The following is a 72089-nucleotide window of genomic DNA, read 5'->3' on the forward strand; positions in this document are numbered from 1 at the left end:
TTAAAAGTTCTCATCACAAGGAAAAATCTGTAACTATGTATAGTAAGGGATGTTAACTAGATTTATTATGGTGATCATTTTGCAATATATACAAATATCAAATCATTATATTGTACATCTAAAACTAATTTAATGTTGTATGTCAATTATAGCTCAAGTAAAAAGACTACAAAAATATTCTGAGAAATTTCAAGAACAAGTCACACTTGAACATTAAAAATTACCTTTCTCTTTCATGCTGAAAAACAACATTGCCTTCCTGTTTGGGTGCATATGTGTCTTTGCTTATACACTAAAAATGTTTCCCTCTTTTCCTTCCGCCCCCAACACTCCCTCTTTTGCTACCAATTTTCTTTGCAGCTTGGTAGGGAACTGATGTTTGAGGAAGAAACAATAATGCCTTTTGACTTTCTTTCAGGAAGACATTTCTCACTCCCTGTGCAACAAGAACTAGAAAGAGCAATCTAAACACAGACTGCCTCTTTATATGAGACTTCCCCATCTCCCTTTTGCAGACCAACCCTTATTCAGAAACACTTTGAAATGATAAGACTAGCAGCTGGCCAAAAGCAGTATAGTTCTTATGTCATGAATATCCACTCAACCACTTCACTCTACCATAGTGTCACTGAACAAAAAAAGGAAAATGGCCATTTTTATATCCCCTACAGAGAAAGCATCCTGAGAAAACAGCAGCATTTGACTAGCCACTCTTCAGTGCTTGGGCAGTACTCAGTCATGGTGGTTTTAGAGTTTAGACTATCTTCTAAAATGCAACAAAGCACACACACCTTGAACAATCTCTTTGGGTATGTCAGGACCTCAGGAAGGCAGACAGGCAGAAATCTCAAAGAAGAGTCTCCCTTTGGAAAGGAACAGCATAATTTATTTTTACTTACACACCTTTCTCCTTGTATGTGAAACCTGCTGAAGGAGACTGCGATTTTATTCCCAGACATCTATCCATGGCAACTCTCTTATTCAACTTCGTATTCCCATATCTGTATTCAAGCAATCCTCTTTTTCAGTGTTTCTGTCAGCTTGTTCTACATCCTTTCCCAAAGTTGTTACAGGTCAAGCTTCAGTTCCCTTTTTGAGCTTTATAATTCCCAATCAATCTTCTGGATGGTTTCCTAGCAGTAGCTAGGATTTGTTTGATCCATTTCCCTCAACTCTTCTCTCTCTAACTGCTAAATGGTCTGTTCTTATAGTATGACCGTATGCATTGAGGATTACACTTGCTTGGTCAGTTTATCCCCCGCCCCCCCCCGCCCCAGTAACATCAATAATGATTTAGGCTGGGAACAAAGCAAAATGGTTTGCCACTTTTAGACTTGGCCCCTTTGATTCTGTACATAAACTGACCTACAACATTATTTTGAGGGATCATACTCTCAAGAGATTTAGTGAACATGCTATTCATCATGTTCAATCTTTTCTATTGTTTTCCTGTGCCATAGACATTTGGAGATGGGAATGGGAATGATTTGAAGTAGTTTCACTTGGGGCGCCTGGGTGGCTCAGTCGTTAAGCGTCTGCCTTTGGCTCAGGTCATGATCCTGGGGTCCTGGGATCGAGCCCTGCATCGGGCTCCCTGCTCGGCGGGAAGCCTGCTTCTCCCTCTCTCACTCCCCCTGCTTGTGTTCCCTCTCTTGCTGTCTCTCTCTCTGTCAAATAAATAAATAAAATCTTAAAAAAAAAAAAAGAAATACTTTCACTTGAACTTAGAAAAGTACAAATCGCTCAAAATCCTACTCTTTGTTGCAGAGTCACAGCAAACTGTCTGAAGGAGTATGAGAGAAGGGTAGGGATTCCTGGACATTGCAAAAGGCATTTCAACTTAAGAGGAAAACAATCGGGGTGCCTGGGTGGCTCAGTTGGTTAAGCATCTGCCTTCGGCTCAGGTCATGATCTCAGGGGTCCTGGGATCGAGCCCCACGTTGGGCTCCCTGCTCAGTGGAGACTCTACTTTTCTCTCTCCCTCTGCCTCCTCCCCCGCTGCTGCTCTGTCTCTGTATCTCTCTCTCTTTCAAATATAAATAAAATAAAATAAAATAAAATAAAATAAAATAAAATAAAATAAAATAAAATAAAAAAGGAAGAAAAATCATGTTCTATTCCCACCCAATCTGTGAGAGGCCCTCTATAGCCTGGAGATGGCTTAGGGATATGATAGCTTGTCTAGAAACTTTACTACTATTGTTGTTACTCCATGAGCACAGGCCAGGGCAAGGACCTCCATTTCCAATCCAACCTCACAAAGATAGAATAAATGTGTCACTTTGACAGTACAAATAGTTGTTTCCTTCGTTGAAGGGTTTGTGGATTACCTTGAGTTTATCAACCTGAGTTTTTATGTAACAAAATTATAAAAACTAGTATTGTTTTGCTTAATTTTCATAGTCAAATAAAGCTTAAGTTGAAATAATATTTGATAGAGAGTATAAGTAAGGTAAATTATACTTTTACTTGATCTCCTCCTAAATGAAGGCCCTAGGATGTGTGTGTGTGTGTGTGTGTGTTCAGGATATAAGAAAGAAAAGTAATATAATGTATTGGTTGCTCTAAGAGGCTGATTTTATGTTTGTGTGAAAGTAAACTGAAGGAAATTACGAAATTCCTTTCCCAAGAGATCTTTAACAGTATCATGGGTTGCATCTGCTGGGATCTTTATGACAAATTTTGCCTGCAGGCAGGGTAATGGATTTTGAAGTCATTTCATGGAATTTTATACCCCCAAGAGTATGTGAAATTGAGTTCAGAAGTTGAAAGGAACAGGATTCAAAAAGTCTATTCCCTTCAAGTAATTTAGTTTTCTGAACTTGGATTTCAGTTTCTTCATCTGTAAAGTTATTTGTGCTAGAATAGATCAGTGATTCTTAACATTTTTTGTTATGTAATACAATCCGGTGGCAGGGAGGGGGTTATGGATTTTCTGAAGCCTACTCATTAACTATCTGGGATCCATGGGCCTTATGTTAAATACTAGAATTAATTATTTCTAGGGTAACATACAGTAGTTTGATTCCTATGTTTTGAGAGTATTAGAAAACAAATAGGAGAATCTGTACTTAGGAAAGAGACAATCTTGTGTGGAAGACACAGTGTGCACACATACAGAAAAGACCCAAGGATGCTTCCATGTGGTGAGTGTAATGGGCTTGAAGGCACTTTGTACATAGGAGAACACAGAGAACAGAGATGTGAAGTCAGAAATAGCTAAGCAATGCATGTAGATTCAAGTCAAGGAAAAACTCTATTTCAGGTAGAGGCAAGGAAGAATAGGGAAGGCAACAGTCAAAAATTCAGAAGTATTACAGGAAACGTCAGGTTCTTTCTTTCTTCTTTTTCAACTTAAGGGAGACTGAATTTTAAAGCAATCTAGTTTAAAAACAAGTTGAAGTTAAGAGAGAAGAGCATGGAACCTTCTAACAGAATCAGACAGACACAAACAAGAGAAAGGATGGGTACTAGTCAGGAACTTCCATGTTAGATCTTCTCCATCTTGGAAGTGAAGTCATCCCTGATTCTAGTCAGTTCACTGTTTTAGGTTTTCTGCTCAGGGGCGCCTGGGTGGCCAGAGGGTTGAGCCTCCGACACTTGGTTTTGGTTCAGGTCATGATCTCAGGGTCCTAGGGAGAGCCCCTGGCTGCTCAGCAGGGAGTCTGCTCCAGATTCTCTCTCCCCCCTCTCCCTCCGCTGGCTCGCTCTTTGTCTAAAATAAATGCGTGCCTGGGTGGCTCAGTCGTTAAGTGTCTGCCTTCGGCTCAGGTCATGATCCCAGGGTCCTGGGATCGAGCCCCACATAGGGCTCCCGGCTCTGCGGGAAGCCTGCTTCTCCCTCTCCCACTCCCCCTGCTTGTGTTCCTGCTCTCTCTGTGTCTGTCTCTGTCAAATAAATAGATAAAATCTTAAAAAAAATTAAATAAATCTTAAAAAAAACAAAAACCAAACACTCTTCTGCTCAGTGGCCTTCTCCAGCAAGTGGATGTGCACCTTCTCCTTCCTTAGGTTCTCTTGGAAGGCCAAGGCCTCTGCTTGGGCCTTGCTCCAGACATGGGCAATCTTCTCATTTACCGGCTTGCCTTTATTTCCTTTGTGGGCCCTCAGTGTTTGCTATCTCTGGTCTTAGTTTTTTGTTCTTACCATGTAATCAGGGTAGTTCTTCAGCGATCCTTCATTGGTTAGGAAGCATTATTTAGTGAGTAGCCTTTGCTCAACTCCTTTAGTTGCGCAAACACCTTTGAGGGGTTGGAGAAAGATTTTTCCATGGAGTTCCCGTCTGCTGCTCAGGTCTTTTGGGATCTTGTGGATCTCGGCTTTGGCAAGTTCGTTTTGTCTCTGGGCTTCCTTCCTCGCCTGGTACACAGTCTCTCAAACCCGTCCATGCCATGAGCTTTCACATCTGCCGGCACTTTACTCGGAGCACCTCACACTGCAACAGGGTCTTTTTGTGTAGCTTCTGCGCAGGGTTCTGGTCTTTCTGCGGTACTGCAGCCGGTCCACAATGGGCCACATGCACAGCAGCAGGTCCCGGGGCGGGAACACACTGAGGTGGATGCAGCACAGGAACCCCCGGAGCTCCCTGGGGACTAACTTCCTCCAGCCTCTGGTCAGGCGGACTTCCGGGGCCGGTGCACCCGCCTCCCACGCCCTGTCTCAGTGGCACCCGCCAGTCTCTGAGGGCTGTTGTTCAGGAGTAGCTGAACTTGAGGTAAGCGGCCATTTCTTCAGGGCCAGCTTTTTAAAGACGAAGTCCTAAACCGCTCCAGATAATGCCCCTCGGCCGGGTGCCTAGAACCTCAGGTCCTCCAGGAAGTACTCCTCACTCGGGTCTGAGGCAGGTGCGGGCCCCGCTGAGGGGAAGGGGGCGCTGGGTGGGCCATGGGCTCACTGACGCATGCCCATGCTCCCCGAGAGCATGGTTCCCTCCTCGCCCACCCCTCCTTCGGCCCCCACGCGGGCTGCACCACCAAGGTGCCATCTGTTGGCTTAGAGGTGAGTCATTTGTGGCGGGTGGCCCAGTGCCCAGGGGCTGGGCTACAGGCCTGGTCGGCCGGCTGTCGCCACTTTCTGGGGGCCGGCCTCTGTGCCACCACCCCCCGGGTTAATGTTGACCTAGTCCAGTTTGGAAGACCTTGGTGGTGGGGGGTGGAATGGGACCCTCGCCAGCCTCCTCGGGTGGGGGTGGGGGCTTTCCTGCCTCGTCTTCAGTCTCCTTGAGGGAGGTTTGAGGCCGGATCTTTTCCCCATTTCCTTGTGCTGGAGGCATCATCTAAAGTCAAATTTGAGCCTTCCGGGGCCACCTCTCAAAGAGTCTACCATTGAAGAGGTCACCAGCCTCTTTCTTCCGGGGACTTAGGGACAAGGCCCCTCCAGCCTTCTGAGGGCTGATAGGGGTGGTGGTTTTAGGACCGGATGTGTCCTCCTGGCAGGCTGGGGGTTCCCTGGGCAGGTTTTCGAGGGGTACTTCTCTGAGAGGCACATTTTCTTAAAGCAAGAAGTCATATTGAACAATAAAGAGAATAACGTTTTTGCATTTCCTTGAAGGTTGGCAGAGGGGTTTAATTTAATTGCCTAGCAATGAAGTGCAACTGTTAATTTAAAGGTAAGTTGCAAGTGTGTGGTGATGGGAAATACTTTTGGAAAAGGTAATTCTGAATACAGAGGAAACGAGTGAGGACAACATACTCTGTAAAAATCTCTAATAGTCAAGGGGAGAGTGAAATAATGCCTACAGAAATAGCAAAAACTGATCTAAAGATATTGCAAATAATAGGAGAAATGCGGTGATACATTAGAGAAAGTGAAAAGGTAAAAACCAATATAAATCTGATATGCCTATAATTCAGAATTACGGGAGGAGCCTTGAAGCTGATGAGGACTTTATATCGAGGTGAGGTCTGAGAGTCTGGCCTCAGCTTTTGAAGTGGTGACCTCTGGAGTATTGATGTGTTAATTGGGCATTCCAGTAGTGAACTCTTGAAGCAACTGGAGCAGAAGTGAGAGGCCTTATATGATTCAAGGAAGAGTCAAGAAACTTATATCTATCAGAAAAAGATTTTTTTGTATTTATTATGGCTCAAGCGTATTTATTTAGAATTTATTTTGGTGTTTAAATATTTGCCTATAAAACAGATATTGTTTTCCTAGAAATGAAGGTCGGTTAGTTAGTCAGCTATTATCTTCTTCTGAGGTATTGGAAAAATAGTTAGACATACTCATTGCAATGGGAGTCCCTTCAATTCATAATATTTTGCAAAATAAAAATAAATAAGATTTTTGCCTTATAGTGAAAGCATTAAGGTACATAAAATATTATTAGGAGAAACTTTACCAGTCCTTAAAGCAAGAGGGTTAATTTTCCATATTGATTTTTTTTTCACATCAATTATAAACTGGGGGATATCCTGCCATGTGATAGTTATGTCTAGTTTCTGGTGTAAATTGGATATAACTTTGGGAGCAAGGACATTCTTCAGGCAATAGTAATTCTATTTAAGTCTATGTTGAAAATATCCACATTAACAAATATATGTTTAATAAAATAATATGTTTCTCAAAAACCTATTTCTTAGTATCTTGACAGCAGTCTTCAGAGCCTTAAAGGGAAAGGTCAAGGGTTGGTAGATAAATCACATGTGATAAATACACTCCAATGGGTAGAATTCCCTAAGTGTGTAGATTCTTTCTTCACACTATTCCAAGGAATTTTTGACATCTCCATTTTTTCCTAGTTCAGATCACTGTTGAGTCCAGGTTTCAATAAAAACAACCAGGAAAACAAGTTAGGACCACTCCCAGCTGCTTGAGCTTGCACACTGAATTCATACACTCTGGCAAATGCACGTATGTATTGATAAATTCAGCTCAGTCTGAATTTTTTTCCCCTATTTGGTCTAGTTTCTTGATAATCTATTTCTATATGCATCCTTCAGATTTTTATATTTATAAAAATTATATATGTAATAAATATAATGTAATAATATGATAATGTAATAATTATATAAATATATGCATATATAATTACAAAACATGTTACTACAAAATAGTTACTTTTAGATGTATAAGCCCATAAACCCTCTCCTTTCAGATTTGACTTTGTAATTGGTCCTCAGGGCATTCTGGAAACTGACTATAGTTAAAGGCCTGGATGAGAATGAGTGTTTCATGTTGGCCAGAGATGCTGGTGGGAGTTAATGTATTAAATTGGGTACCAGATTTTAGTGGGGAGACCAGAATCCCCAAGGGTCAGATACCAAGTAATGGGGCAGAGACCTTAGTTACTGAGGCAAGGAGGGAGAGCTTATCTTTTTTTTTTTTTAAAGATTTATTTATTTTAGAGAGAGAAAGAGCACAAGCGAAGGAATGGCACAGGGAGAGGGAGAGAAAGCATCCTCAAGCAGACTCCCTGCTGAGGGTGGAGCCCCATGCAGGGCTCCACGAGGGGCTGGATCCCAGGATCCTGAGATCATGACCTGAACCAAAACCAAGAGTCGGTCACTTAACTGACTGAGCCACCCAGGCACCCCTGGAAAGCTTATCTTAATAAGCACATGACTGGATGATAAGCCAAACGTGTGACCTTTCAAGATATTTGGCAGTGGTCACTTGATCACCAGGTCCCTAAATCCATGTCAATGAGTAGCCCTCTAAGATCCAGACTGATCTGTATAAACACAAATCTAGGTCTCTCTTCCCTTTTTCATGTCTTTCCTCAAATGTCACCTACTCTCTGAGACCATCCGTGCTATCCTATTTCATATGTACATACCCCTACCCAGAACTTTATATTCTCTAGAGTACATGGTCTGTTTGTCTCCCTTAATATAATAGGAGCTCCTGGAAATAGGAAAGTTGAATATCCTTGAGAATGGACTTAAAGCAGCCCCAACATTAGTGAGGCATCTTTGAGGGTATACAGTTTAGGGGGCACTAAAAAACTCAGTAATCAAGATAGAAAATATTTTAATGCATAATCAGAAAAACATTGTTAGTGCCAAAGAATACATGACGAATAAAATATCAATATTTTAAAGACAGGATTCATAAATTCATATTGGAAACTGAGGCAAGAGAAAAAAATCAGTAATACTGATACAGTAGTCTCTGATTTTCACAGTACAGGGTGAGCTGCTGCACCTTATTCTCATACCAATAAGAAAGAAGCACAACGTTTTCATTACATCTTTAGATTTTGGAGGGGACGTGTACCTCATTTGGGTGTATTTCTCTGATCCATTACTGGATTGCTACCAAAGCTACCAACTTTCAGTCAAGTTCAGAGCAAGAGAAGTTTCCCACCTGGTTCTGGCTATTGATGCAACTTATGTCTTGAGGAATTGTTACTAATAGGTTTGTGATAAATAAAGATGTCCGGGAAGTTTGTAGCAAACCCTGATAAAAGAATAGCAGCAGAGGCTCTGGGTATTTGGAGCAAAGCCACTAATTATTTGTCAAAAAGTCAAATGATTCTTTATCTCTGGATTTTGTCAATGTCCATCTCCTAATTTAGAGACAGAAATGCTGAATACAGGTTTTTCCAACCTTATGTGCAGTTAGGATGTGTGCACATGAATTAGGCTCTGTCAGTCAGATACTCTGATCCCAAACTTTGATTCAGGATCTAATGACTGAAAGAAATAGGTGCCATGTAAAATTCATTTTGCTATCGGAAGAGGAAACTTTAGTTTCCAGGGCCAACAGCTGAAGTTCTAAAGACAATACTAGGGTCTGTTTGGTGATAGCAGCAGTGATGGTTTCATTGGACAGTTCTGCATTATGGTGTCAATTCTGATTATGTACAGAGCTTCTAAACCTAGTTCTCTGGCCTTCCTAGAAGTTGTGTGAGCTGTGCAGTGTACTTTAATTTATTGTTTCTGATTTAAATTATCAAGAAATTATTTCTGTTAGTCACAAAAAGCTTTGACTTACATACCTGTGTTTGGATCACACCACATGAAGAATAAATATCAGTTTTAACCTTCAGTGAAGTAGTTTGGCCTATTAAAATAAAATATATTTATTCCCGTAAATAATGCTTGGAAACTTCCTCATGCATTTTTTAACTTGTTACTGTGCATAGTGATTTGCACATGTAGTGTGAGTTACATAAGTACTGTTGGTTGAATGAACAATATGAATATGACTCATGCCATTAAATGAATCACCTCTTTTGATATATTCTAGATCCTTAACTTATCACCTATTCTATACAAACAAAAAGGAGTAGTGAATATTTGAGCAAAGTTAGAGAGGTAGTTATCATTATAGCACTGAGTGATAACCTGAGACAGGTGAACGTATATAAAATAAAGAAAGTCTATTTTCCTTGGAGGAGCAGACCATATTTATTTTCAAGTGTGGTCTAGAATCTAAGATATCTTTTGAAGCAATAACCAAGGCCATCAGAATTGAGCCTCTCTGAGAAGTTGACAATTGTTCCACAGTTCATTGTGGTTCACTAGGTACGAAGAAGCTTTGGAAGCATCTGGGATGAAATTGAGGTCATGAGTCCCTGCTTAGCCACAGATGCCCTTTTATTCTTTCGGCCTCTAGCAGATCCCTGTGGGCTTTCTCAGTGACCAAATCTGCCTGGCCTGGCATTCCAAGGATGGTGTGATTAAAAGGGAGAGATGTCAAGAAGAATAAAGGATACCAGCATGGATATTGAAGGCAAAGGCAACTTCCTCAACTGTGCATGAATCCATGTCTGCTGCTTCAGTGGCATATGCATTTTGTAACGAGTGAGGAAGTTGTTTGGGGAATATCCTAAAAATCTTAGTTAAGATAGAGTATATTGATTTCTATTTGCTCTTTTATGTTAGCTGTGGATTTTAGTAGCAACAAAACTTCAGAGGCTGTAGAAACTGGTTAGTGAAGCTGCTGGTCAAGTATGCCAAGGGAAACAAAACACGCAGACTTGTCAATACAGATGTTCATGGAACTTATAATGTGTTTCTCCTTCAGTGTCCTGTTTCTTTCCAGGGGATGAAACACATGGCGCCATGTAACTAGAGAGCTGAGTGTCCTTCTTCTTTCTCCTCAGGGCAAGAAGAAACTAGTTTTGTAATACAACAAATGCTTTAATAGGCTCTGAGCTTTAGATAAGTAGGTTCTAGCCCCTAATAGCAAGGGCTTTTAGCCAGCAGTTTTAAGAGCAAAGTTACACACTGTGAGGAATAACGCAGGTGGTATATTCACAGGTGTGACAAGCATGATAAATGCATCTTTTTTGAAATTTGACCCCCAGAATAACAGGCCTGAGGGTGGCTCTGGCTCTGGCCTGCTTCTGACAGGAAAAAAAAAAAATGTTTTCCTTTACACGTGCAAATGGCCAACTTTAATCAGCAGTGGGTTCTTTGGGTGATGTTTCTGCAATTGCCAACCCAAGCGAACCTCTATCTCCTCAGTGATAATCGGGTCGCCAGAATAGAGGATAATCATTGGAATTCAAAGCTGGCATCAGAGCTGAGCGGTGTCCTCCTGTGTCCTCTTATCCTTGCCAGCGCGATCAAATTAGTTCTGTTAAGAGCTTGCCAAATGGGCCAGCCTCATAAACTCTTCTCTCTTAGAAAGGAAATGTAGACGCTCATATTGATTCATATTGTTTTTCTCCCCTCAGTGTGATCTTGGGAACCTCGCCAAGGGGTCTGATGGCTGTCGTCTGAGGATGCCATGTGAAGTCTTTAATAAGCTGACATTTCCTGTTTCTCAGCTGCCATGTCTGAAAGCCAAACCAAATAGTGTTTGGGCTCTTTAGCTCCCAGACTCTGTTTGTGTCTCTCTCTCGTCCTTCTCCTGACCCAGTTCTCAGCCCTGCCCGCCTTGCTTCTCCGCCCAGCTTGTGTATATGTGCAACACAGAGGTCCGATGGCGGGCTGTGATGTCGGCTTCGTTGTGAGACTGTGAGCTCTGCGGTCCTTAAACTCTCATTTTCAGTGTCTCTTATTACATTACAATCAATGACACAGTATATTTTCAGACCTAAAAATGAAAGTCCTGTAGAAGATTTTCAGAATTTGATGTTGTTTCTTCAGAGTCTTATTTTGTTTCTTAAGAATGGGAGTTCATTATACTGGCAGGGCTACTGAGTTAATAGATGGGTCACTGCTCCCTTTTAGGGTAGCAAATAGTGCATCTAGACTTGGGCAGGCATGATGACTCTGTGTGGCTGGGGGTTGAACGAGGGGAAATGTGAAATACAAGGAAAATGTAGGTTCTGATTTCCTTCCGAGATATAATGGTAACGGCTACTATATAACATCTTAGCCAAGGTATCATAATTCTAAACTGCAAGCAACTATCATTTCCCTTAACACTTTTCACCAGAAGATCTTTAAAAAGAGATATTCAGATTCTTCCAATTCCCTTATTTTCTTTACTCTTTTTTAAGTGCTTTTTCAAAAAGTGTCAGGAAGTATATATATATATACACATATATATATATTTTTAAGATTTTATTTATTTATTTGACACAGAGAGAGATAGTGAGAGCAGGAACACAAGCAGGGGGAGTGGGAGAGGGAGAAGCAGGCTCCCCGCCAAGCAGGGAGCCCGACGCGGGGCTCTATCCCAAGACCCTGGGATCATGACCTGAGCCGAAGGCAGACGCTTAACCGACTGAGCCACCCAGACGCCCCTGTGTGTGTGTGTGTGTGTGTGTGTGTATTTATTGCAGTGAGAAATTAGCATTTCTCTTGAAGATAACTATTTTTCCAGACTAATTGAATCTGATTCCTCCTTCTATGTGGCTTCTTTGGGAAATCAGTTTTTGCTCAATGCAGCAGCAGCAGCTGAGTTACTGAATAACTCACATGCTAATTACGCTGGATAGTTTTCTCTAAATTTATAGTCTGATCCGTAATGTTGTTTTTTTTTTTTTTTTAAGCATTTGTTTTGTTAGAGTAGCAAACCAAAATGCTTGAAGGGTCCAAACAAGTAACATAAGTTAGTGAAATTAGTTACACAAAAAAGACATTGAACACTCAACATTGGGGTTTGTAAAAGTAGGCAGGGGGCAGTTGCAAAGATCTATTTGTCAGCAAATACTCATTTCTGACTTCAAAAAGGTCTATCTATAGATAAGAGAGAGAACCCTGTTCCCCAGAGGAGAGAAATGATAGGAAGAAGGCTGACAGGGAGCTGTATGGGAAAAGATTTAGGGAGTGGCCACAGACCTAGATGGACCTAAGAACAGAACAGATCAGAAACAAAGGAACGAGGCCAAAGCCAGTCCAGTAGATGAAAAGTTACCAAGATTTACTGATTATTGAGCCTCGAACACCACGTGGAAACGGGACTTATTTCTGGATCAGGGATCCTGAATCTGATTATCCATGAAGAAGGCTTAAGTAAGTGTGGCCCACATGGGCATCAGGAGTGACAGTTAAGCAGTAGGATTTTGGGTGGGTAAGCTGTCACTCATTTTCATATTTGACTATATGAGTGGGTAGAGGAGTGAAGCAGATATATTTTTATTGTTTTTTGGTCTTATTAGCAATTTAATATATGTTAATTCTTTAAAAAAATAGAAAATGAAGAGGAACAGAAAGAAGAAAAAACAATTACCCAGATCTGTATTTCATACACATCCCATATGCATTTTAAACTCAATACAGCTTAAACTAAACTAACTTTCATCAAATGTACTCATCAAAATATAGTCCTTGGTCTTAGTTAATGATATTGCTATCTAATCACCCAAACCAAATAACCAACATTCATGATTTCTCTTTGTCTCTTTCCTTAGTCACCTCCAACTTGTACTAATTTAATTGTCTAAATCCTGGAATTATTTCACTTCTAATTTCCCTGCTACTGCTTCAGTTTGTAGGCATATTATCTCTCACACAAGTGATTACATTTCTCTCATTGATCTATCTGCAGTAAGGCTCTCTCCCCTAAATCTATTTCAGTCAATATCACTGGTCTATCTAAAACACAATGTTGATTATATTTCTCTCATAAATGCACTTTAGTCTTTTTGTTAATTGCCAAGAAGTCACAAACTAGCTGCCCACATGCTTAATATATCAGGGCATTATGTATTGTTTGGCCTAATCAAAACAAATAAATAGAATATAGAAAAGCTTGCTAGAAAAGAAAATATTGCTTCCTAGAAAAGGAAATCGGATTCCTTACTTAGACTACATTAAAATCAAATACTTTCGATTATGAGAAAACAACACTCAGAGAGTGAAGTGGCAAACCACAAGGAGGAAGGAGATATTGGCAATTCAAATTTCTGGCAAAAGACTCATGTTCAGAATATATAAAGTTCTCCTAAAATAATTTTAAAAGACAGCCAATCTAATAAGTAAAACAAGTCACAGTCATTGCTCAACAAACATATGAAAGGGGACTTGAATTAAAACGGTCAGCTACTACTAGCCACCTATCATAATAGCTAAGATGAAAATTGCAAAGGTGAAAAGAGAACATGGAGCAATAGTTCATACACTGTTGGTGGGAATGTAAACTGGTAAAAACCGCTTTTACCAATCCACTGTATGGCAGTATTCTGTAAGCTGAATATATGCATATTTTATGACATTGCCATTCTACTCTAGATACACACACAACAGAAATGCATAAAAATATGTATTAGAGACAGCCAAAATGTCCACCAATAGGATGGATAAAAAAAAAAAGTGGAATATTATATAGCAGTGAAAGTAAATTACTGTTATATTTCAAACATTAATGAACCTTTTTAAAAATGTAATGGTTGGTGAAAGAAATCAAATGCAAGAAGAGTCTGTGCTGTATGATTTTACCTATGTACATTTCAAAACCATATAAAACAGATCCATTTTGTTAGATCAGTAGTTACTCTTCAGACATGGGATGGGTAGTGATTAGAAGGGAGCTCAAGGGGACTTTTTTTTTAAAAGATTTTATTTATTTATTTGACAGAGAGAGACACAGCGAGAGAGGGAACACAAGCAGGGGGGCTGGGAAAGGGAGGAGCAGGCTTCCTGCAGAACAGAGAGCCCGATGTGGGGCTTGATCCCAGGACCCCGGGATCATGACCTGAGCTGAAGACAGACGCTTAATGACTGCGCCCCTCAAGGGAAATTTTTAACATACTGGTAGCATTCTATTTGGATCTCACTGCTTGTTATATGGGAATATTCACCTTGTGAAAGTTCATTGAGCTTCATACTTTAGATCATTTTTCTATCTTTATTTCAGTAAAAAGCTGTAGAAAGTATCATTTAAAAAATAAATAAATGAATACAGGCACACACTTGTAATAAGCAGAGAACTAATAACCGTTTCTTCTTGCTTTTGGATTATTTTTTTTTAGTATTTAATTCAATTTACATTATACAATTTGTCTTCACTGATTTACTTTCTTACATATGTGTTACACTACAGGGCTTTCAAGGGCCTTGACATGATCTTTTTCACCATGCATTTTACAATGGGAGAAGTACCCATTGAATCGCTGACAAATTACTTAAACGTGCCGTCTTCTCTATACCGTATTACCTCTAAAAGGGGAATTTTTTAACCCATTAACATTTCAGTACCCACCTAATATAATTATGAAATCTGTATTCACAAGGATTTTGTCATTGATTTGTTTTCACTGATACAAAAAAGTGAATTATTATAAAAACAAATGTTTTGACTTGGGTCCTATATAACACAATATTACTGAACGAATTAGAATATATATCATGTCATTTTTGTCACTTTTTTTCTGTGTATTAAAATAAGAAATGACAGGTCAGTAAATAATCAATGTGGTATTTATCAAGAAATGAAGAATGTAGAACATTAAAATCATTGTATATAGAACATACGTAAAAAGTAACTACTCTGAACTGAAGCTGATCAATTTGAGATTAATACATGTCCATTGAAAAATTGAAAAAAAAAATTATGGGCGCCTGGGTGGCTCAGTTGTTAAGTGTCTGCCTTCGCCTCAGGTCATGATCCCAGGGTCCTGGGATTGAGTCCCACATCGGGCTCCCTGCTCAGCGGGGAGCCTGCTTCTCCCTCTGCCTCTCCCCCTGCTTGTGTTCCTTCTCTCGCTGTGTCTCTCTCTGTCAAATAAATAAATAAAATCTTAAAAAAAAGAAAAATTGAAAAAAATTAAGCAAAACTATACTTGCATCTAAGTTTATTTAAGAGGAAGAAATCCCTATGCAATTATACCCTTCCTAGGGAAAGAGTGAATTTCTGGGAGCTGTCAGTGAAAACCTTACCATGAAAAGATATTTTTCTTATTGAATAAGAATATGTTTATCCCTATTTCTGACAATATACTTTAAAAATATATAAAGAGGGCGCCTGGGTGGCTCAGTTGGTTAAGCAACTGCCTTCGGCTCAGGTCATGATCCTGGAGTCCCGGGATCGAGTCCCACATCGGGCTCCCTGCTCAGCGGGGAGTCTGCTTCTCCCTTTGACCCTCTTCCCTCTCGTGCTCTCTGTCTCTCATTCTCTCTCGCTCAAATAAATAAATAAAATCTTTTAAAATAAATAAATAAATAAAAATATATAAAGAGAATTTAGCCTGAAAATTAGTGTATAAAGCATAAAAAGTCAGACATAAGTACTGAGAAATTTTGAAGGAGATGGTAACACGTAAGGATCAAATCCTAGTTATTGCATAAATCATGTTTTATTTGTAGAACTTTGTGAAACATTCGTAACAAAATCTGAGACTCACCTGGTTCTAGTTTCAAATAAATCTGAAATTCAGGGAGGCTCAACAAAAGTTTTGCCAAGGTTCATGAACTTTCATCAAATGTGTGTGTGGTTTCTTTTGTTTTTTTGTTTTTTTTGGAAGTTGGACTAGTCAATTTTCACCATGTTTAGACTAGATTTCTTTAAAAAATAAAAACTTGCAGGTTAAAGTCAAAGGAAGTTAAAATGCAAACATTCTTATTCTTACTTTTTATCAACATAATCTGGTGCAATTTTTTTTCTCACTTTTTTTTTAAGTTGTTAAGCCAATTTTGTCAGGGCAAAAATATACCTTAGTTTGTTCTTCTATCTTTTCTGCATAGAAAACTCACCAGTTAGTATTACCTTGATGCTACTTTTCATGAAAAACCAGTAGCCGTGAACATAAGTCCATTTATATAGTAATATTGATACCAATATTTATTACTCAGTTACTGTTTTAAATACCTTACAGGTATTACATAATTTAATTCCTACTGCAGTTCTCTGTAGAGACAGAGGAAAGACAGACAAAACTAAGATTTAGGGAAAGGTTAAATAATTTATCCAATGTCATGCCCCTAATAAGTTGCAGAACAAAAAACTTAACCCAGGGGAAATGATTACAGAAACGGAACTCTTAACTGCTATACTATCATGGCAGTCATGGTTAGCTACCTACCCAATCTGTTTTCCTCTTTTTTTTTTTTTCTCCTTAAGATGTCAGCAATGATGGCTGAGCGTAAAAATAGAAAGAACCTGAGCCTTTGACTACTTCGTTGATCCCTACTGGTTCCTCCTTCTTCTAGACTTCTTATTAATTGAGAAAAATAAATGCCTTTACTTATTTAAGCTTTGTATTCATTTCTAAAGGGTATAATGCTATTGCTTTTCACACTGGCCTATCATAATTGTAGTGTAAAAAAGATAATCAACTCAATACCCAACACAAAATCTAAATGTACTTACCGCTCGCTAAATTAGGCAGAGTTGTACTCTTTTTTTTTTTTTTTTTTTAAGAGGGGAAGGGCAGAGAGAGACTCCTAAGCAGCCTCCATGGTCAGCATGGAGCCTGACAACGGACTCAGTCTCAAAACCCTGAGATCTGACCTGAACCAAAATCAAGAGTCAATTGCTTAAATGACTAAGCCACCCAAGTGCCCCGAGCAGAGTTGTACTCTTAAGGCACAGTCTTTCTGAGAAAGCAGAGAGCTAATTTTACTTAGGGGGTTGGGAAGTTTGGTGTTCAAGGATTGATGGACTTTCAGAAGCAAGAGTAGAATTTAGGGATTGGTTGATATATATATATATATATTTTTTTTTTTTTTGCTACAAAACTGGTTATTAGAACAAGACTATCACTGACTACACGACTTGTGTAAATACATGCACTTAAGTGAGGCTGCTGCTAGTTCGCTGACTTCAGAAACAGCTGCTTGTTACTGATTGGCTGACTTTCCAAGATTTGATAACAGAACAAGTTTTTATTTATTTGATGGAATATTTAAAAACTTGGTTCTGGTGGTCATTTGTTGCTCTGGCAAAGGACAATCAGCCCTTTCTTCAGAGGATATAATTGTTCCTCAATAAGATTGATACAAATAGGAGGCAAACCACCTAGAAGTCAGTCATCCAGGGGTTCTTAGCTAGATTTTGAGTTATCTTTATTCCTATATTTTGAACTTGTAATAAAGGTTAAGGGGCATCCATATTGTTTGGTTTTTAGAATATAACATACTTAATTCTCATTTCATACAATTGATGTAAACAGCCCAGTTATGTAAATAGAAAACTCAAGTGTAAATAGAAGACTGAAGAATTACTTTTATTAAAAATACTCAGATATTTCTGAACTCATTAATATAATTAACATATGTTTTCAAACCTCAAAGATAAAATGTTTATTAATTACTTAGTCTTAGAATAAACAAGGAACTGTGATATGTAATGTAAATGGAATTTTGAGATATTTTAACATTCAAAAGATGAAATAAAAGTCATTAAAATTTAGCTCTGTATAAAATAAATATACAATTATTTCTAAAGTAGGCATGTATACTAATTTTCACTTAAATCTATCAATATATGTGCAATAAATATGTAACTGCACTTTCAGAATAACTAAATTTAGTGTACGAAACTAGCCTAGAAGAAATCATTTTCCAAAATAGTATGTAGTATAGGATAATTTATGGCATATTTTGTCCCTGAAGGTCACCTTGATGTGTATATTGTTTTTAGAAAGAAGAATTTCAAATTGAGTAAAATAATTTTGTTTGAATTTTCAGTGAAAGCAATCACTTAATATAACATACTATTTTCCTAGAGTATATAAAGGAACTAGGTAATACACCTAATAAAATTTAGGTGTATATTCTCTAATAAAATAAATAATAATAAAATAAAACTACATTTATAAGCTTTGGAAATATTAATTTGATTGCAGTTAAACTTTTGTAGTCTGGATACAACATGTTACTTTGAGTCTCTGCTCTGATATCCCACACTGTTTCTGAAGTAAGTTGACTTAATGAGTAGTTCAGGCAATATGAGGCCATTTACCTATTTTGGTCCTTTGAAATGGGTGTATATATTTCTATGTCAGATATTCCATTTTCAGCCAACTTTGCTGTATTTCAGATTGTAGAGAAAGATAATTGTTTATTAGTGATGATCTGTGAGAATGACTAAAACACACATGGAGAAAAACAGACTACTAGCATGACTGGACTCTTCCTGAATAAATCTTTGAATAAGTGACAATTGATGGAAATTAGTACAAAGAGGAATAATTCATTATTTGAAGGCATAAATTATTTCTTGAAATGCTCTGGTGTTCATAATAAAGATGCTCTAGGCTTGAGTACCATCTGCATGGTACATGACATTTGTCATAGTTACAAAAATATTTAATAAACACTTAATAATTTTGTTCAAATTCTGTTTTCTAATTAAGGTGCAAGCAAACACCAGAGATATAATGTATACGTGAATGTCTGTATACACATTTCCTTACATGACAAAAAATTACAACTTAGAAAAAATTTAATATTATTTTGATTCAGACTCATTCATGTCTTTGGGGCAGCATTCATAAATAGGAGGTATAAGACATATGGGCCATTTTTAAATCCTATCCTGTTTTCATTTACCTTTCAATTCCACATTACAGATGGGAGTATTTAAGAATACTGTATACAAATTTGAATACACTTAAATTTTATTATTCAGAAAAATTATTGGGTATTTAAAGATGACCTATATAATTCAGAATCAAGCTAAGGACAAATGTTCACAATTTTAGAACAGCAGACTCTGTGACAGCCTTCAGACTTGAGTCTTAAAACTTGAACATTATGCTAAGAGTTGTGTTGTTAGAACTTTTTCTATGACCATGAAAATTTAGGATAGAAGGCATATTAAATGGTTAATAAGCCATCCCTCAGTGGAGCAACTCTAGAAATTCACAGCTGCCTGAACATGAGTTCAGTAAGGTTTATAATAAGAAAATTATAGTTATTTACTCAGGAAATGAAACTAGCCAAGTGGCAGGATAGATCTCTAAAACAGATGCATCACTTTAGTCTGCTATTTATTGCATGCATATTCACATTTATCATGGTTTCCTATCTGCTTTGTAGTTCAACTCTGACAACTGTAAATCAACAGAAAAGATGAGACACAATGGTAAATCAAAGTGAAGAACAAATACCTAATAAGTGGAAAACATGCTTCGTATTGTGGTTACAATTTGTATAGCATTTAATAGGAAAATAGTATAGCTTCTGATTATGACAAGAGTATAACTAATAGCATTTTCAAAATCACAAGACCATTTAGTTATTTGGCATAACTACATAGAAGGATAATTAATGTATGGAAACTATCAATTGCATTGTGCCTATTAGTAAGAAGACTTTTTAAATGAAATTCCTTAATCTTTAAAGCTATTTCTCATTCATTCACTTAATTAATTCCTGGTTTTGGTACAGAATTCATTTTTTATTGGTCAGTCCTATCGCAGTATCTTGGGTTTCATTTGGAATCCTACACTTGGCCAGAACATTCATCAAAACTAAAAACATTCTGTTCTTGATAGTGATCCAATTGCTTAGTCTCTACCCTAGAGGATTTGTATTAAATATAATACTGTTGTACACTACAAAATTTCTCTTGGTTTAAACAATGCTTGAAACATAGTCTGTAATACACCAAAGTAAATGGTGGTCAGTCACATGTTCTTGAAGACTTCAGGTCTGTCAGTCTTTGATTTAATCACAGTCAATATCTGTACTTGCTTTGTTTTACACAGGAGAAGTGCTCTAAGCATGCTGCTGGCTCGGTAAAGCTACAGAGTGTACTATGTGGCTTATTTCTCAAATATGTGGAATCATTAGTATCAGCCTAAACTAGAAAAAAAGTAGTTTTAAATCCTATCCTAACATGTCTTCCCTTTAGGACCTGAATTTTATTGCACTAAGTTGAGACCAAGACAAACTGCTGTTTTGACCTGTCCTGAGGATTCAGCACATGTCCTTCCAGGATTTTCTGTTTTTTGACAGGCTTTTTTACACTTCGTTTGAAAAATACAGCATAAGCTTTGCAATAACTTGTGAAATGAAATCAGTGCAAATACTGTCTGTATAAACTTGACAAGTTCAATTCATGCAAAAAGCTAAAATGTCAACAAGGTCCTGGTCAGAAGGTTACAACATTTTCCTGCTATAATAATAATAATTATTTTATCTCTCTTAGCAACAGATTATGTCTTGTATAAGCTAAATAATTCTTTTGGAGGCTGACATTGAGATGATTTAATGCATAATAGGGCTTGTGCTTGTTAAACTACAAAGAATTAATCCCTCTAGATTTCACAAATAGCACCTGCTCAAGCCTGCTAGAGTTGTCTGTCTACATGGAATGCATCAAGCAAACTCTGGCTAAATTATCAAAAACTTGAATGTTTGCTCTAAAATAAACCTGCTTTCTTTTTTCCACTGAGTATTTGTTTAGAAATTAACCCTGAATTAGCCAATTTCAAATGACTAAGTAATTACAACATGATTTTAACCACTGTGAGATATACAATAAGTAGTATTAATTGCTCTGAGAGTCTCCTAAGATATCTTTTAAGAGGGACTCAGAGTCTTCTACAGTAACTGTGGATACAATAAGAAGTGCATCATTAGGTATAGATGCACTTGTGAAGAAATATTAGCCAAATTGTTTTAAGGAATTTTGCAGGTTTAATAAGAAGCCTTTTTCAGTTCATGTGCTAGATTGATCTTCCTTGTGTGAACTCTCTCATGTCTCTTGTTAAAAGGGCACTAATCCCATCATGATGGCTCCAGTCCTTATGACCTCATTTAATTCTGATTACCTCCCAAAGGCCCCATCTCTAAACACCATCCCATTGGGAATTAGATCATCAACATAAGAACTTGGGGGTGTGGGGCATAAACATTCAGTTCATAACAGTGCATGTGTGTATATTTGATAGGAATATAAAGATTAGAAATAACAATTTATCAATGAGAATAGGCTTTCAAAATACGCTAATCTTCAGGGTGTTTAATAAAAAGTCATAATGTTAGAGCATTTTTCTTATCTTTCATATTTCTTATTACATAAGCCATTATTTTTCTTTACAGTAAATATTGTTCCTTTTCTCCCTAAATCTTTGTTACAAATCCTCATAGTAGTATTTATTAGTAATATTTTTAGGGCAAATGATCCAGTTACCGTAATACTAGAATCTAATCACTGATTAGGCAGATTAGAGAATTCCAGAACTTTATACCTCTACAAAAACAGCTAATAAGCTAGCAAAAACGGTCATAATCAACTTTTTTAAAACTCTGGAAACTTCTCCAACAGTTACCATACCCAGGGTAAAGCTTAATGAAGGAAGAAGTTGCTTCATTGCTCCAGCATTTTAAGTTCCTGCTCATTGTTCCCACTCCTGGATCAGTGGTGGCTGTGAGGATGGCAGCCTGAAATGCTGGTGCAGGTTGCTAATGCCAGAGGGAGCGATATAGACCTTATTCTCAAATAATTGTGGCTGTACGTTTCAACCTGCCTGGCAGCTTCTTGAAGGACCAGCACAAGGGCTTGCCATTGTTCTGCCTGATTTGGAATATTCCCAGGGTTAGGATGGCTTCCTGGAAGGTGTTTGCAGAAAGTATACAAAGGCTAAAGTACCGGCCACAGCAGCCTGGGGTAAGGGTTTATAGTCAAGACAATGGGCAGATCAAAAAGGCAGAGAAAAGAGATATGTGAGGGAATAAGAGCTTTTAAAAGCTCCTCCTTGTGTCAGATAATCAAAGAGGCCTTGTACATGCCCAGGGCTGGACACACGCTCAGAAAAGGCCTAAGAGAACCTTAAGCTGTTATCTTTGGCTTATCTTCAGGCTCTGCACAGGCACAAATGAAGGCCAAAGCAGAGTTGTTAATAGTCTGGTTAAGTTATTGAAGGAGTCCCCCCAAACAGAGACAATGTATAAAGACAGAGGATGTCTTTTTTTTTTTTCCCTTCTCTCCCTTTTTTTTTTTGCCTCCAAAGTTTTAAGGGAACTATATTAAAACACTAGCTGACCACAAAGCTAGAAGAATACAGATTTCAGTGGTCACACATAACAAAAGAATATAGACTATACAAAAACAGAAAAGTCACTAAACAGGGACGCCTGGGTGGCTCAGTCGGTTAAGCATCTGCCTTCGGCCCAGGTCATGATCCCAGGGCCCTGGGATGGAGTCCCACATCGGGCTCCTTGCTCAGCAGGGAACCTGCTTCTCCCTCTCTCTCCCTCTGCTTGTGCATTCTCTGTCAAATAAATAAAATCTTTAAAAAAAAAGAAAAGTCACTAAGCAAACAAAAAAACAACCCACAACAAACAACGACAGTGCTGGGGAGTGAGAATCTGATTTCCAGAGCTGTTACATAATAATATTCAAAATGCCCAGTTTTCAACAAAAAATTAGAAGACATGCTAAGAAAAAAGAAAGTATGGTCTATTCATGGGAGGGGAAAGACATTAATAGAAGGGGTCCCTGGAGTATCCTGGGCATTGGACTTACTAGACAAAAATTTTAAATCACTATTTTAAATATGCTCAAAGAGCTAAGTGAAACTATGGACACAAAATGAAAGGAAACCAGGAGAATCATGTCTCACCATATAGAAAATGTTAATAAAGAATGTCATGAGTACACTGTGAAGGCACACACACTGAGTTGTGTCTTTCCACAATGTCAGCTTTATTCAATCATAAAGCAAAGTTAAATCACAATTACAAAAGCAGGTTCAGGATTCCAAACTCAATGACAATCCCCATGTGATTAAACTTAGCTTCTTACACAGCACACAGAGCAGGACAGAAGACAAACCACACAACTAACAAGATAACAGGAGGGTGTAGGAAGTTAACGAAACAAACGCAAAGTCAGTCTGTGTCCGTGCATTGAGATAAGGCCTCGGTCTGGTCCTGGTCAGCTCTTGGCACATACTGCTTCTGATATTCAAACAGGGAAGGATCTTGGTTCTATTCAGAGATCATTAGGGCAGAGCCTCCAGTGGCAGTTGCCTTTTTCAAGTGGTCAGACATAGAGGGGTCAGGTCTGAAGAGTCTGAGTTTGCTGCCAAAATCCTTCCCTTTTTAAAGGGATTTAATCGGTTTTGGATCCCTGCAGACCTCCTCTGGTTCTGCTTGTTATCAGTTCTGGGGTGTCAGCTGCTGTTGGTCCTGGCAATATCTCCTTGCTATGGTACCTTAACCGCTTGTGTCATTGCTTGACACAGGCCCCTTTGTGACAGAGGCTCCTGCTTGACATGACAGACTCCATTTTACTCTCTACAAAGAGGCAGAATTTTTTTTTTTTTTAAGAGCCAAATAGGGTGCCTGGGTGGCTTAGTCAGTTAAGCGTCTGCCTTCAGCTCAGGTCATGATCCTGGAGTCCCAGGATCAAGTCCCGCATCGGGCTCCCTGCTTAGCGGGGAGTCTGCTTCTCCCTCTGACCCTCCCCCCTCTCATGCTCTCTATCATTCTCTCTCTCTCTCAATAAATAAATTAAAAAATCTTAAAAAAAAAAAGAGCCAAATAAACATTTGGAGCCTAAACATACAATAAATGAAAGGCTCACTAGAGAATTGCAATAGCAAATTTGAGCAGAAAAAAGAAAGAATTGGTGAAATAATCAATTTAGATTATCCAGTCTGAGAGGCCAAAACAGAAAAGACTGAAGAAAAATGAACAGAGTCTAAGAGATCTATGGAACACTATCAAGTGGACCAACATATGCATATGGGAGTCCCAGTGTTAGAGGAGAGAAAGGAGCAGAATGAATGTTTGAAAAAATAATGGTCAGAACATTCCTTATTTGATGAAATATGTAAATCTACACATACAAGAAGCCCAGAGAACTCCAGGCAGGATACATTTAAAGAGATCCACAGTAAAACACATTATAGTCAAATTATTAAAAGCCAAAGTGACTGCATCATTTTACGTTCCCACCATCAATATATCAGTGTTCTGATTTTTCTATATCCTCACCAACACTTGTTAATTGTCCCTCTGTTTTATTATAGCATACTGCTGAATGTAGAGTGATATCTCATTTTTTAAAATTGCATTCCTTAATTGACATTGAACATTTTTTCATGTATTTATTAAGAAAACTTCTTAAACTGCCAGGTGGAGCAATACATAATAGTTTTCATCAAGCTTATACGAAGATGATTCAAGTAACCTTTAAATGAGACATTCATTTAGCCCCCAAGTAGAGTCAAGGAAATTCTCATATCTATCCTGCTGGCAAAACTGGACCTGAGGAACTCTGTCTTTATGTGAGGACAAGCTGATGAAAACAAAACAAAACAACAACAACTTTAGAGCCTATGAAGAAATCCTATAGAAGAAAAGAAAAGAAACATCATCCAAGGATCCAAGGGGAAGCATATCTCTGGGGTGGGGAGATTTACTACAAAACCAGTATAACATTTTGGAAGCTGTTCTGCATTTTTGGTGTGATATGAGAGGGTCTGGACTCTATAAAGTAAGAACGGAAGACTACAATTTGAGGACCCATTGAAATGAAAATGCGAAGAAAATGAAGATCTCCTTTTGAGGTAATAAAAAAGCTTACATGGCACTACAGATAATTGGCAAGGTGGAGAACAAACTTAAACTCTCCTTGAATTAATTGAAAAGTGACAGAGTTGTGAAATAATAAGATAGTTTATGGGGATTAAGGAAAGAGACAGGAACCAACAGAAAAATTATAAGCATAGCTAAAAAAGAAACTTAAACAACCTCTTAAAAGACACAGTTCAGATGATATTAACAGGTCTCCATGTCACCATACCCTCAATTCTTGAGAATTTTAGCTCCTGGCTGACTTTACCTCTGAGTACTACTTTACCGCTAAACAATGGGGTGATTCAGAACTCAAGCTTTGAACTTCTTTGCATTAATTTCAATCCAATAGTATGCCTTAAAAATTATCTTCATGTTGCCCAACCCTAAACTCCAAACTCAACATCTTACACAGATATTTAATGAGTAACTCAAATTTTGGAAACTGATATACTGGTTTATTTTCACTCAAAATCCACCTTTCCTGCAGTCTTTCTCCTATCCCATGAGTTGCTTAGACAATATAGTAATCAAATTTGGGTTTTAAAAAAGATGACTCTGTTAACATCATGGATTAAAGGAGAATGAGAGCAAATTTGAGGTTATCAGTCACAAAGCTAGGGAAAACATCTGAAACCAATGAGTAAGATTATCTATATTATTCAAAAGCAAAATGGTTGGAAACTTTTTTTTAAAAGATTAGATTCTTACTGTACAACAAAATAGATCTCAAATATATTTAACAACAAAATGGAAAAATAGAATCATCCAAACCTTTATTAAAAGTGTGCTGCCTCCAAGCAATATTGTCTTATATTCATTTAAAAATTAGATTTTCTAAGAATATTTAACAACATAGAAAAGAAAATAGTAGAACTAAAAAAATGAAAGATACAAAATTGTATGTTACACTATTGTATCAATCCAGTATTTTCATTTTTCTCTTTAAAAGTCCACCAAAATTTACAAATTAAAAGTATGCCTCTGGGTAGAGTATTTTGGTTTAAACATTTTCCCCCACTATTCTTTCCCAAATTTTTTATTTTGAATTTGTATTAATTTTAAAATAGAAAGTTTGCATTATGTCTTATAAGAGAAACAACTTTTTAGAAAAGGATTTTTTAAAGGCAGATTAAATAGAAATATAATGAGCAGTAGTCCCAGAGTATTCCATAATAGTGAGTAAATTCCCAACAATACTCTAGTTAGGCCAATGTTATGACCTGGTTAGGGATGCTCAGGGAGAGTTTATAATCAATGAATTAAGGTTATTGGAAGTCCTTGAGTAGGTGTCTTATTAACTTTAGAATTAACTTTTGTGGAAGATAATGAATTTCTTCAATTCCCATCATTCTATGAATGAGAGGTAGGAGCACAGTAAGGAGAATAGAAAAGCTTTCCCTACCTTCAGGAAGGCTAGATAAAACCAAAAGTGGCAATTTAAATTCATATTCCACTTGGAACAATGGTCAGTATTCATTATATTTTAGATTCATGGAAATTAAGATAGTTTATTTTTGAGAATCTGGTGATAAGTGATGTGGTCTGAAGTGCCGGGGTTAAGAGCCAACAGCCAAGAAAGAATTCTTGAGACATCTTTGGTACAAAAGGTGGTTTTATTAAAGCACAGGACCCATGGGCAGAAAGCGGGGCTGCACTGGGGTTGGGAGGAATGGTTGATTATATACTTGGGAGTTGGAGTAGGTAAAGACAAATGGAAATTTCCAAAAGGACTTTCACACACTAAAGAAGACTCACAGGATCCTGGAGGCCTAGATATCATCAAGCTAAGGTGGTTTTTCCTTCTAGCAAAGCATTAATGTTAAGACAGTTAGGAGTTTCTGGAGGAATGTTATGCTCTGCCTGACTCAAGTATTTGTCAATGGGCTGCAGGTTATAAGGACATTTAATTTTATCTATATTTTTTGCTTTTTTTTTTAAAGATTTTATTTATTTATTTGACAGAGAGAGAGACAGCAAGAGAGGGAACACAAGCAGGGGGAGTGGAGGAGGGAGAAGCAGGCTTCCCGCAGAGCAGGGAGCCCAATGCGGGGCTCGATCCCAGGACCCTGAGATCATGACCTAGGAAAGGCACACGCTTAACGACTGAGACACCCAGGCGCCCCTCTTTTTTGCTTTTGTTCCCCACATCAATAAGGAAAAATATGAAGATCAGGAAAAGGAAGCATAGCTCTCTATGGGTCAGGATGGGGAGAAATACAATGAGTTTACTTTAGGTAATTCATTTCTGAAAGAATATTTCTTCTTGATAGTGCAACCTTCAAGGCACACTGCCTTCCTTCCACATGTTCTGAGACGTAATGAAGAAAGTAGATAGGTATAATTTAGCAATCAATTATGATTAGCAGATACTAGCAGACCAATTTTATTTTCTTCCTTATGAAGACAGAAAAACAATAGTCTGTGATCATTATTCAAATACAACTTTTGATTCACCATAAAATTTCATTGATGCACTACTAACACAGAGCTCTTTAAGATAGGGGCTATGCATTATTACTCTCTAATCCATATTATCTGATAGGGATTTTATAACATATCCTAGATTTCTACTCAATGCCATGTGGAAAATCTCATTTTCCCTAAAAGTAGAATTAAATCTACTGTGTTACAATCTATTGAAATTAATTTATCATTCTGTGCATTCCACTTTACCCAGTTCTGTCATAAGTGAGCTGTTGAAAAACAAATAGGCTATCTACCCCAATAGCAATAAACTTTACTAAGTGCACTTAGGAGAATTCCCCAGTCCGTATGTGTTCTGATTACATCTCTATCCCACTGCCCAGGCCCAACCTCTTCCAAAGAAACAAAACCAGACTGTTTAGGGAAAACATGCCCTCATGGTATTGCTAGGGCTTGAAGAAAGTGCTTACTCTTAATCACTCTTCCTAAATCTATGACATAGTCTTTCTTTACTTCCCTGCCCCTGCCTCCTACAGCAAGAGTATAAAGAATTTAGCACATTATGTACTGGTTTTAAGTTAGTAGGTCTGTTTATGGATCTCATCATCATGGTGATGGGTGTCTTGGAAATTAAGAGACTGTTGCCAGACACAGTGTTTACCCCTCCTCCCTTCCCCATCCCCACTGATCATTTGCAGTGCCAACAACATATCTTATCAACACTGGTCTCTAAGCATAATACACGTCCTGACAATTACCACGAATCCTTCTTGCACATTGATCAGGCCAATGAGTTAAGGAAGCTTCCTGATCCCAGGAATTCATTTTCAAAAGTAAGACTTTGATAAAAGAATCTCTAGAAATATAATTTAAGTAACTTGAAGATGCTGAATATATTTTATTCCATGAAATATGCTGTGGCTACAATTACTTAAATGTGCTCTCATTGGAAATGTTTTTTTTTATCTTGAACTTCAGATCAGGATAACTTTAGATCAGGACCTTTGATCAGGAAAGACTAGGCAATATTAGCCATCTACATAGAATAGAATTCCCTAAAATGATTTAAAAGCAACTGCAGTAATACCAACAACAAAAAAAAAACACCTCTGATTTTTTTTAAAGCTAGCCCCATTTCTAGGAGCATGAAGAACTTTAGGCCAAAACATAAAATCAATACTTTAAAAAAGATGAAAGAAAACAAATGAAAAAAAAAGAGAGAGAGAAGAAAAATCCTCAAACTTGCACAATTTGAAAAAGTATTGACTTGGTCTTCCTTAAGTGCTGTCTTGACCTAAAGTACATCCTGTGACTCATATTCCAATTGCTGTTACAGTCTTTCTGGTTCAAATTGCTGGGAGGAAGGGAAGTACTGCTATACACAAAGTGGTTAAATAACCTAGTGTACAGAACCTTATAAAAGCTGTACCCTGAGAAAGATGCAGTGTTTCTCATTTCTTTATTCCTGTTTCACTTTCATGATCCCTTCTTGGAAGAAAGGTACATTCTGTCTCTATTTGAAAAAAAGATCTAAGTGACAATAACATTACCAATGTTGAAAACTGTGTTATAGTTGTTTTTCCATATACTCACCATGAGGCTGGCTTGTTTTTAATGCAATTGTACTGGGTCCTTATTCAAGATACTTCAGATTAACACCTCTTTGCAAGCAGGTGAGAATAACTGTTATGTCCCTTATTTGTAGGGGATTCAACATTAGTGGATTCAACAATCGTTTTCTCAGGCCCTTCCATGAAAGGCCTACCATTAGGACAAAAGCAGTTTGAGGACAATCAGGTGAAAGCTGGAGCTGCCCATAGGTAGCAAAACCACATCAACTTGAAAATGTCCCCTGTGAAATAAGATGGAGAATTCTATGAGATAAAAGTTCAAAGAAATTTTTTCCAGCCATTTTCAATTTTAAATAGCTATTTAGATACCTATTAGAATTTAGAATTAGACAGAATTTAGATACTTATTAGAATCACTTAATTGATAGGTCACAGTTGTCACAGCATGGATTTTCCCTCCATTTTTCATGTTTGAAAATAAGTGTGCTTTGCTTTAAAAAGTTCGGTCAGGGGGGCGCTTGGGTGGCTCAGTTGTTTAAGTGTCGGATTCTTGATTTTGGCTCAGGTCATGATCTCAGGGTCTTGATCTCCTAGTCCTGAGATCAAGCCCCATGTGGGCTCGCTCCGTGCTGGGCATGGAGACTGCTGGGGTTTCTCTTTCTCCCTCTGCGTCCCCACACCCCCCCACCCGCCACTACTCGTGTGTGCCTGCTCTCTCTCTTAAAAAAAAAAAAAAAAAAAAACTGTCAGAAAATTATCACAGAAAATGACAAAACAATGACAATAAGAAAGATCTTTATTTTAATAAGAGTTCTTTAAATAGATACCATGCATTTAAATATTCAAATTCTGAAAGTTTTTGCCTGGCTTAATGTAAACCTTAATCCTTTAAACTGTATTTCTTCCGTAAGAGTAGCTTGTATTTAGTATTTTAAAGGAACATTTTCAAAATAATATGTTCCATCTCTTTTTCAAAGCTACTTTTCTATTACTAAGAAACACTATTCTCTTTTAAACATTATCTTGAATATTTTTTCCACACATCTACTAGGTTATTTCTAACGGATTTCACTAAGTCACCCAAGGACTGTCTGGAATAGATTATTTTATCAAGCTGCAATATGTGGGTTACCACTAATAAAATGATCTTGGGAATAGAGAAAAATATGTAGCTAGGAGTACAGTTATCATGTTTTTTGTTGTTGTTTTTGGTGGTAGTTTACTTTAAATTAGGAGTTTGTAGAAACTGAAGAATTCACAGTTTCTACATAAATGTTTCATTTATATATATATATATGTTAGGATATATATATATAAATATATATATCCTATATATTTGTGTTAACTCCCACAGTTTTCTTAAACTGGAGGCAGATTATATAACTACTGTTATGTTTTCACCCAAGCAGTCACAATCCAAGAAGAGAAAAGAAGCAGATCAAGGATTAGTTGCTTCTATACAAAAGAATTTTTATAGGTTTATCCTAGACATAGGGATATATGTAATTTCCATATTGTCTGATTCAAAACCAGTTTGGTCATAACCTCTGTTGACTGTGTAAAAATAAGAAGGACTCGATTACCTTATTTTTTTAGTAAGTGTAAATGCAACAAAAATATAAACCAGTTTTAGGTTATTATTTTTAAAAAACCCTAAAAATACATATTTACATGATTTGTACAAGTGGAATTTTCTTGCCAACATCTCTGGGATGCTCCTAACTATTGGTAACGCTTTTAATAAACAATTTTTAAGGGGAAACCACACACAATTTTGCAGGATTTGTGCTGCCCCACGGAAACTGTTCTGCCTTAGATTCTGAACCAGGAGACCCCCAGAATGTCCATTCCAGCATGAGAAGTCTGTCATCGAGCATGCTCAGTAAATAAAGCCTGGTTCATCTGCTGTAACAGCAGGAAATTTCCTATCATCCCGGCCTTAACAAGGGTGAACTCTTCTCTGAATATGTTCAGTGTGCACAGACATGGAAATACTATCTCCTCTTAGGAATGAGCTGGAGGTAGGCCAGTGTATATTGGGGGCTGGGGAGAGTGTAAGAAGAATTTAGGAAGTTTAGAAAGAACAGGAGATTTGGGTGGATGGGACTATAGACAGAACCATTGTTTTTACACACACCGATGTGGGAAGTGATGATTCTTTAACCTCCAAAGCTTTACATGAAAATAACTCCATTTGTGAGAAGATGAGGGGGTTTTTGTTACACCTTGCCAGTATGTAATCAAAATTATCTCACCCAAACATATTTGATGTTCATTATAGAAGATTCGTGTAAGTTATGATAAAAAGTTATATTGGTAGACAGTGAATTCTCTAACTTCCTTGGGACTTAGAGTTAACTGTTTAAACAAGACTTGGCAACTTCAAGTGTAACTCTCAAGGTTTAAGTAGGCCATTGTCCCCATTGTGAAACTCAGCAAAGTAGCATGCACTCTTTCCTTCCGCTCTTATTTTGTTTTTCTTTTCCTTGTTACTGCTTTAAATCATCCCATGTCACAGCTTGATAAGGGTTTCAGGGTAGTCAGTAGGTGCTATATAAACTCAAAAGATTGATGTCTGCCCACAGAAGCTTGTACAACAAACTCCAAAACGATCATACTATTCATTAGCTGTCACCTGGTATATATATATTTCTTTACTCGGTCCACTGTAGATCTGAAAGTGTTTGTCTTTAATTGAATATTTCTTGCTAATAACTATGTTCATCTTACAGGAATCATATTAACTAATTTAATCTTCACAGTAGTCCTAATAAGTAAACAATATATATGATATATGTGATGAAAGATTGTCAAAATAATATGTATGCATTGACAAAAATAACACTTAAACTGGTACTGCATTGAATTATCTCAAGTTCTTATCAAGGAAAATTACTGAATGGCTACACTGAATTCTTTTTTTAATGACCCATTTTCCAGTCCGTAGTTTTCTCTCCTCTTGCCTGTTGCACCTGGATTTTGTATCCCTTTGGGCCGGAAGTGTTCAGGAATTCCACTGCCATTGTAAAATTTGGCCCAACCATATATTCAGAAAATTAGCAACATCCACCGCAGGATACTGAGAGCAAATGGGAAGTTCAGAAGGAATCCCTTCTCTAGGGGGCTGTTTTTGTTTTCCTAATAAATACTTCTTTACTTCCTTTTGAGGGATGACTTTAAAAATAGAAATTTAAAAATTTCACAGGATTCACAGGATAAACTCTTCTAAATAAATCACTTTAGACAATAAGCAGTGAGAAAGTTTAGCAAAGCCAGTTTTAAAGACCTAAGACTTTTAGATAGTTTAGATAAGGTTTGAATAAACAGCCAAATGTTCTGAACCAAAATTCCAAGTCTGTTAGTAATGATAATATTATTTAGCACTTAGATAATTCTTTGCAGGCAGTAACCATTAATCATTGGTATCCCACTGTGTACTATGCAAGTTTTAAGATTATCAGTTTATAGAGGCAAATATTAAAGTTGAGAGGTGAAGAGTGTGTTTAAGGTCATAACCTGGGTTATTGCCTGAGCCAGAGTTTGACATGTACTTTTTCTGACTCTTTTTCCCTATCATATTCCACAAACTGTTACCTTACTTTTGTGCCAAGATTTTTTTAATGTAACTACCTGAATATACCAAGTCAAACTGTGTTTGCAATACCCAGGTTGTGTATAGGAGACGGTGGAAAGGAGTTACAAGACTTAGATTAGACGTCTTACTCAAATATGTACTGACTGTGAAATCTTGGGCAAAATTCCAATTTTTTTTTGAGCCTCAATTTTCTTATCTGCCAAATAGGACTAATATTTTTTTTTTAACCTCGTGGGTATTTCTGAGAGATAAATATATAATATATATGAATAATTACTGATAACTGTAATTTTTTTGAGTGTCCACTGTATGTAAGTCATTTAGTTCAAATTCTCAGCACCTAATTTATTTTTAATTTGATTTTATGTATTTGTTTATTTATTAAATCAACAGATGTTTTATTGGATGCCTACCATGTACATTGTCTCATAAAGTAATAACCAGAACAAACTTCCAGGGTCTCACAGAACTCACAGTCTTTGGGGGGGGGTGTTTACAATAAACTAATAGCTACATATAAATGTGAGGTATAAATTCTATACGGGGAAATTATGTGATAAATTCCATTAAGAAAAATAAAGCCAGTAAGAGTAAAAGGAAATGATTCGAATGGGGTATTATTCTGTAGAGGGTGGCCAGAAAAGCTTATTTGTAAACATATTTGGGAAAAGATGTGAGGGAACTGGGAGGTGGCCTTCTGATATTGGGCAGAGGGTGCTTTCTAGGTAGAGAGAACAGCAAATGCAGGATCCCTGGGCTTTCACTGCTTTTTTAGGGCCAGCAAGGAAGCCAGCTGGAATGAAGCTAGCAAGGAAGAGACTAGAAAAGGTAGAAGGACAGTAGACTTCAGATCATTTAGGACTTTGTAGGTCATGAGAAAAATTTTGGATTTTACTCCTAAGACTGAAAGACTTTAGAGGGCTTGAGCAAAAGAGTGACATGATTTGGTTTATATTTTAGGAGGTTTGGGTAAAGGCAAGGAGACAAGATAGAAAACTATTTGTGAAAGATAGTGGTCTAAAACAGGGTATCAGCAGTGGAGGCCAGATTAAAGATATATTTTGGCATGGTTGACAGATAATAAAAATTCAGTAGATAAAGTTAGAAATGAAGGTATAGGTTAACAGGTTGTCAGCATGTAGCTATACTTAAAGTCATGGGATTAGATGTGATCACCCAGGGAGGAAGCATAGAAAGAGGAGCCCATGGAAAAAGCTCTGGAGTATTGCAGCTTGCTAGGGGGATAGGAAGAACCAGTCAAGGAGACTGAGGAGGAGGAAAATGAAGCACAGGTGGAACAATATTTTAAAAAGAAAGGAATGATCGATTATGTCAAATGCTGCTGAGCAGTTAGATAAAGTGAATGATATTTGACTATGTGATTATTAGTCAATGTGGGGGTCACTAATGACCTTAAAAAGAGTTCTGATGGAGATGTGTAGACTAAAGCCTGATGGTCTCTCTCTGCACTACTGCATTAGCCTTTACTTTCTCTATCTCCAATCCATTCTCAATTTTGCAGTTAGAGTTAATTTTTCAAAACACAAACCTAGTAATGTTTCTGCTTCTTTAAAAATCCCAGAGGCTTTCTCTCTCTTTCAGGTTAATTATGCAAATCCTTAACCTATTTTCTAAAGCTCTGCTCTCTGGGATTCAGTCACACCGTCTTTATTTTAGTTCCTTATACTTCTCTCTCCTCAAGGCCTTTAGACAGGAGGGTCCTAATTTCCCTTGCCTCTTCTAGTTACTTCAGACATTAGTCCACTGTTAATTTTTCCAATGAATCCTTTTCTGACCACACTATGTTAAAACCCCTTTGTACAGACTCATGTGGGCTGCATAGCATAGCATTCCCTCAGAGTATTTCACAGAGTTACAATTTTACCTTTCTGTGTGATCATGTAATTAATGAGCATCTCCCTGATTGATCAAAAGCTCCAAAAGGACAAGAACTCAGCATGATTACTTTGCTTAACGTGCATCTCCAGCACTAATGTCAGTGCAATGTGGGTAGGTACTCCATAAATAATTGTCGAGTGAGTGGATGAACTCAACCCAAGTTTCATGATTCTTTTTTATCTAGGAATCATACAATTTCTTTTAGGATCCTGAGGGTAATGGCCCTTGGATGGGACTATTAAACATGTACTGTAATTATCTACTAAAACTCCATATTCTAATTACATTGGCATAATTTGAAAGTGTCCTAGAGAATAACAGAAACATCTAGTTTTTCTTGTAATTGTAAAGTAAAACATGAGGAAGTGATTCAAGAAAAGTGAGTCCTCATGAATGCTAACTTTAGACGTGACCATTGATAATTCTCACAACATAATGACTTCCATCCAGCAGACAATTGTTATAGGACAGGAAATTTAAGTGAGAAAATGCTTCTCTTTCCTTACAGCTTTCTCATAATGCTCCCATTGCTAATCTAGCCCCAAGGCCAGCCTCACTGTAGGGTTCTCCTCTATTAGATTTTTTTCAATAATTAAACTTTCTATTTAACTGAAAGGAAATTTGAGGTATTTAAATATATATTGTTAAATGTATTGTATTTGATTAATATAGCTCTTTTCTCATGAAGCCCTTTAAATGCTCCTCAATTGTATAAATGTTTATACAATAATAATATCATAATCTCTGTTTTACTTATTTATTTATTTATTTATTTATTTGGCTTAAAACAACACAAATTTATTCTCTTACAGTTCCAGAAACCAGAAATCCAACACAGATTTAACTGGGCTAAACTCAAGGTGTGGGCAGGATTATATTCCTCCTGGAGGCTCTCGGTGAGAATCTGTTCTCTGCCTTTTTCAGTAGAGGCCTTGCACATTCTTTGGTTCATTCTCCTTTCTCCATCTTCAAAACCAGCAATGTTTCATCTTTCTGACCCTTCTTCCATTTTTCATAATCTCCATTTTAAAGAACAAGTGTCTTATTTGAAAGGTAGCCACAAAACTAAATCATAAAAAGAAGACAGAAATGCCTATCTAATATTGCATATTCAGCCAGACCAGTTTCCTCCAGAAAATATTTATCTATGATGTTTACCCATTTCAACCCCCTCCACTTAAGGTTCTCTGCAAAGAGAATTGGCTGGGAGGTCATAGAATATTAAACTGCTGCAGAATATGTAAGAAACAGGATCAAGGTATTAGGCAGTTTGTCCAGAATTAAACATGCATATAAAAAGACAGAGTTTGTTTAGTCTTTTCAGTAAATTTCTGAGGGTATCTGATGTATTTATTTTTTTACTCATAAATATCATATCCCATATGGGGACTGGGGAGAAGGGAGAAAGAATTCAAATGCTTACGACAAACTTCTTAGAGAATGTTGCAAAAGAAACCACATACCTCAGGCTATTCAAAAACAGAAGTATTTTGCAGTGAATATGCTACAAAAGAATTTGTTAAAGTAATCACCTTTACTATTCAGTGATTTCCATAGTAACCACACACTGACTCATATACAGAATCAAGCTTTAATGAAAGGAACAGCCAGTTTACTGTGCCAAATTATTATATTTCCCTGTCTTCTTTCCATGTAGAATTAAAGCCAGATACTGTATATAACTATGTTCTATCAATAAGCTTTTCATGGTTATTTCATTTAGTCTTCCCGTCAGCTATTATTACCTCCATTATATGCATCAGGAAAGATTAAGAAAGTTTAAATAATTTGACCAGTAAATATTAAAACATGGGTTCTAGATCTGCCTACCTCTCCAATTTTTTTTCCTTAGTATTTCATGCTGTGAAAGCCCCTCTGAGAAGAGATTGTTTCTGATTATTTTAGTTTAAATATCACATTTTTTAAATCACAGTGGAACTAGATCTTATTTTAGAAAACAGGGTCCAAGTAATAGGGGAACTGGACTTCTTTGGTGGGCATTTCCTTATTGTCTATTACCATACTGACTGGTAACCCAGGCAATGACATGCAGAATACAGAGTCACTGAATATGGTGGTTTCTCCTGGGCCCTGCATAGGGGCACTTAGCCAAGCAAGTATGATGTGCTAAAACCCAGGGAGCACTCTATTTGTCATGCTCTGTATCCTGCCTATATCCAGTCTGGGAAACTGCCTTACATCAGAAGAAAGGAAAATATACTTTTTCTAATTAATGTGCTCAGAGGCGGCAACTTTTTGCAGTGTTTCCCATTTGTGCCACAGGAAAGAACCCCTTTCTAGTTTGCACAGTGACCTGCCATTTTTTTTTCTCCCAGATTTCCTTTTTCTTATTGTTATGTTAATCACCATATATTACATCATTAGTTTTTGGTGCAGTGTTCCATGATTCATTGTTTGTTCATAACACCCAGTGCTCCATGCAGAACGTGCCCTCCTCAATACCCATCACCAGGCTAACCCATCCCCCTACCACCCTCCCCTCTAGAACCCTCAGTTTGTTTTTCAGAGCAACAACAGTATAACCTGATACTTAGCATATTAAAGCATATTAAGCATTCTTAAGGGTGTGGACTATTGCACCAGTATGGATCCCTTATTTGCAGGGAGGCTATGAGATTGGAAAAAGCTTATTGACAAACAGCAGAAAGGTGATAATAAAGGCCAGCAAAGGATAAGGAAAAATTCTTAATATTTGAAGTCATTATGGACAGACTTCATCATATATTTGGAAGACAAAACTGCAGGTCCTGATATTGCTGTTAGTGAAACTCCCATATCTTTTAGATGTTTTACAATGAGAATTACTCAAAGTTATTAAAACTTGTTTTATGTGGGGCACCTGGGTGGTGCAGTTGGTTAAGCGTCTGCCTTCAGCTTGGGTCATGATCCCAGGGTCCTGGGATCAAGCCCCACATTGGGCTCCTTGCTCTTCAGGGAGCCTGCTTCTCCCTCTGCCTGCTGTTCCCCCTGCTTATGCTCTCTCTCTCTCTCTCTCTCTGACAAATAAAAAAATAAAATCTTTAAGAAAGAAACTTGTTTTATGTGCATAAATTGCTTTCAAAAGAATATTTAAATTAAAAACTTGAGTTTTGGTAAAAACATATTTTATATCCAATCACACTGTTTAGAGGAAATCCTAATTTGGAAAATAAGCATAAAGATACAACATAGCTTAATATATTGGATATGTTTCCTATTACTGGATGTGTATTAATTTGTCAAAAATAAACATAAAGCATTGCAAAATATAAAATTTGATTTGCAATTTATTCCAGAATTGTATATTTTTAGAAATTATCAGAAATGCTTGCTTAAATTAGGCCTTTTTGTTTGTTTTGAGTTTTTATTGTTATTATTGTCTTTAGTTTGTTACAAGGCAGGAGAAATGAAAGGCTTCAGGAGATAAATCTAAGAATATGGAGGTAAGTTAGTTGCTTCTTCAAAATACGTGTATTTTTTCTCAGTGGATGACCAAATTTGATTTCCTTGAATTGGGCATTTAAAGCTCTTTTAAGGAGGAAATTATTCCTTTGAGAGACTCATGCCTTTGATGCTCTTACCAGGCTTGGCCTACCATATTGGAAAAAATTAGGACCACAGCCTTGGTGAAGTTTGCTATAAGTAACTGATCTTTTCCCTAGTGATATTCTGTGACCTGTTTTGATTTCTGTTAAGCTAAAAAAATATGCCATTGAAGGTTTCAGATGATTTCTGCTGATTCAAATTCATGGTAATATAAATCATATGTCATAAAACAAACACATAAATGGAATTCATAGAGGAAATCAAAGTGATTCTGATGCCCATGATAGGCGTACTTCCACCAGTTTCTAAAGCTCTCACTATTTGACAGGCATCATGAATATTTGCAGCTACACTTTTCCAGATCAACTGCCTTTGAATGATTTTCAGAACTCTGAGCCCTTACCAAATGCCAAGGAAAGAAATTAAGGAAAGAAAAATTGGACAGAGTTTCAGGAAAAGTTTCCTAATTGTGAAATCTATTAAAATGTGGAATAAATATTCTCTCAGGGAGAGGATGGATGCCCATCTCTGAGGTTTTAAAAATAGGGCTAGAATTAGTCTAGCCCTATTCTCTTAGAAAAGAGAATTGAGGGCAGAATTCATTACTGGCAAGGAAGTGAGCTGGATGACATAATGGGTCCTCTCCCTCTGTCATACTAATGGTTCTTTGATGTTTTCACTTAAGTGGTAGTTTAGTTTCAAAAGCAGATTTTTGAACGCCAAGAGTAGACTAAGGTTTCGGGGAACATCTCACCAGAGAAAGTCAGGGATCAAGACCACCACTGATCATGTAATGGGCTTACTTTTATATTTGACCATGGAAGACCACTGGACGACCACCCTAGTGCATTTCCTGGCACAGTCCTATTGTGGTTAATCTTCTTTATCTGTACATCTGTCTTGCTCAGTGTGGGCTTCTGCTTGTCAGAAAAATAGAAATATTTTTCTGTGCTTGCTAAAGCTAACCACAGTGTATGCAGTTGTACCCTTTACATTTATGCAAGATTGCCAGTCTTTTCTTTTTCCTGCCTGTCCTGTGTGCGTACCGATAAATTCAGTGTAGCTGGGTTGAAGGAGCATATGAGCAGTTCTTTAGCATTAAGAATGTGATGGGAGAGATTGAGGTAGATTTGAAATGTCACCATCAATCAAAGCCAGTGAAAAGCAGCTTTCCAGGTTGTACAATGGCCTCTTTTTGCTGGTACTGTTTTCCTCCTTTCATCAGGTATCTAGTGAGAGAAAGTGTGAAGGATTTACACATGAAACAATCCCACAATGAATCTTGAGTGAATAAAAATGTTGTAAGTGGGATTTTATTGAATGTAAAGACCTATCCTCTTTAAAATTTTTTTAATTTATTTTAATCTCAGCAGTCTTGAACTTGTAGACCACCTTCACAGTCTTAGGTCAACTGTAGGTAATGCAGGGGTTCTCAAACATTCAGTCATCTGTCACTTATTCTTTTCTGAATAGATATAGGAGTAAAGTAGTGTTAAGACATAAACCTTAGTATACACTGTCTTAATTATTCTATAATTAAAATTAGGATTTTAGCAAAAACACTTTGGATATTTCTGGCTAGTTGATATAAAATTAACACAAAGGCCTTTATAATTGAATCACATAAAGGTATGTTATTTTTTGCTTATTTTTTATATCTGGGAGAATTATAACACGTGTTTGTCTCTATTGTCACTTGCATCTCAGCAGAACCCTGTACTGTACATAAAATTTTTTCTGGAATTTATGAAATGAGCAACTGCTTATCTCATATTCCCTTTCTTAAAGTTCCAGGATCAGAAGAACACCTATCAGAGCAATACAAATAACTGCTAGCACATAACATATACATTAACACAAAGAAATGAACAACTATTTTATATGGTAGCACTCTAAATATAACATGTCTCTCTAGTTTGGAGTAAGGTGAAATATATAAAATGTATCATAAATTCTCAGTTTTCTCAGATCTTTCTATCACACCACTAAGATTTTCATATCCCAAAGACTAAGATAGAAAACATTTTTTCCTAGAGACTAAGGTTACTCCAGAGTATAACTTTAAGTGCAGATTACTTCAGACCCCTATAGATCTGATCTGCCCTTGGGACAAGAACCAGCCAAAACACTTTTTCTTGACAACTCAGGGTTGAAGTTCAGGATAGAAATGTAAATCTGTTCAGACATACCAAGGAACAAATAAATCACAGTGAAAAGATGGAGAAGGGAGCTGCCAGAGGGACCAAATGAAAAGGCAGATGCTAAGGAAAGGCACAGAAGGGGGGAAAAAAAAGTGTATATATATATATATATATATATATATATATATATATATAGACTAGTTGGGGCAGCGTGGACTTGTCAGATGTGGAGGAGCTCTCAAGTTATAAATTGCTTGGAAAATTATTGTAGTATCCTGACATAATAGGAAAAAGGAGCATATCTGAGTTCAAGTCCTGACTCTATCTTTTGCTGGTTGTAAGATGTTAGGTAAGTTACCACATTCCTCCAACCCTCCAATTTTGTATCTGTGAATTAAAAATTTTGAATTGGACACTCAAGCCCCTTTCACTTTCAGTTTTAATCTGTAGTACCAACCTGACGGGTTGTAATTACAAGAGTCAGCCGAGAGTAATACAAGAAGATGTTTGTGTTGGAGTGTACCCATTGGTATAGGTCTTATTCTTAGCAATATCATGAGAATATAGAATGTGAATGGTACAGTTGTGGCCTGGGAGGATGAGACTCAGGGTGTGAGGCAAGATTCTGATTTTCAAATGGAATGCATGTTGCTTGTGTGATTAAACTCCTGGTGTACGAAGAGCATTAGCTTTAGCATTAAGAGCTCTAGCATATAGTAGAAGAACTGAATTGGAAAGAAACAGACTTCGGACCAAAGGAAGTACTTTCTGAAATGGTAGGCTAATAATGCTTTCCAGGACTACTTATTTATTTATTTATTTTTAAGATTTGATTTATTTATTTGTCAGAGAGAGCGCAGGCAGGGGGAGCAGCAGACAGAGGGAGAGGGAGAAGCAGGTCCCCGCTGAGCAAGGAGCCTGACGTGGGACCCGATCCCAGGGTCCTGGGATCATGACCTGAGCCAAAGGCAGATGCTTAACCACCTGAGCCACCTAGGCGTCCCTTCCAGGACTATTTAATTTGACTAATACAATGGAAAATATTGGCAGTTATGAGAATCTTAGGAGTTAAAAACAGCTAAATTTTCTCAATGTATTATCATTATATTTTGTTTCAGTTGATCTTCTAAACCAACAAATGTTTCTAGTATAATTAATTATCACAAAGGGTAGAAATAGGATTGGTTATTCTCATTTTTCAAGCAAGCATTTCTCAGCTATTTACACCTGTGTACATATATGCACTGAAATTAGCAAATTAAAAATTTTCTAAATTTTTTATTAATATTATATATACATATACTATAGCTTGACTTGCTAGCTGTCAGTAATTTTTGAATGTACTGGTGAACTCAATGACTTAGAACCTGATATATTAGAGCCCAAATTTATGTTCAGTTCCAGGGAATTCTCACTGATTTCTCCCAGCTGAAGCACTTCATACACTACTGGCCTGCCAGGATGATGACAAAATGTTATGAATGATTGTTTCCCTGTAGGGGGGACAATGGTCTGTTTTCTAAGTTAGCTGTTTTGAGAAGTTTGGTCACATAGACATAGCTGTGGTTCTATAGCATCTTCTTTTAGAACTTGGCTCTGATGCAAACTTCAGTATGAGTTAAGATGAACACAGGGCTTTTTTGAGATAAAACTTGACATTTGTTGTAGTGACATTGAGGTAGGATTTGTTATATTCCTTTTACAATTCATAGTCTCAACAATTCTTTTTGAAAATTCTCTGGCCTCCTCTCTTTAGTTAGAAACATTTTCCAGCTGGAAGATATATATAGTGACTTTTGCATGTCATCTTGCTGGTTTCAAAACATAAAGGTCCAGCTGATGTCTATGATATCGTTTATTTAGTCTTTTTCTTTGAATTTGCATCTTGTTTTGTGCCTGTCTTGCTTCCTAACTCAGTGGAAGAAAAAATGTCCTGGCCAGCTGCCATCTAGTGAAACAGCTGCTTTTGGCTCCTGGACCCTGTAAGTGGGACTGGGCACTAAAAGTGGAGCTTACTACTTCTAAGACTTGAACACTACTTTTGCTGTCAATAGGTCACGTGGGTTTTAATTGAGGAAAACTAAGTGGAACGTCTTTTATTTTTACATTCCTTATCTTTATTGACAACATTGTTCCATTTGACACTGTTGACCCAGCTCTCCTTAAAATTATTTCTCTTTGGCTTTTTACAGCTTTACCCCTTTCTGACTTACTGATGTTTATTTTTGTGGGTTCCCTTAACCAGTTCTCCTTAAAATGTGCTATTCTTATTCTCTACATTTTATTTTTCTTTGTTGGTCTTTTATTTAGCTTCAAACTCCGTACTTTAATCCAGTGGTTCTCAAACTTTAAGGTAGTGGCTTTCAAATTTGGCTGCACTGATATGCAGCCAAATCATTTATATGACTTTCTTAAGACAGATGCCTGGGCTACTGCTCTGAAAATTCCGAGTCAGTGTTTTTTGGGGTGGGGACCGACATCTATTTCTTTTTAATTACTTCACAGATGACTCTTAATGAATTTTAGATTTGAAAATCCCTACCTTCATGAATTATCTATACTACCAGTCAGATAGGCCAGTAATTTCTGGGTCTTTATTCTGATCCCTGGCTTCTTACCTGAGCTTCAGACTCATACTTCTGATCTTCTAAGAAACATCCTCACATTAATTACCCATGGTTATTTCAAATTCTGTATACTTAATCAAACTCATTATTCAGTCCTATCTCTTCCATTCACAGTCTATCTCTTCTTTTTCTCTGACTTCTGATAATGCCACCTTCTGCACCAAGGGGAAAACCATATTTATCCCCAGCTTCTTGCTTTCCTCATTCTTATTCTTTCCAATCAGTTGTCATTGCATAACTGTCGTAGTTAATTTTATGTGAGTCATGGTGCCCAGATATGTGGTCAAACGTTATGCTGGATGTTTCTGTGACAGTGTTTTTGGAAGAGATTAACATTTAAATTGGTGGACTTTGACTAAAACAGATTACCTTCTATAAGATGGATGAGCCTCATCGAATTGGTTGAAGGCCTGAATAGAACAAATTATCGGACCTCCACAATTTTGTCAGCAGGTAGCCTTTGGACTTGAACTGCAGAATCGGCTTTTTATTGCTTCTGCAGCCTGCTGGTCCACCCTGCAAATTTTAGACTTTCCAGCCTCCATGATCACATGAGCCAGTTCCTTAAAATAACTATTTATACACACACACACACACACACACACACATACACACACACACACACTATTGTTTCTGTTTCTCTGTAGAACCCTCACAAATACACACACCTTTCTGCCTGATCTTTCTCTCAAATCTGTATCTCTTCCTTCCATTTTCAGTTTCTCCTTAGTTTTTTGTTTTTATCAACTTTTGTCTGGGATGACCCTGACTGGTGCCTCACTGTTACCAGTCTCATTTCATCCATTGGTTCGCCATACTGCCTTGAACGTGATCTTTCTACATCAGTTAGTCTGTTTATACTATTATCTTACTACTTAGAAACCTTGGGTGTTTCACTGAAGGATTAAGCTCCAAATCCTATGCACACCATCCATCTCATAACATTTTACATCTATATTTAAGCATTAGTTCTATTCAATTTCCAATCTCTCTTTTCTTATATCAGCATACATGCATACTTGTGCATATGTGTGCATGTGTACATGCACGTGCATGCACGCACACACCCTCGCATACTCCTCCAGTCAGGAAACTGTTTGTATTCCTTTAATTTGCCATACTTCTCAAACCAGTGACTGTGCATATTTTTTCTTCTCCTTAGAATGTGCTTCCCTTGCCTCCTCTCTCTATTTCTTTCAAACCTAGTGCAAATATCACATTTCCTTTGACTTCCACTTCCTGGAGTTAACCAAACATGAATTAACTTATTTACTTCTGTGTTCCTATAGCACATCTAAGAACATGATTGAGCTCAGTGTCTGGTATTTATTGAACCTTTACTAAGAATGAGACAATGCAGTATCTCCGTTAATCTTCATTATTATCTTTCTTTAGGGAAACAGAGGTTTGGAGAAGTATAGTAAGTAACTTGATCAAAATCAGTTAGTAGAGGGGCGCCTGGGTAGCTCAGTCGTTGGGCATCTGCCTTCGGCTCAGGTCATGATCCCAGGGTCCTGGGATGGAGCCCCACGTCAGGCTCCCTGCTCCACGGGAAGCCTGCTTCTCCCTCTCCCGCTGTCCCTGCTTGTGTTCCCTCATTCCCTCAGAGTGTGAAAAAGTATGGAGATGAAGAAGTTTGATGAAGAAGTGTTCATTACTCTTTCACCTGGACGCTCATTTATTTGGTCTACTTATGTTTTCACAAAACTTCTGGGGGTGCCCTAATGGGTCACACAGATGACTTTATGCTCACACATCACTTTGAGAAAGTAAAGATTAACAACAACAGGTGTTACTTCTGTGAGATATTGTGCAGACTGAAAATGCAGTCCTATTTTGGGGGAAATCTTTGAGTCCTCAAAAAATATATAAAAGCAGCCCCCAAATGGTTCTGTATCCCAATTTCATTTTATTTTAGACTTGTTTATGTTACTAGGATTTATGAGTATTGTGCCCCTGGATGAATGACATATTTTTTTATCTTTCAGTATGGATTTTAATAGAAATAGTGTGCTTTTTATGAAATAAAACTTCTCTGAAGTCCTGCCTAAGGCTATTTCAAACCAGAACCTCTGCACTGCATCTGGAAAATCACTAACAGAGAAACAGAAAAAGAGCAAACCTGCTTTTTAAATTTTCTTTCTGAAACTTCCTGTGCAACTTTCTTGCTAAGATTTTTATTCCAGGTAGCTGTAGGATATCAGTGATTTGCATTTTGGAAAGTTATTCTGAGTGTTATTTATATCCCATATCTCTGTTTCAGTTATGTACTCAACAGCTGCATTCCACATGACCGTTAAAGGAGCTGTCAAAAGCAAAACCTTTACAGATAATGAGTTATAAAACTTCAGTCAAACCTTAATTACCTAATGAAAGTCATGAAGTGGCTGATGTTCTTAGACAATGGATATTTCTAAATATTTGACATTCATAAGTCTACGATGATTTCATACAGAATATGTACCTTTCAAGTTAACTTTAAATTAGGTAATTAAATGTATATAAATATAAATATTTAAATATATAAATATATAAATATTCCCTGAGTACAACAGAGGAGACATAGGGTAGAAGTCTTGGGTTGTATTGGATGGAATAACCTACAAGATGCTACACCTGCAGATAACAGAGACACGAGTGTTCCACAGAGATTTTCTTCATTATCCTTTGGTTTAAAACACTCATTTTGAGGGGTGCCTAGATGGCTCCATCCATTGAGCATCTGACTCTTGATTTCAGCTCAGGTTATGATTTCAGGGTTGTGAGACAGAGCCCCATGTCAGGCTCCCTGTTCAGTGTGGAATCTGCTTGGGTCTGTCTCTCCGTTTCCCTCTGCCCCTCCCCACTGTGTGCTCTCTTTCTCAAATAAATCTTAAAAAAAAAAAATTCTCCCTCTCCCTCTGCTCCTCCACGTTTGCATGCTCTCTCTCTGAAAAGAAAAAAAAAATTGATATTCATTTCAAATGTACATTATTCTTAGTCCAAGGCAAATTCTGCTTACTTTATACATTTACATCTATTTACTGAGAATTATAGACTCTTCTGTTTGTTACAAATCTTCCTTACATTTACCCCAATATATTATCAGCCATCTCTGTTCTTTCCAGGGATGAGCTTATCAACTTATAGCCTGAGCACTCCCATAAAGAATAATTTAACCTCAGAATCTGCTGTCATGGCAGGTTAAATTTATGATATATAGATTTAAAGAATATTCATTCTCAACTTTAGTTTAAAAATGTTAATAATTAGTTGAATTAGGTATAGCTCTTATTTTTTACATTATAATGGTCTGCATTTCTTATACTTTATATAACATCATATAAAATTTATAATCTTAAATAAATCTAACAAAGTGGGGCGCCTGGGTGGCTCAGTCATTAAGCGTCTACCTTCGGCTCAGGTCATGATCCCAGGGTCCTGGGATCGAGCCCCGCATTGGGCTCCCTGCTCCGCGGGAAGCCTGCTTCTCCCTCTGCCTGCCACTCCCCCTGCTTGTGTTCCCTCTCTCGCTGTCAAATAAATAAATAAAATATTTAAAAAATCAACCTAACAAAGTAATTTATACAAAATTATAGAATTATTATTTAGAAAGACAAGTGTCCTTTTTTCCCCTTTTACTCTCATATAACATGATTACTATCCTATTATGTAATAGTACCTAGCACATGAAGGTCATTTTGAAGTAAAACATACCATGTTAGTATTCTGTTTTATGAATCATTTATCTTCAGTTTGCTTATAAAATGGGAATTTTGGTTTGGAGTCTTATTATTTCCTTAATTTCATCTTACCCTCACCAAACAAATTAGGAATTTTTGCTTCATAAAACTCTTTTCTCCCACTTCCATCTTTGCTTAGTCTCAACACCAAATAGCCTTAATTTATTTTTCTTTATTGAGTGGATTCATGGTTTTTCTTTCTCAGCTAAAAACAATCATCCTTATCAGTTGAATGCACCCTGTGTCTTAGTTCTTGTTCTGTGCTAGGAAACTAAGATATCTAGGTTTAGGAGCCAGAAGCTTTCCCAAACTGATGCCTAATAAACCAGAGAATACACTTGAGGGAGACAAAGGAAATAAACACATTACATTCTACACCCAACTGTAGAACCATGGTCTTTCCTTTGTAACTCCCTTTAGTTTGAAGTTACTGAAGAAAATTGAAAGGAACATATATAATTAAATGGTAAAATATTTTAAAATTTAAAATGTACTTTTCCATGATTTTTCATTTATTAACATATATAATATATCTTGAGGGAAACAGCAGTATAATTACCTACTTTCTGCAAATCATGGACACAGGAAAAGTGTACATATCCTGGTGAAAAAGAATTTTAATGGGCAGCTTTTGCTTAAAGTGTAAGTAAACTTTTAATGTGATTGTTTTTTTCACATGTAGCAAGTTTTCATATGTAGTAGTTCCCCAAAAGATAAGACCACATCTTAATCCCTGGAACTTCTGAATGTTCCAGGAAAAAGGGTCATTGCAGTGTAATTAAGGAGCTTGAGTTGAGATTATCCTGGTGGACTGTAAATTTAATCCCAAGTGTCCTCATAAGAGAAAAGCAGAGGAAGATTTATGACAGACAGAAAAGGAAAAGGCACAGACATGGGAAAATGATGTGAGGGTTGAGGCAGAGCAAAGGGACATGGTCACAAGCCAAGGAGTGCCAACTGACAGCAGAGGCTGAAAAAGGCAAAGAGTAGACTTTCCCTTAGGGCCTCCAAATGGAGTGTGGCCCTGCTGACAATAATTCTAGACTTCTGGCCTCCAGACTATGAAAAAATAAATTTTTGTTTTAAGCCCCCAATTTGTAATAACTTGTTATAGCAGTCACTGGAAGCTAATACATCATATGAGCTCAATAATATAAATATGTGTTCCAAGTTCCATGAGAGAAGAGACTATTAAGATTGTGTTGATTGTTGTGTTTTGCACAACTAGCCTGGTGAGGCATATTACCTGGGAGGCAGAGTATCTCTGCACATGGCTAATAAGAAAAAAAAAAAAAAGACTATGTTTCCCACTCTTCTTGCAACTGGATGTTGCAACCTAGGAACCTAGGAACCATTTTGTGTCAAGGGGATAAAAACACAGTGATAACTACAGGGATGTGCCCTTAACAGGAGGAAGCAGCATAATGGATGACAAAGAGCTACCTATTTATATAAGGAGTATATCTGTTTTGGTGCAAGATGAGGTGAGATAGAGAATAGAGTCAGTGCCTGAAGGAACAATACCAGAAAAGTGCCATACAACTCCTGAATTCCTACATAGATTTTTCTATAAAGAGATGTAAAAACGTAGTACTGCTCTTTTGTATGTTGGCGGCAGGGTGGAGTTCTGTCACAACCAAACTTAATCCTAACTTATACACAAGATAATTGGCCCATAATATTTGTTAAATGGGTTGAATGAATTTATATAATTACCCAATATAAGAATTTTTTTCAGGTGATAATTTCTTGGAGAAAATGAATTCACTTGAAATATTCATCAATTGAAATATTTTTGTACTTTTGTCTCCCACTCACCTGTATTTCAAGATAAGAGAAATGACCCATTTATAAGAATTTAATGGAAATGTATACATTTTATGTATATTTCTCCACCTCCTACATGCAAGCCATGAGATATTTTTATTGATTGCTTTTAAATGTTCATTATAGATTCATAAGAGCAAGTGCTTATTCTAATTCTTTATTGGTTATACTAAAAAGATTGTACATTTTTACTGAAAAAGCTGTAATTACATCAATGCTTATCATTTTGACTCTAGAATTAAACTTTTTCTACATTAGTTATCCATAAGCCTACCTTATGAAAGCATATTTGAAAAAAAAATCTTTAATGTCTTATTGAAGCATCCAAGGTAGGTACCTACTACCTCCATAAAAATGTTGACTCTCTAGAATTAAATTTTTGCTTCTTTACTCGTAACTTTATGATGCTCAGTTAATATATGCTACATTGATTTTTATATCTCAACTCCTGGAGGGAATTTTCTCCCAGCAGTACTGGGGGATTGTACATTTTCTGGAATTTAAATAAATTCTATACCCTGCAGTTCATCTTGCCTTTTTGAAATGCCAACTTAATGTATTTCTGGTAGATGATGTCTTACTCGACATTTTCATAGATCTCTGGAAGATCTTCCTTTCAGTCATCTATTCTTAAGGTGATTTTGTTCAGATAAATGCCAGAAGACAATTAATTGAGACCTTATAATACAGTTTTTGTGCGATGACCTGGTACATAAATAAATCAAGCAACTTTCTCCCTCTCTCTTGACTTTTTTCTCCCCTATGTGAGACTCAAGATGATCTTCTTATTAAGATTCAGATCAGTTTTCTCACAGTGAAGAATTTCCTGACCTATATAAATAGAATTAATCATTTCTCCTTTTGTTTCACCACTACACTTAGTAGTAGCACCATTTGTATAAATTTTACTTTTGTGTGGGAAATTGAAAAATGAGAACATTCAGGAGAGTGCTGATACATGGTAGTTTCTAGAAACTATTGATATTCCTGAAAAACTTCAACAGAGTCCTTGGTGCCTGATGAGGCAGATAGAGCCAAAGAATGGTTGCTCGGGGCTGAAGGAATAGAGATGCTTGAAGAGTGAGGATGAGATGTTGGAGCAATAGCCCACGGCTGCCCTGAGAGGTAGGATGAATTGAATGATGTCTAGTGCACATATTGAGATGGCCAGTTTCTGATTAGACCTGATGGGGGTTAACTTTATACAAATACTCAGTTACACAAGAAAAAGTTGGGAGCTCTAACTGAATCATCATAGAAAAGTTAACCTTGATGGATTCATTTATTGTGGATAAGTTCAGGAAAGAAGTAGTATCAACTTCTCCAGCCAAGGATGTTCAAAGCGGATAAAAGTAATAAAGAAGTTTGAACACATGCAGAACATTAGAGCCTTTTACATCAGACTAGAGAACACTCTGGTGAGGCATGCACTTTTTTTGCTCTCTACATTGGTTGAAATAACTAAGTAGATATTAAGAATGGCGGTGCTTAAAGCGTGGCCTTGAATTCTGTGATTTATTCTTTTTTTAGATCTTTTTTCAGGAATTTTTGTGTGTGCAATCAGTGTACTTTGCCACTTTTTGAAATATATTAAGACAGTGTCCTTGTCTGATTTCAGCAATCTGTCTGACACAATTAGCAGCAATTTTTATTTCCCATTTTAGAGCCATGGTTATTTTTCCACGTCAGTCTCTAACCGAACCAGACATTAAAAACTGATTCTTGTAGAGCCACACAAGGCAATGTTGGGAGTTATTTTGCAGCAAAGCACTGGTGATGTTGACCTTATTTATAGCTCAACCACCTTAATGTAAAATTCAATATGGTTAGTTTCATAAAAATCAGGGCAAGAGCTTGATTCACTTCTGACCACAAGAAATGGACATGAGTTTTCATTTCCAACCAAGCATTTAACATCTGCATGTTACGACCTTTCCAAAAACCTGACAGAAATGTCATCAATGAAATTGAGAAGAAAATATTTCTGACAGACTTTTTTCTTTGGCTTTCCTGATATTCTATTTGCCAAATTTATAAAGAAAAAAATCTTGCTCTCTTGTATTTTCCAGATATTTACTTTTTTAAAAAAAAATGAAGAAATCTGGGATCAGTGGCAGAAGATGGAATTGCAAAATGAGCTGCTGTAATAATCAGAACTAAGGAATAAGTCATATTCTTGGCCACTACCATCACCTAGGGTACTGACTTGGCTTTGAAATAATGAGAAGTGAAGTGGAGGGTCTTTAATAATATCTAAAATTCTTTAAACTACTTGACAGCTTAAAATGTCAAGTCTGTATCTTTAAGAATAAAAGTTTGAGTAATACACACACACACACACACACATATTTAAATATATATATTTAAGTTCAGGATACAGCATTTAAGGATTATTCATCTTAATGAAATGGCCCTGGTTCTTTTTAAAAAGGAAACTCTTGTTTCCTGTTATATACTGTGTCTAGGCTCTTAGGGTTAAAGTTATTTATTGGTTTAACCACATAACCACATAACTGCATTAGCCTCCAGTTCCTGCCATGAGGCAGCTGCCACACAGCTATTAAGTTTCAGAGCTAGAATATGAACCCAAGTCTTATTTAACTCCAGAGTCCTTCTGCCTGATGATTACATTATCCTGATCTGGAGGAAAAGTGAAATGCATGTGCTAAGGTATAATGTGAGCAGGGATGATATATACTGATTAATTAATAGTCTATCAACTAAGTCCTCCACATCTTCTCTGGCACTCCTCCCATTCACCCAGGCTCTTTCCAGTCCATTCATTACACTGGAGGAAAGAATAGGCTTATAAATATGCACATCAAATTACCTTATCCTTCTGTTTATTTTGTAATTGTTTATCATGAAAATTTCAACCATATCCACAATAAAACAATTATATTATGAATTCTCAGTTACATAGCTTTCATAACTACCAACTCAAGGCCAATCTTTCCTCCATATTGTTGTGAAACAAATCTCAAACAACAAATCATTTCATCTATAAATATTTCAAATCGCCTCTCTAAATATAAAGACTAAAAAAAAAAAACAACCACAATAATATTAATATTAGCCTAAATAAATGAACAGTATTCCCTTAATGTCATCAGGGATCTTGTCAGTGTTCAAATTCTCTTGGTTGCCTCATACTTTATTTTCAAAACTTGATTGGTTTGAGACATGATCCAAATAAGTTCCATATTTTACTGTTGTACTATTGGTTTATATATGTCTTTAAGTCTTTTAATCTATAGGTTCCCCCTCAGCATCTGTCTCTTTCTCCTTTCTCCATCTTTCTCCCTTCCTCCCCCCCCCACTGCCCCCCTTTCTCTTTCTCCCCTCTCCCCAACCCTGCAATTATTTGTTGAATAAATTGGATTAGATTGTCCCTTAGTCTGGATTTTATTGCTTCCCCATGGTATTTCTTTGTTCCCACTATTTCCTGTGAATTGGTAGTAAGCTCAAAATGGCTTTATCAGATACAGATTTGACAAAACTACTTTATAGTTGCACTTGGGTTATATAATGTTTGATGGTCCTTCTTGTATTGATGTTAGCAGTCATGTATACTCACTGTTTGGATCCACTAGCTCATTAGGGCTTGCCAGCAGTGATGTTCTAATTCTCTGTTTTTTTCCTTGCTTTATCAAGTGGTGTGTATGTGTGTGTGTATAATCTGCCTCTTACCATAATGCACTGGAGATCACTCAGTAGTAGTATATAAAGATACTGCTTATGATATGATTCCTTAATTTTGTGTGTCAACTTGACTAGGCTAAAGAATGCCCAGATATCTGGTAAAACGTTATTTCTGGGTTTGTCTTTTAGGGTGTTTCTGGAAGAGCTTAGCACTATAGACTGCCTTCAGACATCTGCTTCCCTTGGTTCTCAGGCCTTCATAGTTGGACTGAATTGCACCACAGGGCTTTCCTGGTTCTTTATAGAAGCAGATCATGGTGTCACTCAGCCTCCATAATCACATGAGTCAATTCCTATAATGAATCTTCTCATATATATATATATATATATATATATATATATATATGAGGATATATAAGGATATATATATATCTTATTGGTTCTTTTCTCTGGAGAACCCTGTTTAATATATTCCTCATTTCTTTTTCTAGCTGCATAGTACTCTCTTATGTAGAAATACCACAGTTCACCCAGCCAGTTCCCTGTGGATAGATATATATGTTTTGAGTTTTTAGCTATTTCAAATAATGCAAAATCAATAGTTTTATGTACTCAGTTCATTGTATTCTTTCCAGTATGTCATTGAGGGTAAGATTCTTGGAGATAAGATTTCTGGGTCAAAGGATAAATATATGCCAGTCTGAGAATAACTCTCTCTCCTACTGGAACACTTAATCTTCAGTGGGTATCTATTACTGCTAGGGAGTGAGAAATGAACCCTTAAAATGAATAAAAGGTCTTGTACAGTCTTCTCCTAACTAGTTTTCCAGCTTCAGAGCCACCATGATCCTGCTCATTCTCTGTTCCAACCATACTGACCTCTTCAGTTCCTCAAAATGGTATGTTATCACTCTCCATTGTTCAGATTAGAAAGCTCTCCATCTCTTGCCCCTGTGCCCGATTAACTGCTACTCATCATTTAGAGCTTAGCTTAAAGATTACTACTTCAGGGCAGCGTCCTTGACCCTAGGCTCTAAGCCAGGCTCCTTTTTTTTTATTCAGTCTTATAAAACCATGTTCCTTTCCTTCATATAACTCATCTCAATTTCTAATTATATACCCAATTTGTAATTACCCACCTCCGAGTCATAAACTCCATGAAGAACAGTAATCTTGTATGATTTTGCTTAGTTTTATATCCCCAGCATCTTTTTGGTCTAGAACATCATTGGCACTTAATAAGTATTTTCCACATGAATTAGTAAATTAATAATTAATAAATAGCATATGCTTGCACTTTGACACTGGTGACCTCTTGTCATCACAAGTACTTTCACATTGCCATGATGCTAAAGTGCCCATAATCACAGACTCAGTTCTTTATACTAGTAATTTCATAGACATTTATTCTTCTGATTAATATTTATTGAGTAACTACTGTAAATAATGGGTCTGGAATTGCACTGACTAGACCCACTTTTTATTATCAAGATATTTATAATATGTATAATATAATACATAGAATGTACTACAAAGAATTATGCAGAGATTTACAATGATTTGAAATAAATGCTAGGCACATGCATAATACTCTGAAAGTACAAAGGAAATATATTCTACCCTGGGTTTGGCATGAAGGATAGGTGAGTGCTGTGAATAAGTCCTCAAGAATATGAAGGAATTAATTAGCTATGTAAAGAAGAGGAAAGAAGGTATTACCAACATGAGATAAGAAATTTGAACTCAAAATTAAGCATGAGCTTTGTCAATCACAGTGAGACTTTGAAATTTTATTCTGTGCTCATTATGAGTTTGGTGTGAGAGCTTATACACAACTCTTCTAGAACATGTAGATGTATAGGGTCCAAAAATCTTAAACTGTGATATGACCAAACTTAGAAAAACTTCAACTGTCCTTGTGTCTTATTCCCACATTACTTTCACCACCCCCTTACTGAAAGAACAGAGGGGAAAAGTTAAATAAAATATAAATTTAATGGTGTTATTGTTTCACGTCTAGACAAACTACTTTCAGGGCCATGTCCTTCTTGGAGAAGAAACTGTTACAGATCTCAACTAGAGAGCAAGTATTGTGTAAGGTAGCATTATATGAGTCTTTTGCTATAGAACATCCCGATAGTGCATTTAAAAAAAATTAAAACTCCAGTTTCAACCTGTTAGAAATCTCCAAGGCCCATTTTTATAACCCTTACTTGAACTCTGGTGGCAATAGTATTGGCAAGGTAGGGCAAAAATCTTTTTTTTTTTTTTTTTTTTTTAAGAGATGGAGGGGTGAGGGGCAAAGGGAGAGGGAGAAAGAGAATCTTAAGCAGATTTCACACCCAGTGTGGAGCCCGACATGGGGCTCCATCTCACAACCCTGGGATCATTACCTGAGCTGAAATCAAAAGTCAGACACTTAACTGACTGAACCACCGAGGCGCCCCTACATAGGGCAAAAATTCTTGATGTTGACCACATATACCATTGATAAGACTGTGAGAAAACAACACATACATTTTAGGTAAGAATACAAAAATATGTAAAACAATATAAAACAAAGAGGTGAAATGTTGGAAATAGTTAATAAAATTACATATACCTTTACCCCTTGATCCAGAAATCCCACTTTTAAGAATCCAGCAACAGTGGAGGGTTCCTATTAATCCTAAACTAACCAGATCAATCATTGTCCTGAACTGGAAGAAGACTTCTAACACTTCGAAGGATATAGAAAGAACTTCCCTAATTTTAAATGGGAGGAGTGTAACGATCATATTTGCCCTTTAGGAAAAATGTCTTAACAGCAGTACGGAAGAGAGAGTAGAGAGGGCCAATTTATATCAGGGTCAACAAAATTTGTCTATAGATGGCCAGATGGTAAAGTAAATCTTTTTGGTTTTGTGTGACATATGGTCCCTAACGGTTACTCAACTCTATTGCTGTAGTATGAAAGCTGACATGTATAGTAAGTAAATGATGGGGGTAGCTGTATTTCAATAAAACTTTGTTTACACAAATACGCAATAGACAGTTTTGCTCATAAGCTGTAGTTGTTAAGTCCTGGTTTAAAGGAAGGGACAGCAGTTATGACATTCCTGAATTTACCTAAGTGAGAGAATCTGCAGGCATGAACAATAGTGGTAGCCATGGGAATGAAAAGAAATGGCACATATAAGTGGCTGGATCAAAATGAGTTAGTAATTTATGGATGTGAGATACGAGCGAGAGAAAGGAGCCAAGGATAACCACTAGGTTTTATATTTGGCAAATTTTGAAGGTCAATGATGCCACTAATCAATGCAAGGAATACTAAGAAATTGTTTGTTTTGACAGGGAATGTGTTGAAATCCATTTGGGACAAGTTGAATTTGAAATGTCTGTGGGATGTTAAACTGGAGCTGTCTAGTGGACAAATGGGCACATAGGTGTGTACTCCAGAGATAGATATGAGCTGAGGCAAAAGACTGGAAATCATTATTCTTTGAAACAGTGAAAGTTAAGGTGGGTGCATATGGCTACCAGGAAAAGCCCAAACTAGGAATACCTCTTTGTGCTCCCATGATATCTAGTACTTCATTCAGTTTAGCATTCAATTATAATTGTTTTGGCTCCATATAATTGTCTTTTCGGTATTTACCATTAGACTGAAATCACCATAAAGGAAGAAATTTTCTGTTTCATTTACTGTAATTTATAATACTAAGCTCTAAGTATTTTTGAATGAATAAATAGTAAGAGAAGTGGTAAGAAATTCAGAGGGTACTACTACCATAAAAATCAAAGAAGGAACAGTTAAATGACAACATCAAATGTAGATGAGAAGAGAATACAAATCCTTCCCTTGATGTTAGTAAGAGTGAGGCTACTGGTGACCTTAGTAAGAATAGTTTTAGCTGGTGATAGTAGAGGGAATAAGATTGTAGCATAAGTAGGAATGAATATATGAGAAGCAAGCTGAAATACATATATTTCTTAATAAAGAAGAAGCTAAGTAAAAAAGAAAAGAAGGCAATAATTAAAAGTGTATATGAGAACAAAGAATTTTATTACTCTTATAAACTTGACCTTTCCAAGTTCTTAATGTTTTATTGGTTTAATTTTTTCTTTTGCTAGTTTTTAATGACAGGAGAGACATGAAGAGAAAGCACCAATAGAGTGGAAGCAAGTGCAAGCCTTCAAGGGTCCAGAGAATAGCAGATGTCTTGGCCTGAGTGACAAGGCAAAGGGAAATATCCAAGGAGACAATTGGGAAGGAAGCATGAGTAGACTTGGATCGTTTTATGGGTGGGGAAATAAACTTTTTCAACTTAGGGGCCTCTCTCTTTCTCTTCCCAAAATGAAGTCAAAGTCTATTCCAAAAGGAAAGCAAATTTCAGGGGAATAACCACTGGAAGGTATCAAAGCACACTATTGAGTTTATTTTGGATGATGCCCAAGACATTGTAGTAGTGAACTCTGTTTAATATTTGGAAAACAGATAGTAGAAGCTTAGCAAAATGTGGACTTGGTTATTTTTGTCATGCATTAGAATTCATTTCCTCCATTAACTACCTTTGTGATTATGCATGGGTTATTAGCTTTCTGAGCCTCAGTATCTTTTGCTGTAGTCTATCTCCCTCATTGGTTTGTTGGAGTAATTAAATAAAAATAAGTAAAGCACTTTTGTCAGCACTTGGCATATAGCAGGTGCTGTGTAATACAAGTGTTTTTCCCTTGAAATACCTTTGGAATGAAATTCTGGAAAGGAAGGTGTAGTCCTGGGTGCCATGATTGTTTTGGTTCAGTTTCAATTTGAACATCCTACCCTAGTCTAGAGTTTTAGAAGATGAATGATAATGGAGAAGGATTCCAAAAGCCCAGAAAGGTTAGCAGCTGATTTTTAAAAATCTCAGAATCATTTGAATCTAGTACTACAAGACCAAGTAAGCTATAAGGTCTTACGATTCACTTAAGGCAACACAGAAATAATGAAACATCTAAAATGTAAAAATTCTGTTTTGCAATTCTTGGAGCATTTCATTGTGTCTTTGAGTTCCCAGTGAAAGGAAATATGCATGTGAAAAAGAATTTTTAGCAATAGATTGCATTTATTAAAAAAAAAAATCTGGTCCACAGAGAAACATCCCGTTATTACTATATCACTGCACAAGTTCTCTAAATGAAAGTTTGCATCTGTTAGAGGGAATGAGGCAGGTTTTCCACTGACCTTGACCTTATGGTCTTCAGTCAGCTGTGCAGGGTGCACAGCTGTAGGCTCATGCTTCAAGTTTTCAAAGTGTCACTGATTTTTTTTTTTTTTTGGCCAAATACAAAATGTAATCTTGATAATTAATCGGCCTATAACAATAGCCAGAAAACATTATGACAATAAAAAAAAAATCTCACTTTCAACAGATTTCATCCACCCACTCAAAATAACTTGGATTTCTTGTAACCAGTGGCATAACTGTACTAATTGAATTATAACCATGACTTGTAAATTATCTCAGGCAAGAGAATATAAAATGTGATTTCATCAAACAGTAATATTTTTAATTGGAGAACATGAGAGGCATTCCATTCTACTATACAGAGTATGGGCTTCAGAGACAGAAGATCTACATTAGGGACCTGACTTTTTACTTTGCTAGCATTGTGATCTTGGGCAAGAAACTAAACTTGACCTTTAGAAGCTCTTTATGTCTTCATGGGCAAAACTGGGAAGATAGTAAACACATTTCAAGGTCTTAGGACGATCACAAAAATATGTCAAAGTACTTTGAAAAGAGTAAAATGCTCCAATCTGTAATCTAATCATACAATTATTTACTACTATTAGAAATGTGGTAGGAAATAACAAACTTAGAATTGATATATTGAGAAATAAAATGTATTCTCTTTTAAACATTAGGTAACTATGAGTGTGTTAGTAACACATGATTAAAAGTGGACATTTTATTATATATTTTAACATAATTAATAATAAGTTAATAAATAAGCTTGTATCACTTTCAGGAGCAAATAAATATTTACAGAAAATGATAGAAACTTTTTCAAAATTGTTATAACAGTAAATAGGCACTTATATTTTATTTGCATAAATTAGAGACCAAATATAATTGAAATTGTGGCTAAAAAAACCTGAAAAAAAATCTTGGGTTGAGTATATGAATGATAGAAGTAGAATTTATTTCAGAAGTAATCTGTTTTATAGTAATAAGATTACATACTTAAAACTATTAAAACTAACAAAAGCTATTTTTGTTTATTATACTTATTTATATGCAGCTTGAACCAAGGGTAATATTTTTTAGGCTGAAATGGAAATATGCCTTTAGGTTACTTCAGGATTGTAATTTCCTACACATTCCACATTGATTAGATATAGGGATAATAAAACATTTTGATCAATTAGTGGCACGAGCCAAGCTACTCATGCTGTTTGACAAAGTCCAAGTATGAGGGACAATCCTGAAAAATCAGGAGACTCCACAGCTGGCTCCTGCTACTTCCTTTCATTTTATTTGCAGCAATCTTTATAATCAATTCTGGGGTTTCATGATAAAATGATTTATAAATTTAGTTATGCCTATGCAAGCAATCATAATGAAACTGATTCCAAAAAGAGCGACGATGGGCCAAGAAGTAAAAATACCCAATGTCCTCCAATCTGTAAGGGAGCTGTTGGATCCAGGCCCAGTAAAAATTCCTATTGATGAGATTCCTCAGGCACCTCAAACATTAGGATTCTAGGAAAGAAAAATCTCATGACATTCCACAGTACAGGGACCTCCCTATGTTGTATACAAAATAGGAGGCCACCTTTGGTATGCCCCTCGAGGCAAGCCCCTGGTGTAGGATAACTTCCTTGCCCCTACCTCCCATTCCTTATACTGGAGTTGATAATGAGGACATAAACAAATGGTATAAGATTAAAGGCAAAAAGGGTGCGGGCATCATCTGACAGCCTCTGGGAAAGGAGTGATCCTCCGTGGTGTCTATGGAGCAAGGACAAGAGACATATAGAAATGGAATAAGTACTTTGATAAGATAGGGTGCACCCATTGTAAGCTGCCTTTGGAGAAAGTAGAGAACCTTCATAGGTCACGCTCTGTTTTCTAAATCCGAAATGATTGCGATAAAATGTAAAAAAATAAGATCACATGGAAGAATGGAAAAACAAGAAAACACTAATGAATAAAAAGAGTCTCTCCGAGGCTATCGGGCGGAAGATGCCTGCAACCTGATCCTGTGTCCGTGTCTCCTCACTCGCCGACGCCGTCCTTTCCTTCAAGGACCCTTCCCCCGCTGGAGCTGGACTCCAGCAAATTAGGAGACTGGGCATTTTTAGCCAATCTGTGAGCTACTAGAAACTATTGCTTTGCCAAGTAAGTGTAATACAGCATGCCTAACCTTTTCCCATTAATCTCAAAGTAAAACTTAATTCTGAATTCTACTTACAAAGTCAAATACAGTACAAGAAAAACTATCTAATATTCATGAAGGAAACCTTAGTACTTTATTATTGCATGTCAAAGATAAAAATCACAAAAAATTTAAATGTGGGAAAGTATTTTTTTTTTTACCATTTAAAAATGTGTCATGTAACGTGATCCAGCAGACTATGACATGATTAGGGAAATCTGCCCTACTATTCTAAACATACAGAAATGTCAGATAAAACATAACCAAATTTTAAAAAGTACCCACTTGAGTTGGAAGTTAAAGACGTGAAATCCTAAATTGCAAACATAAAAGGAGGAGTAAAAACCAAACAATGAGAAATACTAAAGCCAAATATGTATATTTTATATATTTCCCATAGTATATTGAAATCAGGTATTCAAAGTATAGTCTTGAGCAGTGCTTCAGTAATGCCTAGTATTCACACATGTAAGTTCTGGCTCTTGAGCTGTGGAAGATAATAGTCCTGATTTAGATATACATACAGCCTAGAGATAATGCCCTTGCCCAGTTTGTGAATAGGAGCTAAACCTGAGTACCCTACATAAAGACAGGAGCCTATTTTCCATGAAACAGTAGTCAGAAAATCTTCACCTGGTAGAGTCAAGGTACTGCAAGAAAAAAGAAGGTAGCTTACTTTGTATTCAAGGCATAGCTGGAAAGAATCACTCATCCAGAGAGAAACTGGACTCATAGCTGAGACAATTCATTCAATACAGTAACCTAAAAGTGAGTAATTAACATCAATAACCATAAAAATCACACTTTTCCCAAAGTGAAACATGTTAGGTCTTGAAAAAGGCGATTGTAAAACCACATCATAGGAGTTCCTTCCTATTCCAGAGAACCTATAAATCCTGCTGTAAACTTTCTGAAGATGAGCTCAGTATATAAACAGCCAAGAGAAGAACAGTAGTCACAAAGATGGTAGAATTCACAGAGAATTACAGATAATATAGAGATACTCTGAAAGAAATACTTGTAAATGTCTACAGAGTTTTCATAAGGCAATCATTAAAACATATTAGATATTAAAGTAGAGCTCAAGAGAGAATTGGAAGATATGTCTGAAGAGATGACTCAAACACATCATATAGAAATGGAAAATAAGAAAGATAAATTAAGATACATAGAGGATAAAAATGGGTTGACCAATACATAGTTAAGTGGAGTTCCAAGAGGAGAGACAATAGTTGAAGAAATAATGACCAGTGATGCATATCTTTTTTCCTTCCTTTTCCCCTTTCCCTACCCTTCTCTTTTCTTCCAGAAAATTTCTTTGACTTTCCTTGTCTATTCTACTAAATCCTTTATTTAGCCATCCTATCTTTAATTTTCACTAATATCTTTTTGAGTCCCTAACAAGTCTTTTATCAAAACAGTATTCTCTTTTATGTAGTCAATATCATTATCTAAATAGAATTTTAAAATATTTTTGTGTTTTCTAAAATATCTCTTTGCCTTAACATCATTTCCCCCCCCAATCCTTATTCTTTCCTCTGTGTGTGTGTGTGTGTGTGTGTGTTGGGTTCCTTAAATATCTAGTGATCCTCATGACTATGCTAATTAATTTATAGTTTTCTTCCACCAAAAGGTCTTTTCTCTATATGTACAGGATACTTTGGCAGTCATCCCTTGGGTGTATATTCACAATATGCAGGCAGCCTAAGTCACTTCCTATCACAAATGTCAAAATAAGTATCTCCATAATCTAAACAGGAATAAGGAATAATGCATAAAATCACTCTGGCTTCTTTGAATTAGTTTGTTCAATTTCTCTAGAGAGTGACTCTCTAGTAGTATCCTAGGAGATAGTTCTGTGTGTTGGCTTGGTGGCCTTTTAGTTCAAAATATTGGATCCTCCAGTGACCCCCACCCCAAAAATATACATTGAAAAGACATTTAGAAATACAACGTTGGGGGGGTGGCACCTGGGTGGCTCAGTTGGTTAAGTGGCTACCTTCGGCTCAAGTCATGATCTCGGGGTCCTGGGATCGAGCTCCATGTCAGGCTCCATGCTCAGCAAGGAGTCGGCTTCTTCCTCTCCCTCTGCCTCTCCCCCTGCTTGTGTGTTCTCTCTTTCTCTCTCAGATAAATAAATCTTAAAAAAATTAAAAAATAAAGAAATACAACTGGGGGGTTACATTTGTGATTCAAAACCCATGGAATTTGTTCTTTACATTATTTTTGGCTATAGAGGTGAACATTTATCTCTGTTTTTAAATCTGAATTAAATTTGTACTGCACTGCTTATTATGGTATCTTCCATTTGAAAAATAGTGGATATAGTTGGCATATAGTTAGAATCAAATATGTTACCCCTTCATTTGAGACAAATACAATTTATAATCTCACTCCAGATGATGATGAGAATTGATGACGTATATGAGCATTGGTGATCAGTAAACAACCGTTTATTAACATTATGGTTGAAAATGGCCCTGAAGTGTGTATGAATTGTGTAATATCTTGGCATCTCTGACTCTTTATCAGTAATGTGATTTATCTCCTCAGCCAAGTATCCTTATGATCAATGGATATTTACTAGAGATCCACAGTTGTAGGATCATTTTGCTAAGTTTTAAGTATGCATTAAACAAAATAAGAATCTTTTTACTTATGGGTCTTTTATAGCCTACTACTGATGGGACATGATTCGTGTCCTATATACTTATTAGAAAACAGGAAGTGAGCTAAAATTTATTTTCAGAGGCTTTTTTTCGTGGGAGGAGATAAAATGGTTTCTCTGGACACTGCATGCTCTGATACTAAGGTGTTTTTATTAAGCCATCTCAATTTAAAATTTGGAGTTCTTAAATTTTTAAAAAGTTGCAAAATTACAACTTTGGAAACATATATATATTTTTTGCATTGCATAACAGATCCCCTCTGAGAATACAAAATGTATTATTGTCAACTTTTCTTACAGACTGTTAATAAAGTCCACGTGGTACTGATAGGACAGCTTTCATTGCTACAAACCCTACATTACTGCTACTTATTCTACAAACTGAACCTATTTGGAAAACAATTTGAAGTCAGTTCTATCTATAAAGATATATTTTAAAAATTCTTTAGTTCTTTGGCCTCATCATAATATGCTGCTGGTTTATATTAATAAATAAAAGGCTTATATTTTTTAAATGTCTGTCACAAGTACTGTTGAATTAAGAGTCAGGATAATCTGCCTGCAAACTGTGTGTGTGTGTGTGTGTGTGTGTGTGTGTGTGTGTGTGTGTGTGCTACTGAAGGACTTGACCTTCAAGGTTCCTCATCCTCTTACCCTTTCCATTAACACAACAAAAAAGAACGAAAAAGAAAAAAAAAGATTTTTTTGAACATTGCTGCTTCTTTGAAAACTTTGATTTCTGTTGTTTTCTAACAGAGATTATCTGTTGTATAAGCTCCAGTCAATTGTTAGTGGCTGTCTTTTTTTTAATTTAAATTTAATTAGCCAACATATAGTACATCATTAGTTTTTGAGGTAGTGTTCAATGATTCAGTGATTCATTAGTTGCATATAACACCCAGTGTTAGTGGCTGTCTTATAAAGATACCTGATGCAGTATCAAAGTTTATTGGAAAAAATGTCCCTAAATTCACTGGGATGTTTCTTCATGCCCAAACTGTAGTATGCATGTGTCTTTGATATAATTGATTATATAATAATAATTAATATTCTCAGATATTGGCATCAAAATTATCATGCTTAAAAGCAAAAGAAATAATAAGAGAAAGGGAAGTGGAAGCATTGCTTTTCCCTCAGGGATTATCAGTCTGGAATCTGCTTAGCCCCTTCACTAGTTGTGGTGAATAATGATTGAATAATGCATTAAAGAGAGAAGATCATTAGCTTTCTTTCATAGACCTAAAAGAAAAATGATGCCACATGGAGAGCATGAATCATAGTCCTTCCCTTCATTAAAAAAGAAAAATAATAAAATATAAAATATTTTATAAAATTTTGTATATGTATAAATATTTTATTAAATATATATTTTATAAAAATATAAAATATTTGATTTCAGCATTAATATTTATTGAATGCTTGCTATGTGTTAAGTAGCATGCTAAGTGCTTTGCCTATGTTATATTATTTGTCACAATAACTTTATATGATAGATGCTACTGTTTGTCAGTTTTATAAATAAAGATACTAAGGCTTAGAAAATTTAAGTGAATTACCCAAGGCCAAACAGTTAGTAAAATTATGTAATTCAGCTATAACTCACATAGCTATATGATCATTGTGTATAGAGATTTTCATCATATTTTCAAAGTATAAGGTTAAATCTCTCAATTTAGAAATAAAAAAGTAACAATATAGAAATATTTATTATATGCAGGAATTTTAAATTGTTAGATGACATTAATTTTTTAATGAGATCCATTAAATAAATGTTTATATCACAAGATTCTCATACAAATATATACCTTGGGGAAAGAGGGTTATACAACTGACTTAAATTGAACGAGAATTATAGCTCAAATTGGGACAAGCTGAGAAGTGATCCAAGAGACTAAAAGTGATTCTGTGGCTAGCAAAGGAAGTGTGGAAGAAAAGTGTATATGCCTAACAGTGAAGGGAGGTAGAACCCCTTTCTTCCATTCTAAATTTACCAGGTGTTTTATATATACTATTTCCAAACTTCACAGTTGACTTTTTTTTTTACATTTTACATTTTATTGATGATAAAAATGTCTGTAGCATTTAAGTAACTTGTGCAAGTCTGCAAAGCAAGTAAGTAGCAAAGCAGATATTTGAACCTAGCTGATGAGCCTAAGGTTTGCACTCCTCACCTGAACCATATTGCCATATTGTGACTACCAATCCTCCCTGTCCATCTAGAAGAAAGGAAAAAGGGTTGCCTTTATGTGAAACTTAGGTCTCTAGCAACCTCAGAAAATTAGGTGCTTCATGGAGATAAGTGTAGAATATCAAAGTATAAGAACTCAAAAAAGAATCAGTGAAGGGAGGCAGCTGGGGCTCATCTGGTTTCCTGACTAGCATCAGATCTTAGATCCTGAGAAGACAGATCTAATATTCAGGCGATTCCTGTTTTCTATTTCAAGTAGATACTCCCTCAATCCTCTTTAATTTCTCTCTCACCCCTATAACCCGGCTTCCACGTCCACCTTGTTTTCTAAAGCTATTGGTGGTTTATTGCTGAGTAATCCTTACAATTATAAAAAAGTCATCTCAGTGATATTTGATATTAACTACTCACTGCTTCTGTGGTGACTTCTGGATTTCTACAAATCACATTTTACTGCTATCCTTTAGGGGATTCTTCCTTATCACCTCCTTTCCTGTCGTATTTTTCTCCATTTAGTCATCAAAATGGGGCATCCTGTAAAACTTGCCTCTAGTATCACCACCTCAGCTCTGGTATTTCCCACCGCATTTGCCATGTTCCTTCTTATTTGCCACTATCCAGAGGACAACAGTGGGTTTTGAGAGGGGATTGTGGATTTCTGCCATAGAAATTTATATACTTAAGTCTTAAGTATATTCCTTTTTCCCTTACCTTGAAATCCTGTGAATACAAAAAATCCAAATGTAGAGAGCCTTGAGTTTTGACTTTCTATAGCATTTATTATAATGTTACTAAATGTTATTAATGTGCTCAGGTGCTATAACAAAATATCACAGACTGGGTGGCTTAAACAACAAAACTTGATTTTCTCACAGTTCTGGAGGCTAGAAGTCCATAATCAAGGTGCCAGCAAATTTGGTTGCTGATGAAAACTCTTCCTGGCTTGTAAACGGCCACCTTCTCACTGTGCCTTCACAAAGCCTTTTCTTGGTGCCTGAGTACAGAGGGAGAGAGAGCGATCTCTCTGGTGTCTTCTTCTACTTCTCCTTTTTAGGGTTTATTTATTTATTTATTTGAGAGAGAGAGAGAGAGAGAGTGAGAGCACGCACAAGCAAGAGGAGCAGCAAGCAGAGGGAGAGGGAGAAACAGGTTCCCCGCCATCAGGGAGCCCGATGTGGGGCTCGATCCCAGGACCCTGGGATCATGACCAAAGCTGAAGACAGACACTTAACCGACTGAGCCCACCCAGGGGCCCCTCTGGTATCTTCCTAAAATGACACTAATCCTATTTGCTCGGAGCCCACCCTTATTGTCTTATTTGACCCTAATAGCCTCTTCAAAAACTCTATCTCCAAATATAGCTACACTGGGGGTTAAGGCTTTATATGAATTTAGGAGGAGGATGGTTACAAACATTTGGTCTATAATTCTAATTTATTGCATTGCTCATACTAATTAGAATTATTTTTTATATGCTCTTGTCCTGTCTTCTCAACTATGAGGCCCTTATGGCCTATAATAGTATCTTTTCCTTATAAAGAGGAACTTATTTTGGATAAAATAAAACATTTTCATGAAAACAAGTAAAATTCTCAATTCTTATCCAATTTAATTTCCTCTTTGCTCTTACTATGTGGCACATACACTCTGAGGATGAAAGAATTACAAAATAAATTTAGAGAATGAAAAGAATCATAATTACTCTCATGAATAAAGTAAATATATAGGTTTATAAAGAGTTGGGGTTTGGAGAAAAAAGAGAATTGGGCATGGCAAAGGGGAAAAAAAGAGATGGGACTCTGGATTTATATCTGTTAATATATTGAAAACAAAGTTGTTTTCTTTTTTTTTTTTAAGATTTTTATTTATTTATTTGACAGAGAGAGACACAGCGAGAGAGGGAACACAAGCAGGGGGAGTGGGAGAGGGAGAAGCAGGCTTCCCTCTGAGCAGGGAGCCCAATGCGGGGCTCGATCCCAGGACCCGGAGATTATGACCTGAGCCGAAGGCAGATGCTTAACCGACTGAGCCAACCAGGTGCCCCCAAAGTTGTTTTCTTTAGTAACATTTTAAGTAAGTCCTGGAACATGGCAATATGTATTTCTCTGTTATTCATATTTTCCATTTTCAGAAAAGTGCAGTTAAAGAAATAGTACATAAGGGCACCTGGGTGACTCAGTCAGTTAAGCGTCTGCCTTCAGCTTAGGTCATGATCCCAGAGTCCTGGAATCTAGGCCTGCTTCAGGCTCGCTGCTCGGCGGGGAGTCTGTTTCTCCCTCTCCCTCCTACCTGTGCTCTCTCTCTCGCTCTGCTTTCTCTCTTCCAAATAAATACAATCTTCAAAAAAAAAAATAGATAAACAAAGTTGTACATAAAGCACTATAGTATTTTTACCACGTTTGCATTTAATATGAGGAAAAAAAAGAATGATTTTTTTTTCTCCTTTTCTACCTGCCCAAATATGGCAGACTCAGCAAGTCTGTCATTTGAATGTGCAGTGGAGGGTAGGACTGAGCAACCAGATGATCAAACTGAGAGTCTTGGATGTGAAGAAGTAATAAAATGATGAGTCAAAAAAAAAGTACTTTACAACTTTACCTAGGGCAGAAATTCAGTAGGTATAGAATTATTGGAATTTTCAACACAATCTCTAGATATGTATTATCTTTAATACAATTTTGAAGCAAAAAGAAGATACAATACAAACCAAAAAAAAAATAAATAAAAAATAGCCTAAATGAAAATAACCACCAACTTTGAAAAAAAACAAAACTGAGTTTAGTGTGCCTAGAACTTGCAGGAATATTTGATTTGAAAAAAAAAAAGTCCTTAGATAAAGAATTAAGGGAGGGTGACAAACTTTAAGATACTTGAAGTTCAGAGTACAGATAACCGATGAATATAATGTAACGAAAAAGTAAATTTTAAAGATTGGTGTTGGAATGCAGAGCATGCTGGTTACAAAGATCATTAACATAAGAGTTAAGAAGTAGAACACCAGCAATGACAGAGGAAGGACATGCCAATAGCACTCTTGACGGCCTTGTTTGTTTGTGTGCATCATGCTAAGTAGAAGTACTTACTGTTGGTGGTGGACCAGCAATGTTCTTTGGCTCCTAGTTGGTTCCTTGTTCTTTCTTCTGGTCCAGTATAGATCACATTGGTTTCCACAAGGTAAAAATGGTTCTGAGGTAGAGAGGGAGAGAATAAGCTTAATTCTCTGTTTCTCTTACTCCCACAGCCCCAGGGTTTCGGCTTTACTTGGCCTAATGCCCAGCATTTTCCCTAAGCTGCACTGATGTCATTTTGGTGGGGTGCTATGTTTGGATGGGTGTCCACCCTCAGTCCCACCTCTTGGTGAGAACTGTCATTGCCCACAAAATGTGAAGATTGAGGCTCTCTGATGTAGTCTTTTTTTGCTTGTGAGGAGTTTCTTCTCAGAGCTCTTCAAGCCTATGCAAATGAACAGAAGTCTATGGAAGGAAACGCACCACCCCATTCAACTTTGCAGTACTCACGTTTCAAAATCCAGTGTACATTTGAGGAAATGGTGGGCCTCACACCCTTAGCCACATAATCTACCCTATTGCAAAGGAAAAGGGATACCCATGGAAGGGCAGAGATGCTGAAATACAATGGTATGTAAGCCAAACTAGAAGCAGTGTGGCATTATTACATAGTGAAGTATAGGACAGGGAATAGTAGAAGGTGAAACTGGAGAAATCGTAAGGATCAGATGATAGAAGGCCTCATATGTTATGTAAAGCCACTTGAATTTTATTCTCTAAATAATGCATAACCATTAAAGCAGAACATACATAGATTAATATTTTAGCATGTGTCTCCATTTATAGTATAGATTACGGATTTAAGGAGGGCATTGATAGCACATTCTAGGCAGGAGATTTTTTGGTAGCACAAAGTCATATTCATGACCTGAATTAGTGCTGTAAGAGTTGAGATAGTTTTTATGGAAATGAAATGATAGGCTTGAGAAGTACTTAGTATGTAAAACACACATCATTGAACAATTTGATCTCATGTGGGGGATGGTGAAGGAAAAGAGAATAATGACCCTGTGTTTCTGGCTTGAGTACCTGGGTGCCTCTGGAACATCCAAAATAGCAGGAAGTTAAGTATGTCAGTTTGAAGTCAAAGAAGAATGATTTCTTTGGATACATATTCAGTAATCATTGTTATAAGAATAGATAAGATTGTCCAAGAAGAGCATGGAAAATATGAAGTGTAGAGGATCAAGAATAAAACTCTTATCCCCAAATCTGCTAACCCAATAGGAGCTCAGTTGACCCCCAATGTTCCCTAATTATTTCTGGAATCCCCAATGAGTGTTTTCATGTTCCACATGTTAGCTCAATGTCCTGAGGCCATGGGTCATCTTTCAACCAGTTATCCATACTCTAGGCTTCAGGATCACTTGAGCTATTTTATTACTTAGCTGCCCCTGGAAGCTGTCTTTTTGGTCCAATTTGCTCCCGCCAACACTCAGCTCCAGTTTAGATGTCCCTGAGTAGTCTTCCATACTGGAAAGAAAAGATTGGTTAACTTTCACAAATGAAGAAAAAAAAAAAAATCTCAGGTCTACCAACACATATCCCAACACACATTTATATTACTCTAAGACTATTTAGTAGTTGGTACTGAAATACAAGTATTTGGACTGATTTTGAGTCAGATCCCCCCAAGAAAATGAGTACATTTTTACTGTATTTTTCTGTAACCAAAGGGCCTTTATGTCATATTTTTTGAAATAGAATGTATCCATTGAGCTGACTGGCTGCCTTTGAAATTTTTACTACATTTGAATGAAAATATATCTTAAAATATAAAACTAAGTAAAATAAAATTCTGGCACAGTTAGCACCTGGTGAGAGAACCACCAGGAACAACAACTTTTAAGAGGGAATTTGAGGGAAATCTCACAAGGAAGGAAAGAAAAAGGTAAGACACATAGGAGAGGGAGAATGAAGAGAAAGTACTGTATGTACTATACTATCCAATATAGTAGGGGACAAATTTCAGAAAGTAAAGAGAAAATACTTTGCAATGTGTGTGTAAATGTGGGTTGTAGCTGGTAGGGAGGAGGGCAGGAGTAACAAAAGTGAAAGAGAATAATTCACTTAAATGTGGTGCAATATGACTATAAGAACAATAGGTTCAAGACAATTGCATTTGTTAAGAAGTATCTTCTGTCAAAACCTTGTTTTCATCCCAGGGTTGGATAGTTTTCTCACATCTGAAGACCTGAGAAAATTTCAGAGGAGGTCCAAAAGAATCAAAGACCAATAATGAAATCAAACACTGGAAGGGAAAACTTGTCTAGATTTTGATTACGAGTTAATTTAGATTTAGGAAAAGATACTTAGAAATCATCCTTGGTTTTAAAATATAAAGCATGATATTTACATTAGAACCCAAAACTTTTGAACCGTACATAGCATTGCTACCATTTGATATCTCTTCAGGAGAATTTGGCATACCCATAATGAAGTTTTGATCATTTCAGTAATTTGTGAATTTAATCATAAATATTCCTCAATGCAATATATTCACATATTGAATAAAGCAAGATAAATTTACAAGCTAACTTTAGTGTCATATCAAATCTTCACTACATTTTTTAATTAAAAAACTTGAGTTTTTAGAGAAGTTTAAGTTCATAACAGAAATGAGAAGAAAGTACAGAAAATGTTCCTATACTTCCCATCCCCCATAAACACACAACCTCCCTCATTATGGACCTCCTGAACTGGAGTGGTACATATGTTACAATCAATGAACAAACACTGACACATTATTATCACTCAAAGTCTGTAGTCTGCATTAGGGTTCACTCTTGGTGTTGTAGATTCTGTGGGTTTTGACAAATGTATAATGACACGTATCCACCAATGTGGTTTCATACAGAATAGTTTCACTGACCTAAAAATCCTCTGTGCTATGCACTCATTAATCTTTTTACTATCCCCATAGTTATCCGTTTTCCAGAAAGTCATATAGTCTGAATCATATAATATGTAGGCTTTTCAAGTTGGCTTCTTTCACTTAGTAATATACATTTAAGTTTTCTCCATGTCTTTTCATTGCTTGACAGCTCATTTCTTTTTTAGTGCTAAATAATAATTCTGTTGTCTGGATATACCATAGGTTATTTATCCATTCATCGCTGAAGGACATCTTAGTTGCCCCCAAGTTTTGTCAGTCATGAATAAAGCTGCTATGAACAGCCATGTTTATACACATGCAAGTTTTTGTGTAAATGTAAGTTTTCAGTTCATTTGGGCAAATACTGAGGTGTGTGATTGCTGGATCATATGGTAAGATGTTTAGTTTTGTAAAAAAACTGCCACACTGTCTTCCAGAGTGGTTGTAGTATTTTGCATTCCCACCAGCAAAGAATGAGAGTTCCTGTTGCTCCATATCTTCACCAGCATTTTGTGTTGGCAGTGTTTTAGATATTAGCCATTCTAATAGTGTACTGGTATCTCATTGTTTTAATTTGCAGTTCCCTAGTGACATATGATGTTAAACATCTTTTCATACACTTAGTTCTTATCTGTATATTTTCTTTGTTTCTTGACCACTTTTGGAAATATCAATTAATAAATCAATTTCTTTGAACTGGATTTTTGGGGTATTCATTTAAGATTAAGTGTCAGACATATTTCACTGAAATTGCAGTTACTATAATAACAATTCATTGTTGCTATGTTAGCCTGAGTATCCTTAACATAGAGGATATTTAATATCCTCCAAAATATAAAGGGTGATATGAAACATTTATTTTCTCCCTATATTTCTGTCTACTCCAGAAAGCATAATGACAACCCCTTCATTTTTATTTAAGGGAAAGATAGCATAGAAGAAATTTTAAAATACTATCAGATCTGACCTTCTGTCATTCTTCTCAACAAAACTGTGGATGTGATGAGCAAGAATATTCTGGGTAGATGGTTAACTAGGTTAGCTATTCAATAGGGAATTTATTAAATACATTTATTGAGGGGGAATTTATGTTCACAAAGAAAGAGCCCCACAGAATACTCAATTCATATTTTTCTGGAAAGGATTATTAAATCTGGCAAATGTTTGCTGTTTTTCTTCTTTTAGATACTAAAATATATCCATGTATCAGCTGAGGGAATGGCTAGACGTTCCACTTGATACCTGTATTTATGTGTTTTCCACCATGTTTCTAGTTTCAGTGTTTTAAATTAAGTTAGGAATACAATGGGTAAAGTTTATTTCTCATTTATAATTTGATTTAACTGTTTATGGTGATAATAATGATAATATTCACCATGGCATTAATTTCAAAGAAAATAACTCTTCCAAGTTCTTCCCATGTTTCTCTAAAAGAAAAATGCCATAGATCCACGTTATAGGTTCAGTATAAAGTTCATCTTCACCTCTGTCATTCATTAAAATACACATCTCATTTTCAAAGTTACATTTCATGAACAAATTTAACTTGTTTAACAGCATGCCCAATTATATCATTGTACAGTCATTGTATAGTATAGTCGATTTACATTTAAACATAGATCAGTTTTAAGAGGATAACTAAAACTTCACTGTCATTAGAGGCAGATGGAAATGGAGGCAATTGAATCGAGAAGAAAGGAGACATTGGTCTTGTGGCTACACCATCCCTTATCTCCAGTAACCCTTCTAATCCTGTTCTGTTGGCTTTGAATAATCAGGTTTCAGGAGCATGAGATTATCATGGTTGAAATAGAGCCAGTTAAATTGAATATGGCAGTATTTGCTTAGTACCTATTAAGAATAGTAAGAGTGAGTGGGTATGGATTTGTTTATTGCAGCAAAAATATTTATTAGACATGCAGGAAACTGCAAGTTCCTAAAATTCCACGGTGCAAATTCACTGGTGGAAGATCACCAAGATTAAAATGGGAAAGGATTCATGTCTTGAATAGGCATATCATGCAGAGAAGCAGAACTACTATGAGAGATACAGAATAAGAGACTAATATTAGGG

General features: G+C 36.5%; 2 long non-coding RNA genes across 2 annotated transcripts; one reads left to right on the forward strand and one right to left on the reverse strand.

Annotated features, from left to right (window-relative positions):
• Positions 1-4647: 4647 nt before the first annotated feature.
• On the forward strand, positions 4648-16525 carry LOC113925901. The gene is made up of 5 exons (XR_003521084.1): positions 4648-4714; positions 5551-5608; positions 6738-6849; positions 10625-10907; positions 16399-16525. It is a non-coding gene; the product is annotated as an uncharacterized LOC113925901 (long non-coding RNA).
• A 48333-nt stretch (positions 16526-64858) lies between these two features.
• LOC113924074 lies at positions 64859-68615 on the reverse strand. The gene is made up of 3 exons (XR_003520525.1): positions 68525-68615; positions 67156-67258; positions 64859-65066 (listed from the first exon to the last, which is right to left on the reverse strand). It is a non-coding gene; the product is annotated as an uncharacterized LOC113924074 (long non-coding RNA).
• Positions 68616-72089: the final 3474 nt, after the last annotated feature.

This window comes from Zalophus californianus, chromosome 2 (genome assembly GCF_009762305.2).
Source record: "Zalophus californianus isolate mZalCal1 chromosome 2, mZalCal1.pri.v2, whole genome shotgun sequence".
NCBI classification, from domain to species: Eukaryota; Metazoa; Chordata; class Mammalia; order Carnivora; family Otariidae; genus Zalophus; species Zalophus californianus.